Consider the following 72,089-nt stretch of genomic DNA (forward strand, 5'->3'; position numbering starts at 1 on the left):
TTGCAGTTTCAGCTTCGATTCAAATCCGTGATTCGAATCCGTTTTCGTGATTCCTCTATCATAATTTTCTATTCAAGTCGTTTTCGCATTGATTCTTTGTGCCGTATTGAGGACTGTTTTCAAAAACGAGTTGTATTGTAATTACGAGTGAGTTACTATTGTGCTCACTTTGTTATGAAGGTATGAATCCAACACAGTGCGAAGCTTTTGACTTTGGATATTAGTTTTGTGATGGCTCGTTGTACTTTCTTGCAAATGGATCCCGTTGTAATCTTGAGTTTTGAACTTTCAATATGGTTTGAGAATTATTTTGGGAGCAATTTCGGATTTGTGGTGAGCATGCTATTTTTGGGTCCGTGATTGGTGTTGGCCTTGTTATATTGATTTTAAGCAAGTTATTTGGTGAACAATAATAGTGCACATTGCTATCAATTTTGGACTTGTTAATTGGATTTGCCTTGTGTTACTTATTGGCACTTTGGATACTAGGATTAGAAAAAATGAATTCTAGAGAGAGGAGAGAGAAGCTCTACGGAGACCAAATTTTCTTCAACTTTAGACTTTTTCGCCGCCATCACCGTTCTTCTTTTTTTTTTTTTTTTTTTTCTTCATCCAATCCATCATGAAACCATTCAATATCCCTTGGTCCTTCTTAGACTTCACGGATCCAACCATAATCCAACCTAAATCCATTTCCAAAGAAACAAAAACTTTTGCACAAGCCCTTAACAATGTTTGTACCGTTCCGTAATCTCAATTACCCCAACCCCGTGTTAAAGGCGGATATTTAGCCATAGGAATCCCAGATGAGGAATACTTAGCCGGTCTTAATGGCTGCAAACACAATCGCACGGGAGAATCATTTGGCCTAAGGGCTCTACGCCGCTTACAAAGAATGGGTCCGAAGAACAAGCTTGCTCCGATGTGGAAAGATCTTTCAAGATGGGGAGTGACTTCGTTGGCAAAGGTTACTACGAATTCTCTTTTTCATCGGTTGAGGATGTCGGGAGAGTTAGGTCGGTGGCCTCATGGAACCCGAATCCAGGATTCCCGAAGCTTTTTGCTTGGCAAAATGATTTTAGTCCTAATTCTCTAAAAACCACTTCGCACAAGTCTCGGGTCCGTATCTATGGTTTGGCGCGGGAGTATTGGAGACCAAAGATCATTACGGCCTATTGCCGGTGGTATTGGTTCTCCCATCACCATTGATGCTAATGCTTTCAAACCTATGTTTGAAAGAACTTTTGGTCGCATGTTAGGGTCCTTGTTGATCTAGACATCTCACAAACTTTAAATTACCAAGTTCTAGTTGAAAGAAAGGGTTATGCTTTTTTCGTGGAACTAGACTATGAGAATTTACCACAATTTTGCAATCATTGTAATATGGTGGGACATTCTATGAATAACCGCAAGAGGTTAAATGTTGCTGATGAAAGGCTGCCCGAAAAGGAGAAGAGAAGCAAACCTATAACCAGAGGAACCAATGAAAAAATTTATATCCAAAAGAAAAACAACAATTTACAAGCAGGGCGTTGAGAATGTAGGAAATAAAGACAATTTTTCAGATGATCCCGCAATGCCGTGAATGAAAACAATAGTCAAAGGCAGATGGCTAATGCAAGTGATTGAAGTTGAATTGCTACAGTCACAAAACAGAGATAACAATGAAGATTTAGCACATAGAGATGATTTGGAACAACATAACAGCTTTGCGGCTTTAGAGAATGATAGTGAAGAGGAGTGCGTAAAATCATCATGAAGTGGTGACCAATAGAAACAATGAAAACTTCACCGTTGAGATGGATGGTCATGAAGATTACGCTTTTGTGGATGCTACTCAATTTGATGAAGAGGGAAGTTCGAAGGGGAGGTATCTCAACCTAAAGAACGTAGATCACTCCTACTAGAGTTCTAAAAGATATGGAGTTGTTGAAAGCAACCTGGGCCAATTTGGATGAAGATGCAACCGCCGGGCGGGAGGAGGCCGGTGCTTCGAAGGATTCCAAATAGTGCAAAACAAGAAGAAATCTCCTAAAAAGACGAGAGCTTCATCTAAAATTCCTTTAACCGGATCAAAGGTTTGTCAAATCAAACCTTCTAAATGAAGACACTCTTCTCGGAATATTAGGGGTTTGGCTAATACCCCATCTAAATTAGCTCTTATGAGATTAATTAAAGTCAACAAGCCCGAGTTGGTGTTTATTGCTGAACCTTGGATGACTTATGATAAATTCCCAAGCAGATGGCTTAACAGGTTAGGTTTAAAGTTGTTTTCTATGAACCATAGAGATAATTTAAATCCTAACCTTTGGTGTATCTGTTCTACTCATTTAAATCCCACCGTAATTTCCATCTCCGATCAGTATGTTGCTTGTTCAATTACCGAACATAATAAAACTTTTGGTATGGCTGCAATCTATGCTTCTACCGCTATATCAAGAGAAGAACCTTATGGAATGATCTTACAAACCTTTTCAACCATCATAACATTCCCTTTTGTCTTATAGGAGACTTTAATACCATTTTAGAAACCAATGAGCATAGAGGTAGGCTTGCTCCAAAGCAAGATTACCTATGAATGATTTTCAACAAGGGTCCAATCTCAATGATTTATTTCATTTACCCACTAGAGGTGCCAGTTTCACACTGGGAAAATAGAAGAGGTGGTAGATGTTACACCGAAAGAAGACTTGATAGGGCTATTTCCAATCATGCCTCGGTTAGATTTTTGCACCTCAATGTCTTGCTCCACTCTCCTTAGAACCAATTCAGACCATTATCCCTTACTTCTTGATTTTCAATTTTCGATTGCAATTTCAAGTCTCAATTTAGATTTATGAAGATGTGGTCTCTTCATGATAGTTGTAAAGAAGTCATCTCTTCTTGTTGGAACAATAGAGTCATTGGTTGCCCTATGTATGTTCTAAACAACAAACTTAAGTTACCGAAGAACACCTTAAGAAATTGGAACAAAACCACTTTTGGTAATGTCCACTCTCTAGTGGAAGATGCCGAAAGTAAAGTTGCTGCAATCCAAAGCACATTATCCAACAAAATGGCCATACCGATGATTTAATGAACCAAGAAAAAGAGGCCCAAATTAAGTTAGAAATTGAATTGAAAAAGCAGGAATGGTTTTGACAAGAAAAGGCAAAGGTTAACCGGCATGTGGAGGGGGACAAACACCGCATACTTCCATAGACTTACAAAGATCAAGAATGCCAATAAGCTCATCTCTTCTCTCGAATTCGGGATTCTATAGTCACGGATCCAGAACAAATTTCGGACCATGTGGTACAATATTATAAAAATTTGTTTTGTACTAACTCGTTGTTTTGCAGACCAATCAATTGTGCAAGAAGTTATTCCTAAGTTGGTGGATGATAGAGTAAATATGATGTTGACTATGATCCCAACTCAATTAGAAATAAAGAATGCGATCTTTGGTCTTAACACCGATGGGGCACTGTGCCCGTATGGCTTCGGAGCCTATTTCTTTCAAACTTATTGGGACTTAGTCTCAACTCGATGTAATCAATGCAAGATTCTTGAGTTTTTTACCACAAGTTGGCTTCTTCCAAATTTCAATGCCAACACTCGATTCTAATTCCAAAAACAAGCAATGCGTACACGGTAGATCAATACGGACCAATTGCAATGGCCAACTTCAAGTTCAAAATAATTTCTAAAGTTTTAGCCGACGATTAGCAACAATCATGCCGCATATAGTTTCAACCGAGCAGAGAGGCTTCATACAAGGAAGGAACATCAAGGATTGCATCTCGTTTAGCTTCGAAGCTGCAAATCTTCTCCACAAGAAGTCTTTTGGAGGTAATTTAGCCTTAAAAATTGACATCTCTAAGGCTTTTGATACTTTAGATTGGCGGTTTCTTTTAACAAGTTCTCAAATGCTTTGGATTCAATGATAAATTTTGCAAATGGATAGAGGTCATTCTTAATTCAGCAACACTTTCAATTAGCATTAATGGTAGTCGGCATGGCTATTTCCACCGTAATAGAGGAGTGAGACAGGGAGATCCACTATCACCTCTCCTATTTTGTCCGGCGTAAGATGTCTTAAGCGAAGTATATCAAAATTAGTGGATGATGGTAGAGTTCGTCCGATCAAAGCTTCAAGAAACACCGGCATTCCCTCCCACGGCCTATATGCCGATGACATAATGGTTTACTTGTAAGGGTAATCAATCTTGTTTAATGGCCCTTAAGGACATCTTCACAAGGTATGCTCTAGCCTCCGGTCGGATGATAAATGCTAGCAAATCAACCATCTTTTCAGCAGTCTATTTCCAGTACTAGATTAAATCATCTTGCCGAATTGATTGGTTTCAAGACCGGCCATTTACCTTTCACTTATCTCGGGGGTCCCTATTTTCAAAGGGAAGCCTAAATCTATCCACTTCCATCCAATAGCAGACAAAATCAAACCGAAGTTGGGAGCTTGGAAAGCCTCTCTTTTATCAATCTCTCGGTAGGGTTCAACTCGGTGAAGTCGGTGATTCAAGGAATGATCATACATAGCATAACAATATACTCTTGGCCTATTTCTTTGCCGAGAGACATTGAGAGATGCATTAAAAATTTCATTTGGAGTGGGGACATCACTCAAAGGAAACTTGTTACAGTGGCTTGGAAGAAGATTTGTAAACCATATGCTGAAGGAGGTTTAGGGATACGATCTCTAATCAAGATTAATGAGGCTTCAAACCTTAAGCTTTGCCGGAACTTGTTCAATTCGGATGAAATGTGGACCACCATCCTCGGGAGCGTAGTTTTTAGAGACAGGAAGCATATTGCTTATCATATTTCTTCATCCATTTGGAGCAAGTGTTAAGAGTGAATACTCAACAATCATTGACAATTCAAATTTTTTAGTAGGTAATGGTGATGATATCTACTTTTGACCGACAGATGGTGTGGTCCTCCTCTTTGTCAAATTCTTCGTATACCCGATCACATTCACAACTCTCTCACCTCCAGAGTTTCGATTACTTGTTTCGGTTCCAATGGATCATCCCTTGGCAACTTCAGATGCAATACCCCACTCTTAAACAAATTGTTGACAATGTTACTATCCCTTTGGAACCCAAACGGACAAACTCTTGTGGACCGATTCTAAATCCGGAGACATATCTCTCAAAGATGCCTATCAATTCAAAAATACTCAAGCACCAAAGCTTCATTGGGCCACATCTATATGGAGTATTGATATTCCCCCATCCAGATCTCTAGTAGCTTGGAGAATCATGCATGATAAAATGCCTACAGATGATAGGCTCAAGGAAAGAGGTCAGCCTTCTCATCTATTTGTAATCTATGCACGACACATGAAGAATCAACATTTCACTTGTTTTTTGATTGCCCCTATGCAATGAAGTTATGGAATTGGCTTGCTTGCACTCGAATTTCAACTTGCATTTCAACAAGCATTGAAGAAATCTCGGCAGTTTGTGATAGAAGATGGAATCCCCAATGCAAAGTAGTAATCACAAGCACTTTGGTCAATGTTCTTTCAACTATCCGGTTTGTAAGGAATTCGGCCGATTCAAGGATAAGTTCATTCACCGGAAATCTGCAATTTCTCTTATCTCCTCAAATGTGACTTTGTCCGGTAATAACTCTAAAGCTTTTTCTAACTCATCTATGTTCCGATTTTGTTATCATCAAGAAGTTTAGAGTGAATATTCATCCACCTAGAGCCCCTCGGATCAAGGAAGTTTTGTGGCAGCCTCCCATCAGTACCGGATCAAAGGAAACACAGATGGCTCTTCCTCAAATACGGCTTCCGCCAAAGGGCATCATTTTTAGAGACTCTAATGTCGATCGCTTGCTTTGCATATCCGAAAATCTTGGTACGGTTTCGCTTTCCATGCTGAAATGTTGAGTGCAATGAGGGCCATAGAAATAGCCTACCAAAGAAACTGGTTGAATTTTTGGTTAGAATCGATTCCATGTTAGTGGTGAATGCTTTTTCAAATATTAACATTGTGCCTTGGCAATTTAGTAACAGATGGGATAACTGTATGAAGCTTGTAAAGGACATGAATTTTGTAATATCCCACATCTATAGAGAAGGAAACCAATGTGCAGATTCTCTTGCAAACTTTGGCTTGATCATTCAAGGCTTGCTTTCTTGGGAATCGCTCCTTCTTTCATTTCAGCTTTTTGGTTCAAAACAAGTTAGGGATGCCTAATTATAGGTTTGTTTCCTTCGAGGGTTTGGCTATATCCCCCCTCCTTTGTATCTTTTTTTTGGTTAATGTTATGTTTGGTTGCGGTGGTTTACCGTAACCTTTTGCTTAAAAAAAAAAAAAAAAAACTTATTGGCACTTTGGAAGCACCAAGCATATGGCTTTGTTACTACACTTGAGCTGTTCCCAATTTGAAGAAATATGCAAATTCATGTCTTCCTATACTTATACTTCAGTTCAAATGAATTGGAAGTGGTTGTAGTTGTTTGTTCAACATTTTTTTGTTCATTGACAAGTGAATTGTGTTTTACCATATCAGTTCTTGGTTATTTTGAGGTTTGATGATATGATATTATGTGTTATGATGGTTTCTAATCATGCCTCGGTATTAATGGTCATGGATATTGAGATGGTGCATACTCATTAATTTGAAGTCTCCTATTTGGTGATTTGGACCATTATTCTGCCATTGATTCATAGTGGATTCGTTTTCTTCTTTTGAAAGTACAAGGCTTGTTGCCATTCATCGCTTAGTACATGTTGACCGCATAATTGTACCCAGCTTTTGTGTTCTATTTCGCTTTTCAAGCTGGACTTTATTGGAGATCCGATCCATTTTATACCTTTTATATGTTTTGTGTACATGGGCTGAAGACAAATACAAGTTCTTGCTCAAAGGATTGTTTGTTGAATTGGTATTTGATTTCAAACAGTTTGTTGTGGATATGTTTGAGTTTCATTGTTGAAGGTTTGTCTCTTATTGTGACAATTGAAGACTTTTGGATTTCGTTATGCTTCTTTGTTGGAAGCATTGGTTTTGGCCTCTATTTGAGTGCATCCACATGGATTGGTTTTCTATGGTTTGAAGACACATCACATGGCTATGCATCTCTATTGGCTTGCTTTTGGTTTTTCTTGTCTCGGCTCGACTTTGGAGGGCATCACTTTTATCTATGGAACCTTTGTCTTGTTGCTTTATGGTACCTTTGGTGTGAAGTTTGTTCAACATATGAGCTCCTTCCATTGAAGACTATGGCCCTTCCTTGCACTTCTTTTCTTGTCTTGTGCTTCGTTCATGATGGTTAAGACATGTTGATATGCTTCCGTCATGGATGGTCAAGCGTCGTTTTCTTCTTCTTCTTGTGCTTCTATCTTGAGTGATTGAACACTCTTGATGGTTAAGCGTTGTGCCTTAATTGGCTTTGTTGATATTGGCTTCTATCGGATGGTGGTTAAGCGTTGTTTTGATGCTTATTCCTTCAATTGGTTCAACCTTGAGTTGTGGTTGCTTCTTGTTGGATAAGCACTTGTTTGATGACTTTGGTTTTTCGCCGATGTGTTTCCGGCATCTTTCCTTGTATTTTCATTTGCTTGATGTATTTCCTTGTATTTTCTCATTTCAAGTTGGAAGTGTTTTGAACACCTTCCAACTTGAGGGGGACTATTAGAGATATCTAGTTTAGTTACAAGTAGTATTAGCCCTATTAGTATATATAGTTGTAACCTCCCCATAAGTGGGATAACTTTCTCATATTGTAACATTTCATTTCCATCAATAGAAAGAATTTCATAAGCTTTTCTCTCCTTCATCAATGGATGTCATGTTTCCTAACATAATTTGTTCATTTATTTCAATTTTTCTTGGTTTATGATTTTTTCGGGTATTTTTTATAAACATTGATGAAGATTTGTTGAAGACATGAAGGGGAGGAGAGAAGAAGATGGAGAAACAGAAAAAAGAATTAGCTGTAGATAGTATACTATTAGATGCAATAGATCTAAACAAATCAAAAATTAATTATGGGATCAAAGCGATACCAAAAAAATAGTTATGGGACTAAAATAACAATTAACTCTTAATTTAAATACGTCCCAGCAGTTAAAAATCCATAATTTCGAGGTCGTTAAATTACAAACTTAAAAATAAATAAAAGTTATGATTCCTTCAAAAAAAATATATGATTATTGGGTGATTGTACAAAAATTAAAAGGCAACTCAAGAAACATTCTAACATGAGAATAAGGTATTCCTTAAAAAAAAAAAAAAAAAAACATGAGAATAAGGTATATTGTATATGGTTTTTTTTCCAAGTGTAAGAACTCGTTATTCCCTCAAACGGGTTTTTAAACATTCTAGATTCTGATTCTCATACACTAAGTGGCTTCACTCATTTACAAGTCTACATATGTTGTTAATGCACATAAACATTAAAGGATACATAACGAAACGTTGTGGACAATCATCATCAACTTTACATTTAGATTTTGCTAAAATAAGAAAGTGAAAAAAAATATATTACTAAAATGAGATTAGATATTATGTAGGAACTACAATATTAAGAAGAAAAGTTGAAAAGGGTGAAAAATTTGCTCACCATAAACCTCCTTTGTAACCATAAATAAATAAAGACATGAAAACATAGCATAAATAAACTTTAGAGTTTTATCCATACTATTTTTTTCTCTTTTCTTAAACATATAGAACATGAATTTGATCACTTTATAATGAATGAAGCTTATGTAATTATGAAAACAATATAATATTTTTGACACTTAAAAACATGAATGTGATGTGCTTGTCATTTTACCACACTTTGTAAAGGTCTCTTAAATGAATCTTTGGTTTTTTGTTTGTCCCTTTAGCTCACTCGGTAAAGGGGTAAAATAAAAAATTGATAATTCTTGTTATTTTATAATTTACTTTCTAACCTTTCATGATAGAAATGGGAAATGATTTTTTAATTTTGTCGACCATTAAAACATTCGGTTGTAAGAATACTACGTAATCAACATGACAACATAGTTATGCGAATGTTGAACAAATTGCAGGATTTTTGATATACGATATAACACCCTGATTTTTAACAAAGAAAATGCATTTTTTGTTTTTTTTTAGACAACTCCAAATATTGCACTAAAGTATTCAAGATAATTATCAATATAAAATTAGAATAAATGATTTCTAACGAAAGCATTTTCCCAGAACAATGATCTAAATCGATGCCACATTTTATAACTATGTTATAGAAATGGGTTTTCAAAATACTAGTCATACACTTTGCAAAACAAGAAATAGTGTAAGACTCTAGAACCAAATTCTACACAGGTATGGAACCCTAAGCAGACAAGGTGCTAGGACTCACAAATGTCCTCGAACCCAACAAACTCTGTTTAATAATCAGCGTTGTTGTGATCTCCACAACAAATGTTGGATTGTAACATATGGTCGAGAAAGTATAATTTTTCATATTTTAAAATCATGTGCAAATAGGAATCGTGAATACGGTTATTGGACACACTACTATAGAGAATTAACCTTCGAAGCCCGGATACTCGATAGACTTACGTTGGAAATCAAACAGTATTTCAAGTTATGCAAATGAAAAACAAAAGAAAGACAAAAGAAAGATAATAAAGAAACGGCAAATTCATTCATAGTTCTTACAAAGAAGAAAACACCTCCTTATATAGGTAGGTTTAGACGGATAAAGATTTCCCGCTCGTAATATTTACACGCGCTTGCACGCCGTAGCTGTTCTAGACCGTCCGATCCGAAGTGAACGGTTAAGATCCGACATTGTGTGAAATTGTTGAAATCCGTACCGTGAACCGGAACCGTCGGATCATGGATTGATGGCCGAGATTTGCTACCGCAAAGAACCGTGTGAATTTGCTACACAAGAAATCCCGATCCGGTTTAGACACTATGACCTAGTACCTAAATGGGCCATGGGCCTTACAAGAAAACTAGCCACTTATTTGAGAATGTAATCTTTGGTCCATATAGGCTTGATGCCGATTCTTTTGCTCTCTTGCACCCCCAAGTTGCTATCATTGCTATCCGGTTCGAAGAAACCTTGACCTCAAGGTTTGGCGTAAATGATTGTGTGAGGGAGGGTACTCCGGTTTTAGGTAGTCTCGGAATCCGGTGCGTTGAGAAGGTGGGTAGGTGCATCCAACGGCTCGGGAATGGTGTGGGAAAGAGGACCGTTGATATGGCTTCCGCTGTTTCCAAGGGTTTTTCTTTAGAGTTGACAGTGCATCCAACGACAGAGGTTGATCTTGGGAGTTGGGTTCGAAATCCCGTGGCTTAGGATGATCTTGGGAGTTGGGTAAAGTAGAAAAGTTGTCCATTGTTTTGGTAATACCACCGAGGGTTTCATTCAAAGTGGTTTGGTGGGTAGTAAGAGATAGTTTTTCTGTTTCGGGGTTCTCTTCTTCCTTTTCGCCTTTGAGCTCTGTGTGACTCTTGTGATCGGTTTGCTTGTGGGCCTTCATTGTTATCAGTGAAGGGTCTAAAATAGTGCTCGTTCTAACTCTTCGGGTATGGGTGAGAAATGGTTTGCCGGGTATTGGCCATGGTATTTTCGAGTTGTGAGACATCTATAATAGGATGTATTTTTGAGGTTTTTGGAAGGTCCAACTCATAGGCGACCGCACCTATACGGCGGAGAGCCGCAAACGGCCCATAGAAACGTTTTGAGAGCTTTGGAGAAACACGTCCGTTCACCGTTTGCCGGCGGTAAGGTTGAAGTCTTAGCAAAGACGAGATCCCCGTGCTCAAAGGTACGGTTTATGCGCTTCTGTCGGCTTGATGTTTCATCTTTGCTCGGCTTCTTTTTAAGTTATCCTTGAGTGTGTTCAAGAGTTGTTGTCTTTTTTCCAGGGGATGCATCTAAGTCCGGGATGGTGGTGTGACCCTTAACATAGTTGAGGAAGGTTGGAGGGCCGCGTCCATATAATGCTTGGAAGGGCGACATCCGGATTGCCGAATGGAAAGAGGTGTTGTACCGCATTCGGCAAGGTACGTAAACTTAAACCACCGACGAGGATGGTCGCCGGCAAAACATCTCGGGTATGTTTCCGTACTTCGTTAACAACCTCGGTCCCGGCCGTCCGTTTTCGGGTGGTAGGCCGAGCTAAACTTTAGAGTTGTTCCCCGCACTCGAAAAGTTCTTTCCAAAAATTGCCGAGGAAGAGTGGATCTCTCGTCGGATACGATGGATTTGGGGGACACCATGTAGGCGGCATACTTCGAAGAGAAACGTAGAGCGAGATCTCTTCTTGTGAACTTGGTAGGCAAAGCAATGAAGTTGTACGAACTTGGATAAACGGTCACAAATTACCCAAATAGTTGTGTGTCCGAAAGAGTTGGGTAATGTTATACCCTAATTTTGGACCTAAAAATACTAATCAATTCTTCCTTTCTTGCATTTCAAGTCATTTGATATGTCTCCGATCAATTGCATCTTTCTCTCGCATTTTATTTCAATGTTATTTGCAAAATTCACACGAAGGAAGGGTATTTTAGTCATTTCCTATGTCAAATGTCTCTCAGTCTGTCAAAATTTGGTTGAGTCCTTTCAAATAGTTTGAATAAGTCTTCATTTCAATTCTATGTCAAAGTCCATTTTAAAATTGCATTTGAAGTCATTTTGAGTCGGCTTTTGCCCCTAGGGGCATTTTGGTCTTTTCATGTGTCAAAACTCTGTTTAAACTCTTGAAATTGTCTCTGAGTCTTTTAATTTTGTTTGTATAAGTTCTTGCTTTAATTTCCTGTTAAAAATCCATTTTAAAATTTCATCTCGAGTCATTTTAGTCGTTTTAAGCCCCTAGGGGCATTTTGGTCATTTCACATAAAAGTGCTGATTCATTTTAATCTGCTTTGGTGTTTTAATCGTCTCGCTTTGCGTTAATTTTCAATTTACTTTTTCAATTCAATTTTAGTTTAATTTTCATTTTAGTCCTCGTACTTTTGTTATTTACATTTTAATCCCTTTTAAGTTTGTTAGAGTCAAAGTCAAGGTTTGTTACAAGTCAAGTGCCATGTGGCATCACATCATTGGTCCAAGCATTTCCACATCACCTATAAATAGGTCAAGGTTCAACAAGAAATCATTTTCACAAAAAACTCCACAAAAAAGTCATAAACTTCATAATTATTCTCTCAATTTTTTCCCTCTCTTCTAACCAACTTTCCACCACCCTAACAAACTTTCTCCACCACTCTAACCACCATAACCAATTTCCACCACCATCTTCAACAACCCTAACCACCATAACCGCCACAAACCACCACCTCTAACCTCCATAACCACCCAAATTCATCACCATTTCCATCATAACCGACTCATTCTTCCACATTCAAACTCCAATTTCGTCCAAAATCATCACAACGTTACTATTTTCTTCGAAGCCGCTGCACTCGTAAATTCACAAGCTGTTGCAGATCCTCACAACATCTGAATTTGCAAATCACTCTCCGATACATCAATCAAGCTTGAATCCGGGAACGAAGCGGTGACGAATTCGTTATAGATGATTTGAAGCCGCGTTTCCATCTCCACTTTCCGATCGGAACGTGAACTATAACAACCGCATCTTCATCCGCATCTCCATCTCCATTTTTTCGAATGAAGCAGCAAGGAGGTTCAGCAATGGCGTGAAACAAGGGTTGAAAGCGTGAAACAAGACAGAACCAACAACACACACCAAATCCGACGAATTCCACAACAATTCATCACAAACGGGATCGGAATCGCAACAAGAGGAATCCAGAACAAAGCCGAAGCAAGAACGTGAAGAAGAAGGTAGGAAGCGTATTGAACCGACTCAATCTTTCAAGCCAAACCGAATCAGTGGAAAACGCAGCAAAGATGTCGAAGTGTTCCGTCGTAACTTTCGTTCATCTCCAATTTAAACAGAGGTAAATTCTTTTCTTCGTTTTTGTCTAAGTCTTGAAGCTAGATCTATGATTTTGTGTTAGTTTGCCATTTTTTCGAGCTGATATTTGGAATGAGGGAAGAAAAAGAATTTAGAAAATGATGTTTGTTTTTGAAAACGGTGGAGTTTAAGTTCCGACGCGGTGGTGCCACCACCGGCCACCGCGTCGGAAAATGCTTTGTTCATTGAAGAAGAGGACCGTCGGAACTGTTTTAAAAAAGGAGAAGGGGGCGTGTTTTTTGGTCTGAAATGAAAAGGAAGAGAAGAAGAAACTTAGTGAATGGCTTTTGCAACACAACAAGCTTTTATGTGGGACCATGCCATATCCATTTCTATAACCCATGCCACTATCCAAACCCATGGACCTTGCTCCATGACCCTACCCGTTTTTGCACTTTGGATTGGGCTTGGGCCTGTTTGGCTTTGTTCTTCAATTTCCAGTTTATTTTGCCGCTATTCTTACACTCGCTTTATGCCAATTACACCGCCGGCATGTCCTCTTTTATGTAAAAAAATTCCACAATTTTTCTTGTAACTTTCTTGACAATTTTGTGAGGAGTTTCGACGTATCTTGTATGATTTTGATCCAAAGTAGGTGAATAAAATTTTGATTGTGTCGATTTCGTTTTCTTTTAAGTCTTGATGTCAAATTGTGTTAAAAATTTCTAAGACTTGCGTGATTCTTCTTGGCTCATAATTGTTGGTACTCGATGTTTGCTTGTGAAGCGTAAATTCATGCCGAAATTCGCTTCAAAATTATGTGCAACCTTCTTGTGCTTTTGGTTCACCTTCTCTTGTAAAATTTTGTGCAAATTTTGAAGTGATTTTGGCTCTTGAAGTTGACTCATAATAGTAACTTTGGTTATGCATTTTTTTGAGTGAGTTGGCTTCTTGATTTAGTATATACTTCGTCGCTTGATTCGTTTTCTTGTTGTGGATTTTTGTGCCTTATGAATAATGTGCTAAACAAAGTGCAAGTAGGCTTGAAAACACTATGATTATATTGCATGCTAATTTCCCTTAATTCCTCACATCATGATGGATTTAAAACTCTTGGAATATTACCATTGATGTGAGGATTATAGGCCTTAGTTTTGCCTTGGAATTTTAGTAATCTTTCAAGTACTATTTCATCATGTTTTTTGGTTAAGTTCTTGGTCATCTCTTTGTTAATTTTTAGTTACTTTAATTCTCTTTACTTGTTTCTATTTCTTTTCTATATTTTTTGTGCTACTAACCTCTTTCCTTTCATGTTTCATGAGCATATGTCATCCTTCAATTTTAGTTTCATTTCTTACATTTTAATTCTCATACCAAATTTAGAATGTAAACACTTAGGATTTCTTGTACTTTTACTTTTATGCAATTTAAATTTCTTGCAAGACCATAGAATGTATCTAGGCCAATGATGTAATAAGGACAATGGACTCTAATAATGTACACCGACACAAGCACCGACACATGCACACACCTCACTTTAGGTATATAGCTAGAATATGCATGTTTAGATGTATGTTTAGGATTGTATGTTTAGATGAATGTTTAGGCTTTATACTTAGAAAAATCATTTTCCAAAAAATATAAACAATATCACTCAAGCTTTTTCTTAATAAACCTTGGGGTCCAAAACCCCATTGAATTTTCCTTTTATTTTCTTAATCAAAAATCCAATGAAAATAATCATATTTGACTTCTTTTGCAAATGACTAATCCAACCCCACTTTTTACAATCTCATGCCCTTGAGGCCTCTTTCTATTCTTCAAACTCCAATTTTCAAACTTAAAATCAACCAACAAAAACAAAAACATTTTTGGAAGAGAACTACGGTGGATTTGATCCCTTAAACGGGTACGTAGGCAAGGAACAAAATTCCTTCAATTCAACTAAAATAAAAATCCAAAAACATTCCTCTCCCTCCAATTCTTCACTTAGAATACCCTTAGGTTTAATAACATCTTTTCAAATAGCATTTAAAAATAAAGCGCGCGCGTAGAAATTAAAGACGGTTCCTATAGGATACTATAGTCGTTATGGGTGCCTAACACCTTCCCGTAGCGAAAACAACTCCCGGACCTCGATTCTCAAGGGTTTTGCTTACTTTTTCCCTTCCCAAGAAAAAATAAGATATCACCGGTTTAAAAGGTTCGAACGTAATCAATGTTTGACACCCGAAAACCAAGATAAACAGTAAGTGTGTAATGAAATCCATGGAAAGATCTTCCCATACTTGTGCCGGTATATCTAAAGGTTGTAGCATGCCTTGTTTTTTTGTAGGTACATATTTGTTGTGTTGGCGGATGGAGCACCTTTGGACCCATTCCTTGACGGATTTATGCGCGCCAAAGCCGTAGAAAAGAGGCCGCAAGCCGTGAGTAAGTTGGCTTGTGCATCCGAGTGTCTTGCGGGGGAGTGTCATGGAATTCAGCCAGCAATGCTTTCCTCCATTCGGGTAATTCAGGAACATAGATCCTACCTTTAAAAAATAAGAGTCCATCTTTGAAGGTGTAATGAGAAGTGGAATTGTTGTCTTGAAGTAATTTGGTACATAATCGTTTTCCTTCCGGATTGTTTCGATAAAAGGTGCGGAACTCTTGCAAAATGTTGGGAACCGTAGAAGAAACGGCCATGAGGACAGAGCTAGAGTCATCTATGAATTGCCTACTCGGCGCGTCGGCCACAAGGTTAGTTTTGCCTCGGTTTGTAGTGAATGTCAAAACTAAATCCTTGTAGTTTCGCTGCCCATTTTTGTTGCTCGGGTGTTTGAATAGTACGAATTAGCAGTTCTTTGAGGCTTTTCTCGATATGTGGAAATGTCTTCCAATCAGGTATTGGCGCCATTTTTTGATCGCTTCGGTGATGGCGAAGAGCTCGCGAACGTAAACCGAAGCCCGCCGCATACGGTTGCACATTTTTTTGCCGAAAAAAGCTAAGGGGTGCCCTTCTTTAGACAATATCGCTCCTATAGCCACCGCCGATGCATCCGTTTCGAGCATGAACGATTTGGAGAAGTCCGAAAGAACTAATACCGGTGTTGAAGTCATTGCTTTTTTGAGTGCCGTAAATGATTCATTAGCTTGTAAATTCCATGTAAACCTTGTAGCTTTTAATAAATCTGTGAGTGGAGCGGCGATAGTCGCGTAGTTACGCACAAAACGATGATAAAATCCGGTGAGACCGAGAAATCCGCGTAGTGCCGTGAGAGATTTTGGCACCAGCCACTGAGAATGGCATCGATTTTTCTCGGGTCCGGCCGAACACCGTCACTGAGATCACATGACCAAGGTTGTCAACCGTGGGACCGCAAAAGTACATTTAGATAACTTTACAAAAAATTTATTGTCATGTAATAATTGCGAACTAATTTAAGGTGTTGTAGATGCTCGTAGTGGGAATTACTAAAAATAAGAATGTCATCAAAAAATACTAAAACAAATTTACGCAAGTAGGGACGGAATAGATCATTCATAGCCGATTGAAAAGTAGAGGGGGCATTAAATAAACCAAACGGCATAACCAAAAATTCATAATGACCGTCAAAAGTGCGGAAAGCCGTTTTGTGAGTATCATTTGGCATGACCCAAATCCGATGATATCCCGAACGTAAGTCTATTTTAGTGAAAACAATTGCCGATCCCAATTCGTCCAAAAGTTCATCAATTGTTGGTATAGGAAATCGATCGCGAATCGTAATCGCATTTAGCGCCCTATAGTCGACACAAAAGCGCCAAGTGCCATCTTTTTGCGGACTAAGAGAACCGATGATGAATAGGGGCTGTTACTTGGAGTAATTATGCCCTCTTTGAGCATATCATGGATGATTGTGGTCATGGCTTCTTTTTATGAGTGTGGATAGCGGTAGGGCTTGACGTTGATTGGGGTTGTGTTGGGTTGAAGCGGTATGTGATGGTCATGATGGCGTGGTGGGGGAAGGCCATGGGGAGTTTGAAAGACATCTGGATATGTATTGATCGCCTGCCTTATATCCGCCGGGATGGTGTCGGGCGGTTGTGGAGGGGGCGGTTTGGTATCTTGATTTGTTATAGGTGTATAAGTGAGGAGATGCATGGAAGCAATTGATTCGGTTCGGACAAGGTGGCATATGTGGTGGAAAGTAGAAGGCGAGGGATGTGTTGGGAGGTCATTTTGGAGAGTGATGATATTGTTATTGTGGAGGAAGGATATTGAAGGGACGACGAAGTCAGCCGTAATTGGACCAAGTGTTTGTAGCCATTCCATACCCGGCACTACATCTCGCTCCTTCAATTGGTATAAGGTAACCGGGATGTGAAAGAAGTTTTGTTGAAGGTTGATGGGTACTTGAGGGCGAAATCGAGCAATGAATACGGGATCCATTTCCTACCATAACGAGAGAATCTTGGGATAGAGTTGCGCGAAATCCGAAGGTGGTGTGCAATCCGTGGCCGTATGATGGTGTGCATGCTCCCGGTACAATGAGCACGGAGACGGGGAGGCCGTAGATGTATCCTTTGAACTTGAGGGTCCCGGGTGATGGCCGGCCCGTGATCGCCCGCAAGGATAGGTAAAAATAAGACGCAACCGTATCGTCTTCTCGCATCCACGCTATCCGGCAAATCCGTAGGCTCTTCGTCGGGGTCGATGATAAGCAAGAGGTATTTTCCGGTGGCGCAACGGTGGCCCACAATGTACTTCTCGTCACAATTATAGCAAAGGCCTTGAGCTCTCCTTTCTTGCATTTGGCCGTGGACAAACGTCGAATTGGCAATTTGGTGTTTTGTGGTAGGTTGGGAGTTAGTTGTTTGTAGTGGTAAGGCGGTGTCGTGGGGCAAAGTGGGGTTAGTGGTTGGAACACGGTTACCCGAAGCCATCAATTGTGTGTTTGTTGCGGTTTGCAATGTGGTTTGACGATTGGGGTGGTTTTTGGAGTCTTTTATCTTGGCTTCAATGAGTTTGGCTAAGCCAATGGCTTGGGTGATGGTGTAAGGCTTTTGTACGGCTAGTTCGTGGCGAATTTCGGGTATGAGTCCCGATACAAAACAGTTTAGGAGTGCTTCCGGTGGCAGACCAATAACGCGATTCCCCAATTTTTCAAATTGAGTTTGGTAATCGGTGACGGAGCCATATTTTCGTAGCTTGAAGAGTTGGGCTTGGTGGTTTTCATATGTAGATGGGCCAAACCTAAGTTATAGGGCTTTGGAAAAAGAGGTCTAATCAAAAAGTTGGTGGTTTTGGTGCATCCACTTAAACCAGGTGAGGGCATCACCCTTCATGTAAAAAGAAGCCAGAGATAACCGGTTTTCACTTGGGATGTTGTAAAACGAGAAGAATTGTTCCGTTTGGAACAACCACTCAAGCGGTTCGGAGCCATCAAAAACCGAGAGTTCAATCTTTGGTGTTCGAAAGGTGTGGGGAAATAGGGCTTGTGTTGATTGTGTGGCATACGGACTTTGGAGTTTGTGGTTGAACGGTGAAGGTTATGGTTGAAAAGTACCGAAGGGAATGGTGTTGTGGAGTAAGGGTTGTGGTGTGTATAGGGGTGTGGTCGGGAACGGAGATGCGTGGATTGTTGGCCGGGGTAAAGGTGTATGGGGTTGTACCGAAGGTATGGCAACGGAATGGGGGTTGTTGGAGAAGTAAATATAGGGTTTATGGTGGTAGCGGAAAAGGGAAAATTTGTGATAAAGTTGTGGTTTGTTGAGTGGGTGTAACGGTAGTGGAAAAAGGGAAAATTTGCGATAAATTTGTGGTTGGTTGAGTCGGTGTGGGTGAAGGAGAGGGAGTGAAAGTTATGATGGGTTGTGTTTCAGTGTGGAAGAAGAAGAGATTATGGGTGAAATAGGGAGTGTTGTGGTATGATCGAGTGGGAGAGAAGCAGTGTTACACGGAGAACTTAACGGCGGCGGGTCGGATGGGGGAGGCCGGGAGTGTAAGGCGGTGGTAATCAAAGTCATGAGAGCTTCGTGCCTCTCATCAAGCAGCTTACGGAAGTTGAAATCGCGCGAATCCGAAGTTGTTGTTGATTATCTAACTTGGTATTCATGATGCCCAATTGCTTTCCGTGATGTGTGAATTGGTGGCGTTGAGAGATTGCTCCATGAGCCGATGAGTAGCTTGGATGGCATCTTCAAGATCCTTAGAGGTTGGATTGATGGGTTTTGGAGGCATTGAGTGCAGCAATGAAAGCACCAATGATAGACTTACGTTGGAAATCATGTGCAAATAGGAATCGTGAATACGGTTGATTATGCTTATTGGACACGGTACTATAGAGAATTAACCTTCGAAGCCCGGATACTCGATAGACTTACGTTGGAAATCAAACAGTATTTCAAGTTATGCAAATGAAAAACAAAAGAAAGACAAAAGAAAGATAATAAATAAACGGCAAATTCATTCATAGTTCTTACAGCAAAGAAACACCTCCTTATATAGGTAGGTTTAGACATTATGACCTAGTACCTAAATGGGCCATGGGCATTACAAGAAAACTAGCCACTTATTTGAGAATGTAATCTTTGGTCCATATAGGCTTGATGCTGATTCTTTTGCTCTCTTGCACCCCCAAGTTGCTATCATACTCCAAAACGGTGACGTAGCCGTACGGATACGTATCGGATACCGATACTCCATGAATACTCACGGACAAGACACTCGTTCCTCGGATAGGTTGAAACTGCACAAAGTTAAAACAACAAACGAGAAAGGGTTGCATTCTAGTTAATACTAATCACCTAAAGACATTAACAATCTAGAGATTTGATTCCTCAATGTTGGCTGCTGAGCCATTAGATTTAAGAACTCTAAATCCTACGGCTTTGCAGCTTGGTCTACCATATAACTGCTGTAGAGGATCCACTTTGGTGTTTCTTTGGTTTTTTAGAAAGAAGTGCGAGTTCATATGTTTCTTCTTGTGAAAGGCAATCCCTTTCCATGTATTCCAAAAGAGTTTCCACTCATTCTGCGATTCAAACCATCACGCACTGGTGAGAATAGAATTGGTAGAAATTTTGGGGTCTTGCATCGGAATACTTTTTGGGAGAAAATCCTAATCAAAGTTTCTTTGCCCTGCAGATAAAATTGGACACAAATAACCAAAAATGATAGTATTAATGCGAGTAATGTTATGTTATAAGTTGATAGTATATTAAGTATGTGTTTGACACCACTTTTTTAGGCTCAAAATGTGGGTTACTTTATATAAACGCCGTTTTGCTCTTTTCCATAGCGTTTGGCTGAATGAAAAGCAATTTTGTGAAACGCGGTTTCTGTCCCCAAAACTCAGTTTTCCTGAAGCTCAGATTCATAGCTTCTGCGGCAACTCAAACGTGGTTTGAGATTTGTTTTTTGCTGACAAATGTATTTTCCCTATTTACCCATGCTTCTCAAGCTACAATTTTTTTCCCTTCAATTTTCAATTTTTTAATTCTCCGGAACACTCTCTAATTATTTTTCCAGATCTGGTGAAAAACGAAAATGGGTGAGGAAGAATGAGGAAATCATTCAATCTCCATGAAAGCTTCAACCAACACAAGAATGAAAAATTAGAAATTTTGGGGAAGAGACTAGGGAATTAGAGTGGTAAAAGAATATTGAAAGATGAGAGAATGAGAAACCGTTAAAGAAGAATATTGAAAGATTTAGAAGGAGATTAAAATGGAAGTAATGGAATCAACCATAGAAGGCTCTGGAGAAATGGAAGTGAGGCTATGACATATGAGAGCCACCAGTCACGTGATTTTTTTAACAAGAGAGGCACACACTTATTGGATTATTTTAAATTTTTTTTACTATTGGGTTGGGTCAACGTTTTTTATGTTAACTGGAGTATTTCTTTTTTAAAGGATTTGTTAATAGGGGTGTGATTTTTTTACATATACTGCATTTTTGTTTTGTATGAGCATATAATGTATCTCTTTTAGTTGCAATTTTTTTACGCTTATGTTTCTATTAGAAATCACCCGATTGATAAAAAATTATTAAAAATAACTTTTATAAAATAATATTATTTTAAAATGAATTTTTGAAGTAGTAAAATCAATTTATAATAAGCTGAAATAATTATCTAATGAGAATGAGATATTTATTTTTAAATATAATTAAAAGGGTAGTTTGGTCATTACACGCTTAAAATCAATTTTGATTCATACTATCCAAACAACATCAACTCATAAGAATCACTTTTAAAAAGTGTTTCCAAACATAAATCAATTCACATCCAACTCACTTTTAACTAAAATCAATTCTCTCAAACTCAATTCTATCAAAATCAATTCTCACCACCGCTATACCAAACACACACTAAAAGATGTTTCATAACCAATGTTATATTTATCAGTTGTGCTAATATTAGCATCCTTCTTATAAGTCATTTGAGGAAAATAATTTATCCCAAATCATCCTTCACAACCAAACTATTTTTCTATATCATTTATACTATTTTTATTTTATTTTACAATTTTTAATTTATCTTTCTTCATAATATTATTGATAGGTAATCTAGTAAATTTAATTTTTCATTTTAAAATCAACTAACTAATTCTCATCCATCAATTTGATCATGGTCTAGTTAATTTAAAGACTAAATTTGATTGTTTATTTATTTTTTAAATCATATGAAATTTCAAAATGAATTATAATTTGTGAAGTATCATTAACTTGCTATTACAACTACTTTAGAAAGTACAAATAACACTAGACAATTAAATATTTCAAAAAATATTAAATTAATAAAGGAATAAATAAATTCATGAAATGAGACCAAAATTAAATAACAAACTAACTTGATGTTTAGCAGCATTTATTTCACAGATCTTTGGATTCTGTCAGACATTCCATGCAAATCCATGAAACTGTTTATAGAACTTGAAAGCAGCAGCAGGTGTAGTAAAGTTCACAAATGCATACCCTAAATTAGACATTCTTCTTTCAACAGCATGCTTCCTAAAAAAACAACAATAAAAACAATAAATCAACACCAACATTAAGAAAACACACCAAAAAAACTGAATAGGTTCTAGAATGTTCGTTTACATGTAATCCATCGGCAGGGGCGTAGCCCTTCATTGGCAAGTGGTAGCCTTGGCTACCCCAAAAAATATATTAATCTTTAATTGATTGGTATAAATTTATATTCGGCTATCCCAAATAATAAACATTGAGCTACCCCAAGCAAATTCGGTTGTCGACAACTAGCATAAACAAATTATATGGACATTGAGTTTCTTGCAAATAACCTATTTGTTTACATTGGAAAACACATTATTAATCAATTTAGTAAACGGTCAATTATGGATAAAATTGGCTTCTTGAAATGCATTTTACCCAACTTTTTTAAATAGCTATTGTCATTTTTTTCATCTATTGATTAATTTTTGGATTAATTTTTTTTAGTCTTTACAACACTTGCGATTTTTGAGTTATGTTTCTAAGATTTTGTTTGATTTTAGTCCTTAATTTTTCGTTAGAGATTAAATACAAGACTAAAAACACTTTTTTTTTGTAAAATTTTAAAAAATTGAGACAAAAATTGAATAAATTATTTTGTAAGGACTAAACCTAAATAATTATAATCTATTGGACTAAAAACATTTTTATCCTTAAATTTAATATATTCTTTTTAAAAACATTTTATTGTTCCTTTATATTTGGCCCCTGCATAAATTTTTTGCTAGCTTCGCCGTTGTCCATCGGCAAGTAAACGATATTGTACTTGGACCAATCTGCGGGATCAACGTTCTTGTTGATTTCAAAGCAATGATCATCAAGTATCTTCAACAAGTTGTCGAACCTGAAATTTTTCAAAACAAAATTGAGATCAAAATCACACTAGTTGTTTAGGGATAAAATCAGTGTTTAAAAAATGAATAGTAATTAAAGTACTTACCTAAACTGATTAGGGATGTTTCGAATCATTACAGTGGTAACGTGTAATGCTTCAGTTTCTTCAATAGTTTTTTAAAATGGTATAGAAGTTCCAACACGATGATAAGTACTTTTACTAGTTTTCTGCTGAATCTGAGTTCGTTTTGGTATATAAACCATTCTTTGATTGAGTTTTAGGGTTTTGTGGAACTATTAGGTTTTGTGGAAAAAACGGTTCAGCATTTGGATTAAGGTTAGAAACGCGTTGTTGCATTGTGATGGGATTGGGAATGGAAAGGTTTTTGGTGAAATAGTTGTTTTGATGGAAATGGCGAAAGATGATGAAAGAAGGTGGAGTCTTTGTGATGATGAAAGATGCAAAAGGTGATTATAGAATGAAGTGGTTAGAAGTTCATATAGTGAACTGAAGTTTTGGGATTTGGATTTGGAGATATCACTCACTTCTGATGAATAAACACTTGCACGATATACAAGAAGGTTGCTATAGTCTTGTTTTGATGCCAAAGTTTATAGAGTACACCGTGCATCAATTTTCTAGGGTAGCGTGCATATCTTCTGATTTGGAGTAAGGTTTTAGGGCACCGTGCATCAATTCTGTGGCGACGTCTCCGTCCAGTTTATAAAGCAACATTTCAGTAAGTCAAAATACCTTTATATCACAGCCATTCACAACTTCCAATGCACATCCAATGGCTCAAATCAAATTTTGCAAACAAAAAATAAATAAATAAGGGGTCTCGCATGGTACATGACCCATTGCGGTCTCGTACAGGAGGGAAAATTCTTGGGTGGTACTGGTCCATGAAAATGAATTTGGTCACATCCAACCAATGAATGACACATCACAATATTGAGAGAGAGAAAAAAAACTAAAAAAAGAAGAAGAAAGAAATTGATAATGCTTTGTGTCTTGTGACCAAATCAAATTTTTTGGTCATGTGATCACCAAAGACTATCTCTTATAAACTTTAATACTTTAATATTAATTTAAAATAATGCAATGGAACTTGGAATTAAATAAATACTAGTAAAGGATGTTTTGGGAAATTGCCTTGAAAATTTTGATGTGTTCCCCAGAATGTTTGAGAGACATTGCAATTTATTTTTGGGTTACAAATTTTACAGCATTAAACATCTGTAAAATTTAATTTTCTTTTAATTATATTCATTCCATTAAACCTTTGTAAAATTTAATTTTCTTTTAATTATATTCATTTGTACTCCCCTTTGACTCATATTAACTCACATTAACCTTTGTAAATAACATTACTATATTGTTGGAAAAAAAAATTATAACGAAATGTTAGTTTTTTTTTTAAGGATTTTTAAAAGAAGGAAATACTAGGTTATATGATGTTGTTAATTTGACATTTTTTTAAAAAAAAAGATGTTAATTTGACATTAATAAAAAATTGTATTGTATTCCCTAAAAAATAAATTTGTCTTGTATTATATTTTTTTTGGTTACGTATTGTATTATATTAAATTGATGGAATTGGGACTAAAAGGTTTTTTTTGCGTTTGATTCAACAAAATAAAAAAATTACATGGATAAGTCAGTTTTTGCTTGAGACAGATGTATGATCTCAGTATGATACTCATTTGTTATATCAATCATTTTATAGTAAAAATAAATTACAAGATTCATCAACATATAAAAGATTAAATTACCCTATTATGTTGGAGATGACATAAGCTTCCAATCCAATTCACTTGTGTTCAATTAACTAGTCTTAAGAAGGTTCTCTTCGAACGAAAGATAGCATTATGAAGATTCTTTTGGAACTCAAGTTAATATTTGGATGATTCTCATAAAACGGAAGTCGCATTTAAAAAATTCTCGTAAAACAATAGTTAGTATTTAGAAGATTCTCGTAGAACGGAAGTTAGTCTTAGGAAGATTATCAAAGAATGGAAGTTAGTCTTAGGAAGATTCTAAATAGAATGATAATTAATATTTGAAAGATTTTCATAGAACGGAAGTCGGTCTTTGAAAGATTCTCATAAAACAATAGTTAGTATTTATAAGATTCTCACGAACGAAGCTAGTTATAGGAAGATTCTCAAAGAATGAAAGTCGGTATTAGGAAGACCAAAGATTCTGCCGACTAGGTTTCGAATGGATAGTCCGTCGAATTGACTTATGTTGAAGATTCCGATCGTCGAAATTTCGAGTTCACACTTCGTTCTTAATCGAATTAGGTCATTTTTAATGGTCGGATTGATTATATTTGATGTTGTTCCACAGTTGGGTCTCTTTTGGTCGCAAAGAGGAATGTCCTTTCCTGTGCTTACTAGGATTACGAAGGGATAGTTTGTCGAATTGACTTATGCCGAAGATTCGATCGTCAAAATTTCAGTCCTTACTTCTTTCTTTGTCTAATTAGGTCATTTTCAACAATCGGATTGATTGGGTCCATTTTGGTCGTCGGAGAAATGTCCTTTTGTGTTGACTAGGTTTCTTAAGGGATAATTTATCGAATCGACTTATGTTGAAGAATTTTTTATGAACCCAACTAATAATATTATATATGTAACTTAAGCAACACGGAGAAAATACGCCGGTGGATATATAGAGTGAGAAGAGATGTTCGGTCTTTAGTATCTTGTTCCTCCAACAATAAATAAAATTTAAATTGGACTTTTACAAAATAAACATTTAAATGTAAACATTAATTAGATTGAAATCTAACATATTTTGGTTAAAACACACAGTAAATCTAACATATTTTTTTAATTTTAAATTTGAAGCGGGGAATTATTTGCATTGTAAATTTGAGATGTTTATATATATGGACGAAAACTAATGTAAACCTTTTCATTTCTAAAATTTATATGTATCTCGATTATATTAAGTCAATCTTACAAAGATTCTCAAGTCATTAAATAATCGGTCTTTGTAAGATCCTCATATTTAGTAAGTCGGTCTTTGTAAGATTCACATCTTTAGTAAGTCAATCTTACGAAGATTCTCAAGTCATTGAATAGTCGGTCTTTATAAGATTCTAATCTTTGGTAAGTCGGTCTTACATAGATTATCATACTTAGTAAGTGAATCTTTGTAAGATTCTCTTCTTTAGTAAGTTAGTCTTACAAATATTCTCAAAGTCATTAAATAGTCAACCTTTGCAAGATTTTCATATTTAGTATATTTAGTATGTCAATCTTTGTAAGATTCTCAAGTCATTGAATAGTTAGTCTTTGTAAGATTCTCATTTCTAGTAATTCAGTCTTAAAAAGATTCTCAAGTCATTGAATAGTCGGTCTTACAAGACTCTCATATTTAGTAAGTTAGTATTTGTAAGATTCTCAAGTCATTGAACTGTCAGTCTTTGTAAGATTCTCGTATTTAGTAACTTAGGGTGTGTTTGTTTCAAGTTATATTTGTTGATTCCTTGGAATAAAATGATAGAAATATATATGCATATGTTTGTTACAAGTTTACTAAATTTTATTCCCGGGTATAAAATGTTACCGAGAATAGAAAATTTTTCCCAAGGAAAAGGGTGGGAATAAAGTTCCCATGGAGATGAGAATAAATTCATAAATAGTTACCTATTATAATCTCTATTTTTATGGTTCCTAGGAATATTATAAAGTTAACCAAACATATTTTTCCTAAATACCTTGGAATAAAATTTCCATCTTTAAATTCCAAAAAATATTATTCCTATGAATAAATTTGGTAAACTTGAAACAAAAACACCCTTAGTCTTACAAATGTTCTCATGCAATGGATGGATACCATTTTGTTTTTTGAATCGAATTTTTTGTGTTTTTTATAATAATAACTGAACTTTTAATATTCTTTCAATTTTATTGCATTTCAATACTTTAACTACCATAGTAAATATATTTCATCCGGTCATTTTGATAAAAAATAATAATTAATTGTTTAATAGTTTGGACAAATAATTTAACTTTTGTTGACCCATTGTTTATTGCAAAAAGGATAGGAGGAAGTAATTTATAAGGATATTTAAGTAAATGAAACATATTTTACCATTAAAATCAACATTTTCAATCATTTCTGTAGTGCGCATGTAATATTTTAATAAGACATTTTAATTTGAGATGATTAAATATGTTTTTATTCCCTACAAAATCATGAGTTTTTAGGTTTAGTCTCTAAAATTTTAATAGTAATTTCAGTCATCCAAAATATTATAGTTTCTAAAAATAGTCGCTATTTTAATTTTTTTTTTACAAAAAAATGGATACTTTTAGTCCTCTAAAATAGCTCCTATAAAATGCAAACATCATAAATTCATGTATTATTTAAATATTCTTAGTTTAATTCAGGGATAGATTCTAAATAAGCAAAAAAACATAAATCTGATTCAAGAAAAATATTTAGTCTTCTATGTGTATGTTAGTGGGATTTTCATTAAAAGAGAATACATGGAACATATTAAGTTGCTGGGAAATTTTTTCAATTTTTCAACAATGACAAAAACACCCTTTTTAAAAATTGAATCCAAAATCAATTACATTTATTAAATCAATATATATTTTAAAAAGAATACAATCATAGTGGGTCACTTAAGCTACTAATCTCAGCCATTGAAAATATTCAACTTAGATCCAATGGATCACATCCCTTTTGAAACAAAAATAAAAATAAAAATCAAGTCATGCACCGGTAGGAGACCCATGAAAGTCATGCACCGTAGCCTGTGCCCAATTTTCTCGTAGGGTACTTTGCATCACTTCTGATTTGGAGTGTGTTTTTACGGTACCGTGCATCAATTTTCTAAATCAACAATAAATACGTGGCGTTCATGTGTGCATTGACTTGGTCAAAATTGGTCTGGGGCCAAAACTGCAAAAAAGTCAATACTTAGGGGTAGTTTGTAGTTTATTTAGTTAGGGAGCCAAAATTGCAACTTCTTGAAATATAGGGGACCAAAACTCGCAATTAAGCCAAAAACAAATATTATCAAGGATCATGTGTCTTACGGGTACTTCCTCCGGTCACTATTATAAGTAAAAAAATATTTTTTAAATTCATTGAATAAATGATGTATGTAGTCTATATTAATGGTCATATACATCACTCGGTCAATGATCTAAAAAATAATTTTTTTATAATAGTGATCGGAGGGAGTATATGTTAAGGTTTTTTTTTGTAGTGGTCGGGGTTTGAACACTGCGCCTTGCATATATTACGCATTGTCCTTATCAATTGAGCTAAGCTCACGAGGACATATGTTAAGGTTTTTATTAATAGCAAATATTTATTGTAAAAAATTAATTTTCAACCTTTTGAGCATAAATTAATATAATTTTTAAGAAGAAATTTCTACATTATGTACCTTAAGGGTACATGTTAGCATTTTCCTATTTTTAATTATTAAAAATAAAAAATAGTATAAATTTAATATTTTGAATATATTTATTGAGATAAATCGGAAACATTTTACATGATTATATTTATATATTAGTTAAAAAATATGTCAAAGTAAGTCTAAAAAATAATGCACATTCTTAAAAAAAAAAACATGTATTTTGAAATGGATGAAGTATTTAATAAAAAAATATTTGTTGGTTTATGTGAGTTTAACTCATTTGGTATTGATATTACATAATATATGCAAAAGGGTCGAGGTTTGAACTCCGGTCATCTCACTTAATCACTTTAAAAGAAGGTGAATTTCTAACCACTAGACTACTTAACCGAAAGAAGAAGAAAAACTATTTTACAACTTTTATAATATTGAAAATATAATTTTAATAGGAAAATATCATTTCATTGTTTGTAAGAATCATACTAAATTTTTATTTATTGTAAAAAAACAGTCAATATTCACGATACGAGTGTTAGCCTATATTTTTGAAGGCTATCATTAAATGCAGTCAAAGAGAGTTGACCTTGTCATCGAAGAAATAAAGATTGTTCTCAGGTCTTTATCGAAGTTGGACTTGCCGGGAGCACGTGCTTCGATTCGACGGTCGAAACCTATCGAGGAACGGTTATCGCTTCGGATAAGGACATGCAACGGTCATTTTTAAAGGCGCGTTCGAAATTCAAACTCGGATGGATAAGGCTTGTTAGTTTTTCTATAGTTATAGGTTTGAATTTGAATTTAGGTAGTTATTTCTATTTGTATAAATAATAGTTTTTCCTAAGGAAGAGTGGTCACAATTCAATCATACAAAACTTACACTCAAATTATCCGTATGGAAGCGAGAAACGAGTCACAAGTTGCAATGTATGAACCTCGTGTACCAATTTATATTTAATCAATGCAATTTAAGTTCTTTTTCTTAAATGTCTTTACACTTTACTTGTTCTTTTTTGAACAATTTACTTGTTTTTACTTAACAAAATTCGATTGGATTCAACTGGGTTGAGTTCGATTGCTTTTATCTTTCTTGTTTACTTAATCTTTTAAGAACATTATAATTTCCTGGAAATAACAAAGCACAAATATGCTCCTAAGATTTACTTGGTTGATCTTGCAAGTAACTATTTTTTAAACCAGCGATTGTTTACCAAAAATCGAGTGTAAACAAATTGGCACGCCCAATGGGACCTTTTTGTCCCTTTGTAGTAAATTTCCCAGTGAAATTTGTTCGGTTAACATAATTGGTTTGCGTTGTGCATGCTCTTAAGGAGGAAAAAACAACTTCCCGAAATGGTACGTCCCCCTCCCATTCCGAATACAATGGCATCGAACACCGCTAGTTCATCGGGAACGCAACCAACCCTCCCACATCATCTAGTAGTACACAAGCAATTCCAAGTAGTGCCACGGCGGCAGTATTAGAAATCGTCAAATCGATGATGGCCATGCCAACATCTCGTATATAATAAAAACAGGATAACGAGACAAGAAAGAAAAGAGGCACAGAGAAATTGTTAACCCGGTTTGGTGCAACGTCACCTACTGCGGGGGCTACCAAGCCAGAAGGAAATCCACTAGTGCAGTCCGTATCAAAGCTCTCGGCAAACCACGTTTGCACTTAAGACCTAGGACCTACCCCAACTAGACTTCAACCTAGGAACTCCTAGGTCCGAGATCCCATCTCACTCCTTTACAACAGCATCACAATCCCCCGTGATTCCCAAATTACGTACTCAATTCAAATGAGGTTACCCTCAAAAATAACAACTTATAACCTTACTTAAAAGCTTAGATGCAGTTCACAATCTACCTACCTCCTTGCTTAAAAGCTTCGGAGTAGTGCACGGTATTACAACTCAAAGTACGGTCCTAAACATGCATCAAGATGATACACGAAAGTGCTCACAAGATATAAGACTCAAAACCTAAACAAAAACTCTATTTTGTAAACCAATGTCTTGAATGAAATTCAGGTCTTGCAGCCTCCTTTATATACCGAAGCAAGGCGTTTCATTCCTTCAATCATGCTTCGTATCGATTAGTGACTTCTTCATTAAGCAATATGGACGGATAGTGAAACTCCTATAAAGTAGGCTTATTAAAAGTCACATTAAAAATACTTTCCTAAGTCATTTCAACAATTCCTTAAGAAATCACATATGTTCGATCTCTTCATAATTGCACACAAGTTCATACCAACACACGTTGGTGTGGATTCCTTCAATCAAGCAAGCGCGTGCATAAACATAGGTCAAGCCCGAACGTACAGAACAACTCTTGATGTTGGAACATTGTGTTCCACATCTGAATTGAATATTTGTTTTAGGCAAAAGTGAAGCCAACATACAAATATCCAACAATCTCCCCCTTTGGCAAATTTTTGGCTAAAACAAATTCAGCCCACACTCGTTAAAACAGAGATAACACACGCAACCTTTCCTTCAATCTTCACAATTAAAATCTTCCTTGAAGAAAGGTTCACATTCTCGTACTTCCAAGAGATACCAAAATACAATTCTTCAGTCATAACACAAATCTTCAGGACATGGAAGAATTATATTACAAGTCTCGCATTCTCGCTTCCATTATTTTCACACAACAATTAACATATGGAATTATACGGACAAGAGAAACTAAAAGGTATCGCAGCGAAAATCGTAGTTTTGCAGCAGAGGACGTATAAGGAAAAATAAATTCATGTACATCCTAAACAGACAAATAACCTGTCACAACACGCTACTTAGAGAAATATAAGAAACAACATTTAGTAGCTCAAACCATCGTGATGTTCCAACATCCACAAGAACATTCAGGGACACGAAGTTTCCTCTCCCTCAAGGAGCACAAATAGATATCTTTTACTCCCCGAATACATGCACTAAATTTTTTTTTTTTTTTACAAACTAACCGTAAAGTCTCAACATCCGCAAGCACATAGTCAAGAACCAAATAAAGAACCATAATACATCATGTGTATATTCACTCCCCCTTTTTAGCCATAAAATATGCCAAAATTTGAATAGATAAAAGCATAAATTATAGCTAAAGATACCCGACACGCCGAGCAATGGTTGCTATTCCTCATGGATGCAAACACCCGGCTTGCTCCTTAGTTTCTCAAATTGCTTGACATCTAAGGCTTTTGTGAAAATGTCACCAGCTTGTTCTTCGGTTGTTAAATGCTCCAGAGTGACTACCTTATCTTCGCAGGATCCCCGATGAAGTGATGTCGTATGTCAATGTGCTTTGTTCGCTATGTTGTATAGGATTCTTGGAGATGTTGATAGCACTTAAATTGTCACAAGACAATGTTAGAACATTTTGTTGAACATCATACTCATCCAAAGCATTTGTTTCATCCGGACTAACTGAGAGCGGCTACTTCTGCGGCAATATATTCTCGCTTCGCTGTTGACAGAGGCACATAATTTTGCTTCTTGATGAACCATGACACCAAATTGTTCCCAAGAAAGAAACAACCTCCCGAAGTACTCTTTCTCGTCATCCGCACTACCACCAATCTGCATCACAATAGCCAATCAACCCGCAATTACCACCGTGAGAATAGACAATTCCATAGTCTGTGGTGCCATTTACGTACTTCGTAATCCTCTTGACATGAACAAGATGACTCATTTTGGGCTCGCTTGATATCTAGGACAAACCCCTACAAGAAAAGTTATGTCGTCCGCTTGCCGTAAGATATAGGAGACTTCCAATCATGCTTCGTACGACTTTGATCAACAGCCTATACCATTTTCATCTTTGGATAACTTATGTGAGTGGCCGCCGGTGTCCTTTTATGACCGGAATTGTCTAGCCCAAACTTCTTCACAATATTCTTGGCATACTTGCTTCCGGGAGATAAATATTGTATCTTCCATCCGCCCGACTTGTAGACCAAGAAAGTAAGTCGGTTCTCCCACAAGACTCATCTCAAATTCGTACCGCATCCGATGGACAAAATGTTGAACCATCCGATTCGACATTCCTCCAAACACAATGTCATCAACATAAATCTGTGCTATCATGAGTCTTCCTTTGTCCTTCTTAACAAATAAGGTCTTGTCCGTTCCTCCCTTCTTGTACCCTTGATGGGTCGAAATTCGTGAGTCTTTCATACCAAGCCCTAGGTACCAAGCCCTAGGTGCTTGCTTCAACCCATACACTGCCTTCTTCAGCTTGTACACATGATCGGGAAAATTTGGATCAACAAATCCCTTTGGTTGCTCAACATAGACTTCTTCATGGAGATATCCATTTAAAAAGGCACTCTTTACATCCATACGAAACAGTTTGAACTTTAGAATACAAGCAACTCCCAAAAGTAACCTTATAGATTGCGGTACGGCTACAGGTGCAAATGTTTCATCAAAGTCTAATCCCTCTACTTGTGTATAACCTTGAGCTACCAAGCCTTGCCTTGTTTCGGTAACAATACCATTTTCATCCGACTTATTTTTGTAGATCCATTTTGTCCCAATGACATTTATGTCATTTGGTCTTGGCACCAGATCCCATACTTCACTTCTTTTGAACCGTTGAGTTCTTCTTGCATGGCTTCAATCCGTAAATCATCGGTGAGAGCTTCCTTCACATTTTTAGGTTCAATCTTGGACACAAAACAAGAGTTGGAGACAACATCATTAGATCTCCCGGTTCTCGATTCCTTGATCTAGATCTCCAATAATGAGCTCTTGAGGATGATTCTTCCGAATTCGATAGAAGGTCATTTGCTTGATTCTGCATTCTCTAGTTCGGTATCTTCGGTGTTAGTCTCGCATTCTTCATCGGTTTCGGATCTTGCCTTCGTTGAGCAGTATGTTTCGGGATATGTTTCAACACCAGTACAACTCGAAGCATTGGTTCTTTAACCAAATCATCTACCATTACATTGATGGATTCCATAACAACTTGAGTCTTGTTGTTGAACACTCTATAGGCTCCGCCGTTAGTAGAGTAACCCGTAAAAATTCCTTCATCACTCTTTGGGTCCATTTTTCTTCGTAGTCTCGTCCGCTAGAATGTAACACTTGCTTCCAAAGACATGGAAATATTTCTCGGTAGGCTTTCTTTCCTTCCATAGCTCATACAAGGTAGTTGTAGTACCTGTTCTCGCAGTGACTCGTTATGAACATGACAAGCCGTATTCATAGCTTCAACCCAGAAATAAAGTGGCAGGTGTTTAGCATGTAACATGACTCGGCTGATTCTTGTAGAGTCCTATTCTTCCTTTCCACCACTCCATTCTGTTGAGGTGTTATGGGAGATGAGAACTCATGCCTGATTCCTTCATCTCGCACAAAATTCATGAAATCTGAGTTTTTAAATTATGTTCCATGATCACTTCTTATCCGGATAATACCTCTATTTTTCTCTCTTTGTAGTTGGATGCATAGTTCTTTGAGTGATTCAAAGGTGTCGATTTCTCTCCGATAAAGCTCACCTGGAGTAAATCTTGAAAAGTCATCAACAACCACCAGGACATACTTCTTTCCACCAATGCTAGCTACGTGCATGGGACCCATTAAATCAATATGAAGAAGTTCAAGTGTTTTTGTGGTTCCTTGATGTTCCAACCTAGGATGGGACATCCGAGTCTCGTTTCCCAATTTGACATTCACCACAAATATTTCTATCAGTGATTTCTAGTTTAGGTATACCTCTGATTGCTTCTAGAGAGATGGCTTTCTTGATTCCTTGCATGTTCAGGTGACCTAGTTTTTGATGCCATAGTTTTACCTCTTCGCCTTTGCTCGGCAAGCATGAGGATATGAGAGCTTGTTCTTGAGAGATCCACAAGTAGCAGTTGTCCTTAGACCTGGTACCCTTCATACTCACCTTACCCTTCTCATCTATGATGTGGCACTCAGCTTTACTAAAGTTTACACTTAGCCCCCGATCACAAAGTTGACTAATACTTATCGATTTGCTGCCAGTCCTTTGACCAACAAAACATTGTTGTCTTGGTGAGCCTTCACTAACTAAATCTTCAATCCCTACAATCTTACCTTTACCACCATCCCCAAATGTGACATAGCTTTTGGCATAGGGTCCGACATTCCCTAGAAAATTGTTCATCCCCGTCATGTGACGAGAACACCCACTATCAAAGCACCAATCTTCACCGGAAGATGCTCTTAAGGTGGTATGGGCTATTAGACCTAAGCATTTAGGCTTCCACTCCTTCTTGACCCCTCTCAAGGTTGACCTAGGTTAATGTTGTCTAGATACACCATACAAATCAAAACAAAAAGATGTTTTATGAACTTGTCCGTGGCAAAAATGACACTTCCAAGTGAGATTCTCTTTCACAGAGTCATTTTTAGGATGTTGTAAGGGGTGTTCCAACATTGGGCTTCTATCGGTGACATTATCTGTTCTAATTGAAGCTACAAATTTAATTTTCTTTACAGTGTTTTCCTTTTTGGCCTTATGATAGTGTTCTAAAGCCCGAGTATAGTTTCTGTTTTGTTGTTCCCTGTTTCAGGTGTTCATGTGTAAATCCTATGCCATTTGGTTTTCCTATCACTTCGACCTTCTAACATCCTATCTAGAACATCAGTTCCAATGGTCATCATTCTAACTTGTTTAAGGACATTATCAAGTTGAGAATTGAGTAACATTACCTCTTTGTTTAGATCAGAGATTTTAGCCAGATGACCAATCCTTTCCTCCCGAAGATAATTAATGATTTCTTCCTCGCTCCATCACATGCCCGGAAGTGCTTTCATCATGAGTGTCTTGATAACCATCGACACATTTACTTTCTCATAGTCGGGAATCTTCATCTTCGTACCCGGATTCCACTCTCCTACCATAGCACCGACACGTTTTGCAGCATCACTTTCAACATCTCCATATGTCCCTTCATCATCAGACCAGGACACAATCATCCCTTTCTTTTGCTTTTTGAGAAAAGTTGCACATTCAGTTACGATGTGACCATAAACTTCACACTCATGACATTGTACTCCTTTGTAACGGCCGTTTTTCTCTTCATTTCGTCATACCTTTGATTACCTTGTTGTCCGTCGGTGTTCCATCCGATGTTTCGCCCATTACCTCCGGATCTGCCGCTTACTTGTTTCGAGAATCTTATTAAACTCGTCTCCCAAGCATTACAAAGTCTTCTCGACAGATTCTCATCCTCTATACTCTCCTCCAGTCCTTCATCATCATTGTGTTTTCTATAAAGGCAATGCCTTTTCCCTTTTTCTTAGTTCTCGTTATCAATCACAAGCTCAAAGTTTTGAAGAGAACCTATGAGCTCTTCCACCTGCATGTTGGATACGTCTTGGGCTTCCTCAATGGCCGTGACCTTCATGTCAAATTGCTTTGGCAGAGAACCGAGAATTTTTCTTACCAATTTTTCATCCGACAGCTTTTCTCCAAGAGAATCAAATGAATTAGCAATGTCAAGGACATTCATGTAGTAATCCCGTATAGTCTCATCCTCCTGCATTCTCGGACTTTCAAACTTAGTCGTCAGGAGTTGAATCCTTGAGCTTTTCACCTTGGAGGTACCTTCATGGGCTGTCTTCAGGATGTCCCAAGCATCTTTGGCAACATCACATTTTTTGATGAGTCCGAACATATTGTTGTCCACTCCATTGAAAAGGGCATTTAAAGCTTTGGAGTTTGCAAGAGACCGTTCATCTTCGGGCAAAGGTCCACTCATCTTCCGGCTTCAAAACCGTGGTTTTGTTGCCATCTTTGTCAAGAACAACCGGATGTTCCCAACCTTTCATCACAAAACCTTCCAAGTCTTGCGTCAATAGACTTGAGATAGGCACTCATACGTGACTTCCAAGAATCATAATTTGGTCCATCTAGTAACGGTGGTCCGTTAACAAAACCTCTTTTTTCTCCATATTGCCGTAATAGATCTCCTCCGGATCTCACCCAATAACAGCAGTGTGGTGCCTCGCTCTGATACCAATTGAAATTCGGCACGTTAGACTTACGATGTTCCAAACGATGTTCCAACACAGGACACGGTAAATAGATGTTGTATAAGATGTTTAGAACATTAAGCTAACAATCACAAATATAATAAAAACAGAATAACGTACAAGAAAGAAAAGAGGCACAGAGAAATTGTTAACCGGTTCGGTGCAACGTCACCTACTCGGGGGCTACCAGAAGGAAATCCACTAGTGCAGTCCGTATCGTAAGCTCTCGGCAAACCACGTTTGCACTTAAGACCTAGGACCTACCCCAACTAGACTTCAACCTAGGAACTCCTAGATCCGAGATCCTATCTCACTCCCTTACATTAGATCACAATCCCCCGTGATTCCCAAATTACGTACTCAATTCAAATGAGGTTACCCTCAAAAATAACAACTTACAACCTTACTTAAAAGCTTGGATGCAGCTTCACAATCTACCTACCTCCTTGCTTAAAAGCTTCGGAGTAGTGCACGGTATTACAACTCAAAGTACGGTCCTAAACATGCATCAAGATGATACACGAAAGGCTCACAAGATATAAGACTCAAAACCTAAACAAAAACTCTATTTTGTAAACCAATGTCTTGAATGAAATTCGGGTCTTGCAGCCTCCTTTATATACCGAAGCAAGGCGTGTCATTCCTTCAATCATGCTTCGGATCGGATCGGTGACTTCTTCATTAAGCAATATGGACGGTGTTATACCCTAATTTTGGACCTAAAAATACTTGCTCAAAATGTTTTTCCATCTCTCGATATGTGTCTATTACTATTAAGTAATTGCCAATTTGATAATGTCTACCCCGATATTTTACTATGTTTCACCGCATGTCTTACCGTCTTTGTTTTGAAATTTTTTTCAATTGTGACTTTGTCTATGTTTTCTTGCATTTCAAGCCATCCAAAATGTTTTCTTGAATATCAAGTCATTTGAAATTGTCTACGATCAATTGCATATCTCTCTCGCATCTTATTTCAATGGTATTTGCAAAAATCCATGAAAAAGGGTATTTTAGTCATTTTCCCGCATTCAAACTCATTCTAGTCCTTGAAAATTGTCTCTGAATTTTTTTCAATTTGTTAGTATAAATCCTTGTTCCAATTCCATTTCAAAGATTGCATTTGAGTCATTTTGAGTCATTTTAGTCCCTAGGGGTATTTTGGTCATTTCACACAAAATTTTGACAGAGAGGTTACTTTGAAGTACCTCATTTATGTAGTTGGTTCATTTTAGTCCTTTTTGTGTTTTTTATTGGTTTCCCTTTACGTTGTTTTCAATTTACATTTTTTACCCAATTTTATTTTTAATTGCATTTTAGTCCTCAAAGTCTTATTATTTGCATTTTAGTCCTCAAAGTCTTATTATTTGCATTTTAGTCCCATTTTTCATTTCAGTCCTCTGAGTTGTTCAAGTTGTATTTTTTAGTCCTTTGACAAGCTTTACATTTCAATCCTCAAATGTTTTAATTTCGTTTTTAAGTCCTTTTTCCATTATTGCATTTTGGTCCTTGTATTTTCAATAATTGCGTAAAGGTCCTTAGGACCCAAACTCGCAAGGCCGAGTTAGTTACAAGTCCAGACAGGTGTCAACAATTCATTGGGTCTCAAGCACACATGTCGGCCTATAAATACAGCCAACTCGGAATGCACAGAACGGATTCCATTCACAACATGCCACATCACACAAACACAATTTCCAATTCTCTCTCTTCTCCTCGAATCAAAATCATAATCGTTTTTCCCGATTCATCAAGAACACCAAGAACATTCATCAAATCCTAAATTTCCAGAACCAAAAATTGAATCGAATTGAAGTAAATTCATCGCGGTTCTCGAGAGATTCACGTTTGAATCTTCATCATCGAACCGGAAAATCTGCAATTCAAGTACAAATTCAACGAATTTGTACGATCACAATGAGAGAAGTGAGAAGAAGAAAGAATCGAAGCAAGTTTTGAACCAGTGAAGAAGAAGAAGAGAAGAACACCGATTTATTTTCGGTTCAAACTTACCAGAAGAATCGAAGCGATTTACGACGTTCTCTAGCGAAATCTTTGTTCGAATCTCCGCTTAACTCAGGTAACTTCAAAAAAAACTTCTTCATTTTCATTGCAAAAGCTCAACGAAGGTCTATTAACACAAATAAACGGTGAATCGAAGCGCATTAACAAGTTCTAAGACTTGTTCTTTCGAAGAACTCTAAAAAGATTGAAAAGATTTGAAAACCGATCCCTAAAATGTAGATCTACGAAGATTCACCGTTTATTTTGTAAAACTAAGTTCATATTCGTAATCGGCATGAAAAATAGAGCAAGTTAGGGTTTAGATCCATGTAGATCGAAGTTGTTTAGGTCTCGCCGAATCCGGAATTCACGGCGGTGACGATGAAGATTCCGATGAATCTTTATCTTCTTCGGCCGTTTCATTCCGTAAACCGGCGGTGGAAGATGGTCGGAGAAGAAGAGAAGTTGCAGAGCTTCTCTCACTAGGAGAGAAGTTAGAGAGAGAAAGAAGAGGGGAAAATGAAGAAAACGTTGGAGTAAGGCTTATATAAGCCTCTAGGTTGCGTTTCCACCGTTAGATCTAGGGTTAGGAGGAATCGGATCAATCCAACGCCCCCGATGCGTTTGGATAGTCCAGATCCATACAAGATCTTGGGCCTGGGCTTCGGTTGACCGGATTTCGTTTTCTTGCTATGTTGTGCTATTCTCACACTCGCTTTTTGATATTTGCACCTCTCGTTTCACCAAAAAACCTTTAAAAACTTCCTAAAAAATGTTCAATCATTTTTTTGATATTTTTTGATGAATCTTGATGTGTTTACATGTTAATCTTGATATAAATACATGAAAATAATTTGTCCTTTGGTAATTCAATTTCTTTTTCATTTTCTTGTTAAAAATCTTATTAAAAATTTCTAAAGGACCTTGTGAACTCTTTTGCAACTTTTTTGACACTTGAAACTTGTTTCTAGGATATTTTGACATGTTAAAAAATGGATAAAAAAATAATGTGTTGTGTTTTGCTTTATTTCTTGAATTTTATGTTAAAAACTTGTGAAAATGTGCATAATTTTGATTCCAATTTTTGGTGTCTGTTTGTGATTTGTGATGTGTGAATTGATGATGGATTTGTCACTGTTTGGATGTGTTTCTTGCTGTATGTGAATATGTGTGATTAGTTACTTGTTTTACAAGGCAAATTAATAATTGTTTGAGAAAATAAAATGTTAAATATATCTAGAGATGAATCACAATTTGGTAACTTGAGCATGAACCTCTAATTCTCACAATTTGGCTGCATTGAAACTCACTTTAAAATCGTCATAATGGGGAAATTGTGAGTCATGTGCATTTTGAAGTATTGTGATTAATTTCTAGTATGTTTTAACACTTTATCTTTGTGTTTTTGCCTTTGTTTAGTATTTTCTTGCCTTATTTGTTTATCCTATTATATCTTGTGCTACTAATCCTTTCATTTCATGTTTCATACATTCCATAAGCATAGTTCATTCTTTAGTTTTAGTTTTACTTCTTGCACTTTAAATTTTACCAAGAATTAGCTTGTAAAAACTTAGGATTTTTTTGTAATTTTCTTTATGCTTTTAAATTCTTGCAAGACCATAGCATGTAAACTAGGGCATATGTAAAGGACAATGGACTCTAATGATGTACACCGACACAAGCACCGACACATGCACACACATCACATGGATACTTTAGATGTATGTTTAGGGAATGTATACTTTAGATGTATGCTTAGGAATCACGATACCTAGGAAAATTCTCTTTTCCAAAAAAACATGAACAACTTCACTCAAATAATTTTCTAAAGAAACCTTGGGATCAAAATCCCATTGAATTTTCCCTTTATTTTCTTAAACAAAAACTTTAATGAATTTTAATCATACTTAGACTCTTTTTTTTGCAAAATGACTAATTCCACCTCACATTTTCCAAATCTTATGCCCTTGAGGCCTCTCTCTCTTATTCTTCAAAATTCCATTTTTAAAATTAAAATCAACCAACAAAAACAAAAGCATTTTTTGGAAGAGAACTACATGGAGTTTGATCCCTTAAAAGGGTATGTAGGCAAGAAGTCAAAACTTCTCCAAGTCCAATAAAACAAAAATTCAAACACCTTCTTCTCCCTCCAATTATTAACCTAGCAAACCCTTAGGTGTAAATAACATTTTCAAATAGCATTTAAAAATAAAGCGCGTGCGTAGAAAGTAAAGACGGTTCCTATAGAATACTATAGTTGCTATAGGTGCCTAACACCTTCCTATAACAAAACCAACTCACGGACCTCGATTCTCAAGGATTTTTCTTATTTTTCCCTTCCCAAGAAAAATGAGATATCAAAGGTTAAAAAGGCTCAAACTTAATCAACGTTTGACACCCGAAAAACCAAGATAAAACAGACAGATAGAGAAACTCCTATAAAGTAGGCTTATTAAAAGTCACATTAAAAATACTTTCCTAAGTCCTTTCAACAATTCCTTAAGAAATCACATATGTACTGATCTCTTTATAATTGCACACGGTTCATACCAACACATGCCGGTGTGGATTCCTTCAATCAAGCAAGCGCGTGCGTAAACATAGGTCAAGCCCGAACGTACCGTAACAACTCTTGATGTTGGAACATTGTGTTCCACATCTGAAGTGAATATTTGTTTTAGGCAAAAGTGAAGCCAACATACAAATATCCAACAATCTTGGCACAAGCCGTCGAAATATGCCATACGGCATGCCAACTTCCTTAATGCAAGTCCTCCACACGAACCAGCCTTCATTCTCGTAAAGTTTAAACGTGCCAATGCCCCAATTGTTTACTCCGGGGTAAGCGTTCCTTTTGCAACGCCCCAGCAAACTAACCAATGGATCCATGATGGCCTTAAGGCAACAGATGGACGAGGCCAATCACGAAATGGCCAATTTAGTAACACAACAAATGGGTGCAGTAATTAATCCTCTAATTTGAGATACTAACAATAGTTACCAAGCGTTGTCCGCTCAAATGGAGCGAATCGCTGATTTCTTCGGTGCCCTTGCGGCACGAAACACACGGGTGACTCGAAATCTAAATGGTCGGTCAATAGAACCCCTTGTCGTTAGTCAAAATGCCCAAGTGCCCGAAAATCAAACGCAACCGCCAAGGGCACAGCCCCAGTGCTCCGTAAGTGCTAGAAAGGGCACCGATATTGGTAAATAGGCACAAGGATGCGGACCAAGTGGTCATGCAAGCCCGTCGAAACAATTATGAGGGCCATAATAACATAGCGAATATCGTCGAGGCTTTGTTAGCCCAAAATGGTTTTAATATGGGTTTACATAGGCCCAATTTTGTGTCGGCTTTGTCTCGAATATGTTTTAGAAACCGAATTACCAAGGAATTGGAAAGTCCCCAAATTTACTAAATTTGCCGGGGAGACCAATGAATCGACAAGCCGAACACATTGCTCGATACCTCATGGAGGCGGGTGAAATGGCGAACAATGAGAACTTGAAATTGAAATATTCTCCAAGTTCTCTCGACGAAAAATGCTTTCACTTGGTTCACTACGTTGCCTCCACATTCCATTTTTAGTTGGAATCAATTAGAAAAGATTTTCATGAACAATTTTACATGGGTGATAGGCCAAACCGCAAGTGCACGGTCTATCGAAGTAATAGTAGTAAAAGAGAGTATCGTTCCGCTAGAGAGTTATGAATTTAATTAACTTTTAATAATGATTAGATGAAGGTTTCAAAGGTTAAAAAGTTTGGATTTTTAATTAAAAGAAACAACAATAATAAAATAAAAGAGTCTTGGAATTATTGGTTTATCCTAATGACAAGTCCTTCACTAGCCAATACTTTAACTTCTAATTTCATGTTTTACACCTAATTTCTAAAGACCGGTTTCCCTTTAGCCCCCGACCTTTCCGATAAAAGTCCGGTGAGAGTTTACCCCTAGTAACCAAGCCTATTTCGCTGACTTGATTACTAGAAGAAGCTTATAAGGATTGAAACTGCACATGTCTCAATAATTGCAAAGACTATTTCGCTGCCTTTGCAATTATTGTCTAGATTCACTTGTTCCAATATCAAAGCTCCAATTTCGCTTTATGAATTGATATTTGGGATGATGGATTAACAATTATCAAACCCTCCACTTTCGCTTCTACAGTTTGATAATGGTTAATTCATGTTAAAGTGGTGAATTTAGATTAGAAATTAAAGTTACATGAAATTAGGGTTAAAGCATTGGTTCGATTAGGATTATGTCATTAGACTTATCCAATAATCCCAAGAAGAGTCTACTCACTAACGTTCATTGTAGACATAGAGAAGAAGGAGAAGAAGAAGAATATAAAGTAAAGTAAAAGTGAACTTTTATTCCAAGAACAAAAGATGATGTTTATGATGGAGAGCTACTCTATTTATAGCTTTACACTTGACTTAAAATCTAAGCAACTATAAGGGCTAATCGGTAGAAACTACAACAGAGTAACTTGGGCCCAAAGAAAAAGCAGCAAAAGAGTCTTCGGGGGGTGGCACGACCGTGCCACATGTTGGCACGGGCCGTGCCAAGGTTCTGACTTGTGGGAGACATATTTTTGTCTCCGTATCTTTGTATTTTTTCACCGTATTTGCTCCAGACCTCTTTCTTTTGCTCCAAGACACCTTCCATCATATATTTGTTCCCGAAATAAAATAAAATGCAATTTAAAGTAAAAAATTCAAAAAGGAAATAAATTTGCAATAAAATAAAATCAAATCTAAATAAAACTAAACTAAATAATGCATTAAAATAGACTAAATTATGACTCATCAATGGGTGTCGGCTTTGTTTCAAGTACACTAATCACGACCTCAAGAATTCCAACAACAAGACTTAAGTGAGTGTGTGTGTGTGCAGTCCAACCCTTTTCTTGCTCCCGTATAAGACAGATATTATAAGGAACAAGTTATATCCCTAATGCTAAAGTAACCGAGAAAAGTCCTTTCTTCATTTCATATAAGAGTGATGGGAATTTAGTTAAAATTAAATTAGATTAACAATTTAAGCACAAAGGGGCTGCAGATGCTGAGGGGCTATCTATCCTCGTAGGAAGTCTTTATGGATGAGTTGTCCTTTCCCCCTAGATTCAAAATCACCCTAAGCAGTGCCGCAAAATTTTATCATCTCCGCGTAGGAAGTCTTTTTGGAGAGGGTGTCCTTTCCCCCTAGCATTGATGAATTTATTTCCTCATTTGAGGGATTTGGAACTTAAGTTCAATTAGGGAGTCACCACCACAATTAGGAAGTTAAGGATTGTCATTTCCCCCACATGTTGGTGCCATTCTCCAGCCCCATTTAACTTTAACAATTTATAAAAGAGTATAACAATAAAGCACATTAATTATTTTCCACACAAACTTATATTACTTTTACTCTAAATACTTTTAAGGGTCTAAGTTAACACTAAAGATAGAACGTGCTCCTTAAAATACCTACTCATACACTTACTCAAAGATTGCAACTGGGTGCTTTTCTCATTGGAGAATTTTTTCACAATAAAACGTTATGTGGGTATAGCAAGAACACTAAAAACACAAGAAATTACTTTCATGTACAAGAAACAACCTTTTATAGACAAAAAAACAAAAAATTTTATGCCATGATTTCCATTAAAAACAAGCTACTTAATCATGCTTTCCGCTATAAAAACAAAACAAAAGAATAAAGTTCAAGGGAGTTTGGAACACTACGACTCAAGACACTTTATTAGCCCCCCCCCCCCCCCCCCCCCCCCCACCCCCCACACACACACACACACACACACTTAGGGGAAGCATTGTCCTCAATGATTCAAAAGAAAAGCAAAATTAAAAAGAAAAGAAGAAGTAGAAGAAGAAGGAGTAGAGGAGAGATAGAGAGTGTAACACCCTACTTCTATTAAGCGGTAAAACACGCGAATATACAAATATATTCTAGAAATAGATGCTACGTCTTCCAAATTAAAACATACATGCATAAAGATCATGTTATATCACATAGCAGCGGAACACATATATAATCCATAACAACAACAAATCTCGGAATAAAGATACAAAAATAACATCCTCCAATCTCGTATACAATAATATCTCAAATCTCAACATAATAATGTCTCAACACCAAAACTACACAATCAAATAGAAATCCAACGTGCAAGAACTACCCTAGATCATAGCCCTAATCTAGACACCGCACTTAAAAAGAGGAACTCCGCTCCTCGGCAACATCAACACAAGTCTAAACATTCTCGCACTCCATCTACCCGTCCATACGGAAAGGTAGGTGGTAAACCACCGAGGGTTAGAATTACATCATCATAATCCATATAAGATTAAACAAGAACATTGGAAATGAAAGATATATTCAAGAACGAAGGACAACAAATCATACATGTATTCACAAGTATTAACACTTATATCATTAAATATCATCATTCCAAGTTCGTATCAACAAGTGTATCATTCACGTATCACATATATATAACCACCCCTCCTAGAACACTAGCATCACATGATTATTATCCCACATCACTTACATTTCAAGCTATCACATTATTAACATGGCATAGCAAGTATATCCAATCTCTAAACAAATCATCGACATAAGTTCATCAATTATCAATTAATGGAAGGATTACTCACCTTATTCTCCACTTAGCATACTTAATTCAAAAGTACAATTCATCGTTTCAAAGTCATAAGCAAGTAATCATCATCATGAAGGAAATCACCACATCATATGCATATACATATACAACTCTCACTTCATCATTATTATCAAATTAATTATCATCAAATAGATTCACCAAGTGTATAAGCAAAAACAAATAAGACATGCAATTAGAGCATAATTCAATTATTCACAACCATCAACAAAATCCACCAATGTACATATACACCAATCCACATAATCACAACATTCACCAAATTTCACCAATCCACAAATTCACCAAGTCATATATTCAATTATAACACAACTCATCAATTATTCAAATGCATATAATGCTCTAGACTCTTCTAGATGCATGTGGTACCAAATCACCTCAAGGCCGTCACCTTCGATGCAACAAAAACATCATAATCACCTCAATTGGATATAAAATCCACCACCATCAGCTCATGAATGCATGAACATATGACTCGACTCAATGCATATGTTCACACAAACAATAATCACCTCAACGTCACTAATACTTGTACACATGCAATCAACAATAATTCACCCCACTTAACATATGTACAATCACCAACAACATCCATAATTCAAGCAACATATAGTTGTCACATATATACACCACCAACAATCAACATTTAACATGTTCAACAAATATCATAACATAAACATGTTCATCACCATTCAATTAGTATATATGCATCGACAACAATTCACCATCACTTGACATATACATACATCATTAATCATCTCCACATAAATCAACATATAGTTGCCACATTTCCACATAATTTCTTACAATCCAAATAGAGGAACAAATACAACATATGATCACAAACATCATATTCATCACTCAACAACCATTCATACATCATCTCATAATCATATTAATCTATTCATAAAGGGTTCATAAGCAATTGGCTCTCAAAAATCTTTTTCTACCAAGTTCGTCTCCAAAAATCACAACATTGAAAATAATTGAGCACCTAAGCCAAAACCAAGTAAACGAGCTCAATTGCCTATGCCATGTATCCTCACAAGTCACACATATGTGCAGTAGAGGTTACATAAGCATTTCATCGGCCAAATACGATGAATTCATAAAAATCACAAAGTTCGTCTCGCGAAACACTTTTCAAGAAATTTACGATTTTCTAAGCAAAACAAGTTAAATCCCTCACCTCATAGTTTAAATACTACTAAACACCTTAATTGAACTCATAAAAAATAAGTTTGAAGTTTGGAACCAATCCATAAGGTTTGGGTCGACTTAAGAGTAGTTATGCGGAATTTTTGTAAAATTTCACCAAGACCACCTTGGAGTATTTTCATCATAACTCAAAAACCAAAAATCATTTTCAAGTCAAACCAAGGCCTCTGGAAAGCTAACAAAATTATCTACAACTTTCATGTTTACACCGAAAACCAAATCAAAACAGAAACGAGGGAAAAAGACGCAAGAATTCGTAACAGGGGGTACTGTCCCGTGCAACTTGCAATCGCGAGTAACTTTACTTGCAATCGCGAGTAGCTTCCAGAAGCCCCTTCGATCGCATCCAACTTGCAGTTGCGAGTACGTTTGCAAGTTGTGACAGTAGTTTCGGGAAAAAGAGCCATTTTCACCCCAAAACCCCAATTTTGACTCCCCAATGCCCAAATTTGATTCCAAGGTCTATCCAAACATTTCTAAACATGGAAAGACACACAAATCCATATAAAATTTGCCCCAAAACATTCTCTTAACAAAAATCATCATTTGACCCATTTTCATCAAAACTTCAAAAACCACACAAAGTCATAGCAAACTCCACAATTATGATTACCCAAGGTTTTAATCATCAACAACAACATCTCTCAACAACAACAACAACTAACCATCATGAATTCATCAATAATTCATCACAACAACACCTCATATCATCATTTTTGGACAAAAATGCAAAGCATACATATAACCACAATTTAAGCATGTAATTTCATCATCAACAACTCAATTAACATTCAAGTTACATACCCAAACATTTCATCAAAACATGAACACGAATTTACAATTAATTAGGTTCAATTCATCAATTTCACAAAATGGGTAGAAATGAAAAGTTAGGAATTATGGTTGGAACCTAACCCTCTTACCTCTAGCACCAAGAATATCTAACCCAAACTTCAATTTAGCTCCTAGATGATGAATCCCCTCTTGCCTCTAACCCTTGTTCTTGTTCTTCCCTCTAGCCTCTATCTCTTCTCTTCTCAAATGAAAAATGTTGGTGAAAGAACCCTATTTCTCTACTAACATTAGTTTATATATAGGCTCACTTAATTGGGCTTATCTCACAAACCTTAATGGGCCTAACCCATTTCTATTTTAACCTCAAAAATGTTACTACTCACTTAACGGTAAAACACAACACTAACGGTCACTTACCTAATAAAACGATTACTACACCCTCTAGCAACTTGGTAAAATAACAACTATCACTAAGCACTAAAAATAACCTTCGGCAAATACAAAATTACCCCTACTCTTAAAATGACCAAAATGCCCCTAAGTCCAAAATGACTAAAATACCCCTCTAATACCGAATTCTACGATTCCCAACCAAAAAATACGCACATAGGCAATAATCACATAAGAGCACATATAACACACATAAATAAATAAATAAAATAAAATACGCACATAGGCAATAATCACATAAGAGCACATATAACACACATAAATAAATAAATAAAATAAATCTAGCGAAAAATCGAGCTGTTACAACTCTCCCCCACTAAAAAGAATTTTCGCCCTTGAAAATTACCCGAAGGAAACAACTCCGGGTACGCAACCCTCATCCTACTCTCCGATTCCCAAGTGGCACTCTCACCCGGTCGGTCCAACCCAAATCACTTTAACCAAAACGATCTCCTTGCCACGCAAACGCTTCACTTCACGATCCTCAATCCTAAGCGGCCAAGTTTCAACGGTCAAATTATCCCTTACTTCCAAATCATCCACTTGGATCACATGAGACGCATCATACACATACTTCCGCAATCGAGAAACATGAAACACGTTCGACAAAGATGGCGGTAACGCAATCCGATACGCTACAACCCCAACCTTCTCAACGGTATCAAACGGTCCAACAAAACGAGAAGTCAACTTCCGACACTTCAAAGCACGACCAACACCACACAGGATTCACTCTTTAAAACACATGATCACCAAACCCGAAACTCAATGTCCTTCCTCCTCTTATCATGATAACTCTTCTCGCCTACTCGAGACACCCTCATCTTCTCTTGAATCATCTTAACCTTTTCCGTAGTCTCTTGCACAACTTTCGGTCCTAACAAAGCACTTTCACCGACTCATACCAACACGGCGGCGCCCTACACCTCCGACCATACAAAGCCTCAAACGGTGTCATTCCGATACTAGAATGAAAACTCGTTGTTGTAAGTAAACTCAATCAACGGTAAACATTCGACCCAACCGACACCTTGCTCCAAAACACAAGCCCTTAACAAATCTTCCAAACTCGAATAGTCCTCTCCGTCCGACCATCGATGCAACGAATGATAAGCGAACTCAACCTCAACTTAGTTCCCAAAGCATCTTGCAAACTCTCCCAAAACTTAGAAGTAAACCTCGGATCCCGATCCGACACAATACTAGAAGGAACACCATGCAATCTAACAATCCGCTCAATGTAGATCCCGGCCAACTTCGCCACGTACATACCGGTCATAATTGGAACAAAATGTGCCGACTTCGTCAACCGATCAACAACCACCCAAATCGAATCAAAACCCTTAACGAGTCTTCGGCATCGCTCCAACAAAATCCATAGAGATACTATCCCACTTCCACTCGGCACAAACAACGGTTGCATCAAACCCGACGGTCTCGATGTTCAATCTTAGACTTTTGACAAACCAAACAAGCATACACAAACTCTGCGATCTCTTTCTTCATTCCGAGGCCACCGTAACAACCTCTTCAAATCCCGATACATCTTAGTTGCTCCTAGATGAATACTCAAACTCTCCTATGAACTTCATTCAAAATCCGTCTCTTAAGCTCCAAAACACTTGGTACACAAACACGATCGCAAAACATCAAAACACCGTTCTCACCCAACCCGAAGTCTCCACCCTTACCTTGATTAACCAACACCACACGATCTACAAGTTCCAAATCTTCCTTCCGACCATTCTTGATCTCTTCCAAAATATTACTCGTCGGCTTCGGCATTCCTAACCTCACACCATCCGGCGTCAACTCACTAACCAAACTTAAATCTCGTAATCGCTCAATCAACTCTAACTCTTTAACCATCAAAGCGGACATATGCAACGACTTCCTACTCAAAGGATCAGCAACAACATTCGCCTACCCGGGGTGATAACTTAAATGAAAATCAAAATCTTTAAGATACTCCAACCATTTTCTTTGCCTCATATTCAACTCCTTCGGTCAAAGAAGTACTTCAAACTCTTGTGATCACCGAACACTTCAAACTTAGAACCATACAGATAATGCCTCCAAATCTTCAACACATACACAACGGCCGCTAATTCCAAGTCGTGAGTCGGATAATTCTTTTCATGCACTTTCAATCGCCTCGAAGCATAAGCCACCACCTAACGATTACCGCATAAGCACACCACCAAGACCCATCTTAGAAGCATCACAATACACAACAAACGATTCCTTCGGATTCGGCAAAATCAACACTGGGGCTGAAGTCAACCTCTTCTTCAACTCTTGGAAACTCTTCTCACACTTAGCATCCCAAACATAAGCTTGCCCTTTCCGAGTCAAGCTGTGTCAATGGCAACACCAACTTAGAGAGTCCTTCAATGAACCTCCGATAATAACTCGCCAACCGAATAAAGCTTCTAACTTCAAAAACGTACATAGGTGATTCCCACCGCAACACTTTGCATCAACCTTAGACGAATCCACGACAATACCACCTTTAGAAATCACATGACCAAGGAAACTCACTACCCGCAACCAAAACTCACACTTCGACAACTTAGCAAACAACTTCTTCTCCTTCAAAACTCCTAACACAATCCTCAAATGCTCGGTATGCTCTACTTCGACTTCGAATACACCAAAATATCATCTATAAACACCACCACAAAACGGTCCAAAAAAGGATGAAATATTCTATTCATATACTCCATGAAGACACCTGGCGCATTAGATACTCCAAATGGCATCACAAAATACTCATAGTGTCCATACCTCGTTACGAACGCAAGTTTTGGATATATCTTCCGCCTTGACTCTAATCCGATGATATCCCGACCTCAAATCAATCTTACCGAACACCTCCGCACCAACTAACCGATCCATCAAATCATCAATCCTCGGAAGCGGATACCGATTCTTGATTGTCACCTTATTCAACTCGCCGATAATCCACACACAACCTCATGCTTCCATCCTTCTTCTTAACCAACAACACGGGAGCACCCCACGGAGAAACACTCGGCCCGATAAACCGCTTCTCGAGCAACTCTTCCAACTCGCTCCTTCAATTCACACAACTCGATGCGAGACATCCGATACGGCGCAATCCAAATAGGACTCGTTCCGGTACCAAATCAATTGCAAACTCAACTTCCCTCTCCGGCGGTAACTCGGTAATGTCGTCCGGAAAAACTTCGGAAACTCTTGCACTACCGGCAAATCACCAACTCCTTTCTCACTACTTTCCTTCAAGGAAGCAAACATCATGAACAAAGCTAGCTTCTCCATCCAAACACTTCTTCACTTGCTCCGCGATCAAGAACTTCCCACCTTCCTCGGCTACCGGCTTAGAAAACGTTACACTCTTGGTCAAACAATTAATGTTAACACCTAAAGTCAACATCCAATCCATACCAAAAATCACATCCATATGCTTCAACGGAAGACACACAAGATCCAACTCAAAATCAACAGGAACCTTAACACAAACCACAAATAATCGAGCCTTTGCGGCCAAAGATACCTTCCCTTGCCGGACCCAACAAACCCGAAACAACCCGCTACTCCCCCACTACGCTCAAACCCATCAAAAAGAACAGAACAACACAAACAAGTACCGACGGTACTCCCGTACATCTAGAAATATATGCTACGTCTTCCAAATTAAAACATACATGCATAAAGATCATATTACATCACATAGCAACGGAACACATATATAATCCATAATAACAACAAATCTCGTAATAAAGATACAAAAATAACATCCTCCAATCTCGGATACAATAATATCTCAAATCTCAACATAATAATGTCTCAACACCAAAACTACACAATCAAATAGAAATCCAACGTGCAAGAACTACCCTAGATCAGAGCCCTAATCTAAACACTACACATAAAAAGAGGAACTCCGCTCCTCGGCAACATCAACACAAGTCTAAGCATCCCCGCACTCCATCTACCCGTCCATACGGAAAGGTAGGTGGTAAACCACCGAGGGTTAGCATTACATCATCATAATCCATATAAGATTAAACAAGAACATTGGAAATGAAAGATATATTCAAGAACAAAGGACAACAAATCATACATGTATTCACAAGTATTCACAACACTTATATCATTCAATATCATCATTCCAAGTTCGTATCAACAAGTGTATCATACACGTATCACACATATATATATATATATATATATATATATATATATATATATAACCACCCCTCCTAGAACACTAACATCACATGATTATTATCCCACATCACTTACATTTCAAGCTATCACATTATTAACATGGCATAGCAAGTATATCCAATCTCTAAACAAATCATCGACATAAGTTCATCAATTATCAATTAATGGAAGGATTACTCACCTTATTCTCCACTTAGCATACTTAATTCAAAAGTACAATTCATCGTTTCAAAGTCATAAGCAAGTAATCATCATCATGAAGGAAATCACCACATCATATGCATATACATATACAACTCTCACTTCATCATTATTATCAAATTAATTATCATCAAATAGATTCACCAAGTGTATAAGCACAAACAAATAAGACATGCAATTAGAGCATAATTCAATTATTCACAACCATCAACAAAATCCACCAATGTACATATACACCAATCCACACAATCACAACATTCACCAAATTTCACCAATCCACAAATTCACCAAGTCATATATTCAATTATGACACAACTCATCAATTATTCAAATGCATATAATGCTCTAGACTCTTCTAGATGCATGTGGTACCAAATCACCTTAAGGGCGTCACCTTCGATGCAACAAAAACATCGTAATCACCTCAATTGGATATAAAATCCACCACCATCAGTCATGAGTGCATGAACATATGACTCGACTCAATGCATATGTTCACACAAACAATAATCACCTCAACGTCACTAATACTTGTACACATGCAATCAACAATAATTCACCCCACTTAACATATGTACAATCACCAACAACATCCATAATTCAAGCAACATATAGTTGTCACATATATACACCACCAACAATCAACATTTAACATGTTCAACAAATATCATAACATAAACATGTTCATCACCATTCAATTAGTATATATGCATCGACAACAATTCACCACCACTTGACATACACATACATCATTAATCATCTCCACATAAATCAACATATAGTTGCCACATTTCCACATAATTCCTTACAATCCAAATAGAGGAACAAATACAACATATGATCACAAACATCATATTCATCACTCAACAACCATTCATACATCATCTCATAATCATATTAATCTATTCATAAAGGGTTCATAAGCAATTGGCTCTCAAAAATCATTTTCTACCAAGTTCGTCTCCAAAAATCACAACATTGAAAATAATTGAGCACCTAAGCCAAAACCAAGTAAACGAGCTCAATTGCCTATGCCATGTATCCTCACAAGTCACACATATGTGCAGTAGAGGTTACATAAGCATTTCATCGGCCAAATACGATGAATTCATAAAAATCACAAAGTTCGTCTCGCGAAACACTTTTCAAGAAATTTTCGATTTTCTAAGCAAAACAAGTTAAATCCCTCACCTCATAGTTTAAATACTACTAAACACCTTAATTGAACTCATAAAAAATAAGTTTGAAGTTTGGAACCAATCCATAAGGTTTGGGTCGACTTAAGAGCAAAGCTTATGCGGAATTTTTGTAAAATTTCACCAAGACCACCTTGGAGTATTTTCATCATAACTCAAAAATCAAAAATCATTTTCAAGTCAAACCAAAGCCTCTGGAAAGCTAACAAAATTATCTACAACTTTCATGTTTACACCGAAAACCAAATCAAAACAGAAACGAGGGAAAAAGACGCAAAAATGCAAAACAGGGGGTACTGTCCTGTGCAACTTGCAATCGCGAGTAGCTTCCAGGAAGCCCCTTACTCGCTCGCATCCAACTTGCAGCTGCGAGTACGGTTGCAAGTTGTGACAGTAGTTTCAGGAAAAAGAGCCATTTTCACCCCAAAACCCCAATTTTGACTCCCCAATGCCCAAATTTGATTCCAAGGTCTATCCAAACATTTCTAAACATGGAAAGACACACAAATCCATATAAAATTTTCCCCAAAATATTCTCTTAACAAAAATCATCATTTGACCCATTTTCATCAAAACTTCAAAAACCACACAAAGTCATAGCAAACTCCACAGTTATGATTACCCAAGGTTTTAATCATCAACAACAACATCTCTCAACAACAACAGCAACTAACCATCATGAATTCATCAATAATTCATCACAACAACACCTCATATCATCATTTTTGGACAAAAATGCAAAGCATACATATAACCACAATTTAAGCATGTAATTTCATCATCAACAACTCAATTAACATTCAATTTACATACCCAAACATTACATCAAAACATGAACACGAATTTACAATTAATTAGGTTCAATTCATCAATTTCACAAAATGGGTAGAAATGAAAAGTTAGGAATTATGGTTGAAACCTAACCCTCTTACCTCTAGCACCAAGAATCTCTAACCCAAACTTCAATTTAGCTCCTAGATGATGAATCCCCTCTTGCCTCTAACCCTTGTTCTTGTTCTTCCCTCTAGCCTCTATCTCTTCTCTTCTCAAATGAAAAATGTTGGTGAAAGAACCCTATTTCTCTACTAACATTAGTTTATATATAGGCTCACTTAATTGGGCTTATCTCACAAACCTTAATGGGCCTAACCCATTTCTATTTTAACCTCAAAAATGTTACTACTCACTTAACGGTAAAACACAACACTAACGGTCACTTACCGGTAATAAAACAATTACTACACCCTCTAGCAACTTGGTAAAATAACAACTATCACTAAGCACTAAAAATAACCTTTAGCAAATACAAAATTACCCATACTCTCAAAATGACCAAAATGCCCCTAAGTCCAAAATGACTAAAATACCCCTCTAATACCGAATTCTACGATTCCCAACCAAAAAATACACACAGAGGCAATAATCACATAAGAGCACATATAACACACATAAATAAATAAATAAATGAAATAAATCTAGCGAAAAATCGGTACATTACGGAGAGAGTAGGAGAAAAAGAGAAGAGAGAAGGGAAGAGAGGAAGAGGAAAGCTCGCAATTGTTCATTGAGGTCCATAAGGAGGACCTTGGAGATGAAGGTGTTGTATCATTCTCCGGAGCATTACACTGTTTTCTTCATTTATGCGGTTGCCCTTTTTGGACATCATTTACGAGCTCGATAATTCAACACCTTGCCTTTGTTGCTTGGTGCTTATCCTCTCAATTTCAGTTTGCATCCATGGCCATCTTTCATTGTCATTTAGCTCACCGGTTTCTTGGTCATGGTGCTCTCCCTCATGGTGCAAGTTAGCACTTTCTCCCACATCATGGTGCAAGTTAGCACTGTCTCCCTCATCTAGATTTTGCTCCTCATGTACCTGGACATCATCAACATACAATAAATTTTCTTCCACCACGGTGTTAGTCCGAGATGGGTTAGGAAGTAGTATCAAAATAGGCACATTGAGCTTGAGTGAATATTGAATGGGCGGTTGATGTTTTATGAAGTTCATAGCAATGAGGGTGTCTATGTTAAGCCTATTGTTTCCCTCAATTGGTTTTATCCCCTCATATTCTCCCACTCCAAATTGCCTAGATATGTATGTGATGATTCCTCCCACCACTATCTCTCCCTTACCGGCAGGCCTATTACCTACATCGGCAAGATAATCAAGCAAATATAAACAAGTGTTTACGGGGTGGTTATAGAGCATAGTCCAAAGCATGAAAAGTTCATCGGTTCTAGTGTTCCCTAACTCGGTTCAACCCCAAATGGAAAATTTCCCACTTCTTCTTGAAGTCATTGTCCTTGACCTTGGTTGGACTTTATGTTTTGATGAAGGTTAGGGTCTAGAAAGATTTTTGGTGGAAAAGGTTGGTTTAAGTTTGGGGTTTATGTTCGAGTAAGGTTTATGAGTTTAGGTGTGGAGATTGGCTAAGAATTTGTGGTTTTTAGGGTTAGGTTTAGGTCCACTTCTTCTTGAAGTCATTGTCCTTGACCTTGGTTGGACTTTATGTTTTGATGAAGGTTAGGGTCTAGAAAGATTTTTGGTGGAAAAGGTTGGTTTAAGTTTGGGGTTTATGTTCGAGTAAGGTTTATGAGTTTAGGTGTGGAGATTGGTTAAGAATTTGTGGTTTTTAGGGTTAGGTTTAGGGAGGTAAGGGTTTGGTGAATTATGGGTTGGGGTGGATGAAAGTTGTTTTTGATGGAAGGGGTTTGTGTAGAATGAAGTTTAGGATTGATTTGGTGAAAGAATTGGTTGATTTGGTGAAGAATTGATGGAGATGCGAAGGTGTGAAGGTTGTTGGTTATGGAGGTTTTAGAGAGAAGTTTGAAGGTAGAGAGATGTTTGTGTGTGAGAATGAGGGAAGACGAAGAAAAATTTTGAGGTTATACTTACCTAGAGATGTGGCACGGCCGTGCCATATATTGGCACGGGCCGTGCCAAGCTACTTGGAATTTTGGCTTGTGTTTGACTTCAAAATGGCACGGCCGTGCCAAACTTAGCACGGGCCGTGCCAACCTTCTAGTCGGGGGCCTCAATTTTTTTTTTCACTTTTCTTGAATCTACTCGGACAATTACCTACAAAACAACTTAAAACAACGGAAAACAAACAAAACTAAAACAAATAAATGCGTGGGTTGCCTCCCACGAAGCGCTCGTTTAGAGTCATTAGCTTCGACGGTTGGGAAGTGGTTTAACTATCCTATACCCAATCTTTCGAAAGGGACAATGGCATCAAACCGACATTCTCTCCCAAATCACACATGGCTTTTGCTATAGTTTTAGATCCTATGACACAAGGTATGGAAAAGCTCTGGATCCTTAAGTTTAGGTGGCAATTTGTTTGGAAGTATTTCAATAAAATTTCTAAATTGCTCATCTAACTTGGATTTCGCAGACTCTTGTGTTAAAGGAATTTTAGGCTCACGAGATGGTGAAACAAATGACTTATCATTCTCTCCTACGGCTTTCTCACCTTGAGGCTCATCACTCCCTATCTCTCCTTCATTGTTCTTAACTTTCACAACGGGGTCCTCTAATTGTTTACCATCCCCAAGAGTAATATCATTTAGCTGGTCTTTGGGGTTGGTTTTGGTTTGGCCTAGAAGGACTTCGGAGGTTTGAGATGAAGTAGCCGCTTGTTGGGCTACTTGAGAGATTTGAGTCTCTAGAAAATTTTGGTGAGTAGAAATGGAGTCCACTTTAGATGTAAGCTTGACAACAGAGTCGTTCAAAAATCCAATTTGATTTTTAAGTTCTCGAAGTTGTTTATTTTGGTTGGCAATAGAATTTTCCAACAAAATTTCCAAATTAGATTTACGAGCGACTCTCTGGTTGATTGCATAGTCAGGTGGTGCTACTTGTCCATAGGGATTTTGATTTTTTTTTAAAAATTTTGGTTTTGCCTCATCCCTTGGTTGTATTGAGCATAGTTCATTTGCTCAACACCATTAATAGCACTACCTAGTTGGCAATCAACACCAACATGACCAGATATACCAAAGATTTCACAAGAAGGAGATGCGAAGTAGAATTGATGGCACTAACATTTAGTTTTTCAAATTTTTGGGTTAGTGCATCAAGCTTAGCAACAAGGTGATCATCGTTAGAGACTTCGTACATACCGCCTCCTTTTTGGAGGATGAAGAACTAGTGATGGCTCTCTCGTCGGTCCACTTGTAATGATTTTGAGCCATGTCTTCAATCAAGGCGTATGCCTCCGTATATTTCTTATTCATTAGAGCTCCACCTGCAGCTGCATCAACATAAATTTTTGTGGAACACAAAAGGCCATTATAAAAAATGTGGATAATAAGCCAATTCTCTAAACCATGATGGGGACAAAGTCTAAGCATTTCTTTGAAACACTCCCACGCATTGTAAAGAGATTCTCCATCTTTTGAGTGAATTGTATGATTTGTTTCCTTAAGTGAACAGTTTTAGAATGAGGAAAGAATCGGGCAAGAAAAACTTGCTTCATTTGATGCCATGAAGTGATAGAACCAAATTCCAATGAATGAAACCAAGAACTAGCTCTACCCCCTAAGGAAAAAGGAAAGTAGTGCAGCCTTACGACCTCTTGGTTTGCATTCACGGTTCCACCGAGTCTTAAAAAGGTTGAAATATGAAAATTCGGATCCTCGCTGGGTGATCCGAAAAATTGATTTTGCTGCACTAAGTGAACAAGTGCAGGTTCTATTTCGAAATTGTCCTCAACCGTTGGGTACACAATAGCATCATATGACTCATTTGAAGATGGGATTGCGTACTCTTTGAGATAGCGTTCCTTAGCCATATCGTTATTATCTTCCCAAGAAGTTAAAGGCAAAAGAAGAAATAGAAAAAGAAAGAAATAAAGAGATAAAAAATAAAATAAAATAAAGGAAAAGTTTTTTTTTTCAAGTCGATCCTTAAAAAAAATTAATCAAATTGCAATAACTCCCCGGCAACGGCGCCAAAAACTTGATAGGCCAAACCGCAAGTGCACGGTCTATCGAAGTAATAGTAGTAAAAGAGAGTATCGTTCCGCTAGGGAGTTATGAATTTAATTAACTTTTAATAATGATTAGATGAAGGTTTCAAAGGTTAAAAAGTTTGGATTTTTAATTAAAAGAAACAACAATAATAAAATAAAAGAGTCTTGGAATTATTGGTTTATCCTAATGACAAGTCATTCACTAGCCAAGACTTTAACTTCTAATTTCATGTTTTACACCTAATTTCTAAAGACCGGTTTCCCTTTAGCCCCTCACCTTTCCGATAAAAGTCCGGTGAGAGTTTACCCCTAGTAACCAAGGCTATTTCGCTGACTTGATTACTAGAAGAAGCTTAAAGACTATTTCGCTGCCTTTGCAATTATTGTCTAGATTCACTTGTTCCAATATCGAAGCTCTTGCTTTCGCTTTATGAATTGATATTTGGGATGATGGATTAACAATTATCAAACCCTCCACTTTCGCTTCTACAGTTTGATAATGGTTAATTCATGTTAAAGTGGTGAATTTAGATTAGAAATTAAAGTTACATGAAATTAGGGTTAAGGCATTGGTTCGATTAGGATTACGTCATTAGACTTATCCAATAATCCCAAGAAGAGTCTACTCACTAACGTTCATTGTAGACATAGAGAAGAAGGAGAAGAAGAAGAATATAAATTAAAGTTAAAGTGAACTTTTATTCCAAGAACAAAAGATGATGTTTATGATGGAGAGCTACTCTATTTATAGCTTTACAATTGACTTAAAATCTAAGCAACCATAAGGGCTAATCAAGTAAAACTACAACAGAGTAACTTGGGCCCGAAGAAAAAGCAGCAAAAGAGTCTTCGGGGGGTGGCACGGACGTGCCACATGTTGGCACGGGCCGTGCCAAGGTTGACTTGTGGGAGACATATTTTTGTCTCCGTATCTTCGTATTTTTGCACCGTATTTGCTCCAGACCTCTTTCTTTTGCTCCAAGACACCTTCCATCATATATTTGTTCTGAAATAAAATAAAATGCAATTTAAAGTAAAAGATTCAAAAAGGAAATAAATTTGCAATAAAATAATATCAAATCTAAATAAAACTAAACTAAATAATGCATTAAAATAGACTAAATTATGACTCATCAATGGGTCAATCTAAAATTAGTTTGAAGGAATCGGCCAGCGTTCGACGAAAGACACATAAATCAATCGATGATTATCCGAACAGGTTTCGTCTTCTCAAGGCCGGATGTTTTACTTCGGTGCCGTAACATGAATTGGTCGAAATGGCCGCCGGTGACCTTGACTATTCCGTTCGAAAGCAATTGGACACTCAATATCTTAGGGATATGGACCAATCACAGACAGAGTCCGACAAAGTTGAAAGACTTAAGGCCGAGAAAGCTCGGACGAACAAATTCCCTAAAAGGGAAAAAGTCGCCTATGTAGATGCAGGAGACAAGTGACCCCGAGTTCGATTGGGGGTCGAGATACTCGTCGAAGAGAATGAGATTAATTTGGCATAATTAAAAGATGGGCCACCTTACACATGCAAATTGTTAAGGCCATCGAACGGGAAAAATCCCGAAGAACCTAAAAATGACAAATACCCTCCTAAAACATATACTTTCGATGTTTCTAAATGTGAGGAGATTTTTGATCTTTTAGTTGTAGATGGCATAATTTTAGTGCCAAAAAACATGAAACTGCCTCCTTTAGAACATAGGAAGAAACGAGGATTTTGTAAATTCCATGGGTTCTTCGGCCATAACTTATCTCGTTGTACTCGTTTCGGGGACTCTGTGCAAAATGCTCTCGATGAGGGAAGGCTGAAATTTGGAGACAAAGCCAAACAGCCAACGCAAGTAGATGCGGAGACCCTTTGAAGAAAACTAACTCAATGTACGCCGAAGTGGTTGCCACAAACATGGTAGATATCTCGCAGAAATGTGGCACTTTGAATCCCTTCCCCCGGCGCCCGAATCGAAAGAAAATCTACAACCGGCAAGAAGATGGTTACCGAAGACCACCAATGCGAAAACGCAATGGTTGCGAAGACCAATTTGATGATATAATGAAGGTGGCATATCCTAAGGCTGAAGAAGATTTAATTGATTTTCTCAACAGATGCAAAATTTCCAATGCACATGCCATGCTTTGCCCAAGGTGCATCCCGGTTTTTGATAAAGAAGCCGCGAAATCCGTCGAGGGATTGCGACCCCAAGCCAAGCGTAAAGGAGGATGGGTTGATAACCGACCAAAATCTCGGTTTTAACAAACTAGGCGTTCCTTATAAGATGAAAACCTCGCAGAAAAATCCAGGCAAGAATCATAGGAGGACTTTCAATCCTTCTTCGAAGGCTCCTACAGATACTTGGGTCTTTTACGGGGGCAAGAAATCTGGTTACTTTGCCCCACCAACGAAATGGGTGAAGACAAGGCCACAACGTCGCATCGAAGGAGGCATCGAATTCCAACAAATATGCCTACGGCAACAATTACAAGGGTAAGAACCTCATGACAAAAACGCAATGGCGAATGTATCCATGCCGTAAAAAGGCAAGTGTTTTGAAAGACGTCACTAATGATGAGAAAAGGGAAGAGAAACAGAAACCGTTTTCGAAATGGTCAAAAGACCAGCCACATATTTTCCCCTTTGCCAACTTTGAAGAAATATCTTCCGAAGGAGGATGAGGAAATGACTTCAAATTTCTCCGAATCCGACCCAAGTCTCGACATAGTATGCAACGTTGTGCTCGGTGCCGCCGATTGAATATGACGTACCCTCTCGAGGTAAATGAAGTGGAAAGCGATTTCATCGAAGAAATGGCCATTCACAAACCATTCGAAAGGCCTGATATCTCGATGATGCATCACCTTAAACCTTTATTTATCCAAGCCAAGATAAATGGCGTGGGAGTGAATAAAGTGTTGGTGGATGGTGGTGCCACCGTTAATTTGATACCCCAATCCTTCTTAGGGAAAATCGGACTTGTTGATTCTGGTTTAAAACCACAAAACATAGTCCTCACTAATTATGAAGGGACAACCGGCAATTCCCTTGGGGCCGTCGAAGTCGATTTGATAGTTGGAAGTGTGAAAAGAACAACTACGTTCATGGTAGTCCCATCTAAGGCTAACTTCAATGTGTTGTTAGGCAGGGAATAAATTCATGGTGTGGGGGTAGTGCCTTCTACTATGCATCAAAGGATTGCTATTTGGAGAGAAGATGGTCCAGGTAGAGAACATCGAGGTCGATCAAAGTTATTTCTGGCTGAAGTGAACACCATCACCAAGAAGAACTTCGATAAACAACTTGCAAACATTTCTCCAAATCCTTTCTTTGGGTCCCGGATATGTAGTTTCAAAAGATGAAATGTGTACCATGAAACCGCATCCAGATGGTTTTGTGTGGGAAAGAGAACTTGTTGATCACGAACGTAATGGTGAATCATAAAGAAACTCCCCTAGGAGAGGAAAACATGCGCGAGAGCAAGAGCCGGGTGTCCGGCATACGGGAAGGTTACCGACGACCTCACTCCAGGGATCGACGAAGTATGCGGCCTCACCAACCGGGTGGGATATCGAAAAGTGATCCATGATTAAGCCCAGCTTTTAGGATAAAATTGAAGGGATTTTAAGAGGGGTTTTTCAAAATTTAATCCTCTTTGCGGAAGAAATCCCATTGAAACGGATCTTGATTAAATCATTAATCACAAATCAAACAGAACACATGCTTAAACACTTTAGGATTCATGTGTTTACCTCTTAAAGCGCGGAGAACCTTTGTAGCGAGAATAGTTTCGATCACGAGCAAAGCAATGTAGCCATGCCTCTACTCAGTCCACACGAACAGAACTCCTCCGATGACCGGTGCTAGCCAATTCCAACGGAGATTCAAAGAGAGTAGGGTTTAGAGAGTGGCTAGGTTTCTAACTTTTAGAATTAGGTTAAGTGTTTCAACAAAAAGTTAGTAATGCTTCAAAGCACAAGGGTTCTATTTATAGAATCACTTGTGTGGTCGGCAAGACAACACTTAAGTACACCGTACATTACGGTGCACCATATTTCATTTAAACACACCGGACCTTACGGTGGACTTTGTTTCTTTATTTTTCGTAAAGTAAATAATAAAATCATATTTAATTATTTAATTACTAATAAGTCTTACTTATTATTTTATAAATAAGTCTCGCTTATTATTTTATAAATAAGTCTTACTTATTTATTTCTCTCATCTATCCGTCCTTTGTGTGTGACCCTATAGGTTCTCATAACGTTGACAATAATATTAAATCACATATTTAATATTATAAACGATGTGAGCGGTATCTAGCAACACATCACTGCTACCCAAGTGACGAGAATGTCATGTGATACTGACGAAACCTTTATGTGATAATGATCATGTGTATAATTACCCTTTTGTCCTCATGTCTATATTGAACACAAGGCATAGACCGTGTCATCCTTGTCTAGTTCAATATTGGGCCCGTAGACATTTCTCCTGTTATGTAGGAGGGGAAAATTCCATCTAGGTCACTCATGTCCCTCGGCATGATTCATGGAGTACCCATCAACCAACTTTATAGTTATCCCGTTACGGACAACGTTTGAATGGTGACAAAGCACTCGACTTCAACATCTAGGGTACATAGTGGTTTCAGGTCGAAGGGTGGAATACACCATTATCACTATGAGAATATCTTATGACACTTTTCATAACTTTTACTATGTAGTATTCTCATGGCGGGTCAATCCAATATAAATATTACTCCTAATATTTATATCTATGTGAAGACTCGATAACTCTTTATCCATGATCCTTGTGAGATGTGATCATCAAGGCCTACCCACATAATAGTCTCTATGCTTTAATGATATCTCACTTCTCAATAAAGCTTGACTACGGATAATTTAAGAATAGTTTCCTTATGTTTAACGGGGTCTCACAATTAAGTTATACTTAATGTTCCATTAAACAGGACTAACTATTCTAGGGACTTTATTACTTTTGAAACAAAACAAAATCAATAAAGAACTGCCTTATTTTATATATTCACAATATATATTTATATCAATATCATGATACAAAGCCAAACCCAATCAATATAGATTGGCTATTAGGGCTTACTCCAACAAAAATCATGGCCTACGTGGCCGAAACCCAATTAAATACGGCCAAAGAGGCCGAAATCTTGCGTAAAGAGGTGATCGAAACTTTGGTAGAAGAAACTACCGATGACCTCATTGATGATCGTAAATTAGATTGTATATATGATAACGAACCTTTGGGTTTTGAAGAAGATCCTATGGGCTCTACTATTAAAATGAAGGCGCAAGATCCTCTCGAAGAAGTGGATTTGGGAGATAGCTCCGTCAAAAGACCAACCTATGTTAGCGCCAAAATTCCCAAAGAGTTCAAAGATCGAATTGTGGAGCTCCTAAAGGAATACAAAGATTGTTTTGCTTGGGATTAAAATGAAATGCCCGGTTTAAATCGGAAAGTGGTGGAGTTGAAGCTGCCAATTCCACCATATAAAAAGCCAAAGATGAAGCTGCATTCCTAGAAGGTTCGCGCCTACAGATTTTGCCAAAATTAAAGAAGAGATCGAAAGACTCTTGAAATGCGGTTTTATTAGACAGGCCAAGTATGTAGATTGGCTAGCAAATGTAGTGCCTGTTAAAATGAAAAATGGAACTATAAGAGTCCGTATTGACTTTAGAGATTTAAATCTCGCTACTCCCAAATATGAGTATCCCATGCCCGTGGCGTAAATGCTAGTAGACTCAAGCAGCGGGCTTTGAGTATCTAAGTATGCTTGATGGTTATTCAGGCTATAATCAAATTTTTATTGCTGAAGAGGATATCTCTAAAACGGCGTTTCGATGCCCGGGGGCATTGGGTTGTTACGGATGGCTAGTTGTAACACCCCAAAATTGCTATTAATATTTATAAGTATGAGTATATATGAATAACATAATATTTGTGTGATTAACTTTCTTTCTATGTGTGTATGTTTGGTGTGAACATTTTATATGCGTTTCCTTACTAATTAATTAGATTATGATACAAAACTAATTTTCTATAAATAAATTTCTTTAGAATATAAGTTTTTGAACCAATATAATCATTAGTATAATAATACGATGGTTATCAATGGTTTTATTATATATAAATATTGATGATTTATGCTGCCAATAAAAAATAGAAAAAAATAAAATAAAACGTGAGCCAAAGGAGTGAAGTGGTTGTCACGCTTCACCCAAATTCTATATTCCTTCGTGTATATATATACATATATGGATCCCTAGCATATGAAAACCTAATTCCTTTTCTTCTTGTACCGTCGCTTCTTTTCACTCAATTATCAACATAGTCAATACCCAAATTCCAGTACAATTGCCTACCTATTGTCCTTAAATTACGAGAGACAATTTGCAAGTCGACATATATTTTCTCCCTAGTTCAGATTTCCCCACGACGCCGTATTTCGTTGACTATATGATCCTGTCCGCAAGCTATTTAAATTATTGGTTGTGCACTGCTACTTTCGGTGGTTGCTGAGTTCTTTCGCGGTTGCTGAGTTCTAATTATTTTCCTTGTGACACAAGGGATCGTCAAACCAGGTATGGGGTGAGAGAGAAGAGTTCGAGATCATGAGTGTAAATTAATTGGGATGAACGGGAAAGCCGTATTTCCCAAAGTTCATTCGGGGCTCACCGCGACGGTTGTAGCCCTTTGAGAGAATAATTAATTAATGTGCAAATTTAGATGTGGGAGGTTAAAAGAAGAATTAGAAACATTATTAAGGTGTTGCTTGATTTAAATTATGTGAATATGTGGTATTTGAAGCCATTGATAAATTTGTGAGTGTTTATGCTTGATTTGCTGCAACTATTTAGATTGATGACTTATTTAATGATTGATATAGATGTGATGTTATGTATTAGAAGTTGGAATTGTAGTGGTGCCGTATGCCTAGTATAAATAATAGTTTATTTTTTTTAAGTGATTTTATAGAGATAATAATTGAAATTATTCTTACTATCTCTGAATGTGTTTGAAATAAGATTTATTCTCCTTATAGATTTGTCTTGGATACCATAGTGCTAAATGTATTATTTTAAGATGTGTAAATGAAATATATTATTTGACTATGTGATATTTGAAGATGTATATGATTTAAAGATGTGATATTTAAGAAGTATAGTTGATGTATTATTTGACTAAGTGTAATTTGTGAATTATTTGATGATGTGAAAATGATGTGTTAATTGATGATGTATAACTGAAGTGCTATTTAATGATGTGTATTTGATAATGATGCTATTTAAAGATGTGTTATATAATGAAGTGCTATTTGGAAGATGTGTGATTTAAATATGTGTTATTTATGATGCTTATATTGACGCGATGTTTAAGATGTTGATGTTTGTCGTTTGATGCTGTTGACCATTAATGTCATAAAGTTGTAAGTGTCGGTCTAAGTTGTGAAGTCGTAAGAAGTCGTCCAATTTATTGGAATCATATAAGTTGTTTAAGAAGTTCAAGATGTCTAAGTTGTAGGAGTTGAGTCCCTTGCATACTCATTAAAGTTGGGGGCTTTAGGCCCGGCAGCCTTTGTGCTCATTAAAGTTGGGGGCTTTATGCCCGGCAGCCTTTGTGCTCATTAAAGTTGGGGGCTTTAGGCCCGGCAGCCTTTGTGCTCATTAAAGTTGGGGGCTTTAGGCCCGGCAGCCTTTGTGCTCATTAAAGTTGGGGGCTTTAGGCCCGGCAGCCTTTGTGCTCACACGTTGAAGAGTCTATTATGCTCATTTTTGTAGTTGATTGGTACCACATGCATTTGCATATCAAGAAGTTTCACGATGATTTAAGTTGTTAAGTTGTTAAGAGTGCATTGTCAAGTTGAGTCGTGTTGTCGAGTCAAGTTGTTAAGTTGTGATGTTTTAACGAATTACTTTGTGATGTCTATTAATGTAATTGTGTGAGACGATGAAGGTGATTATTTGTTGATGTTCTTATGAAGATGGTTATTGGTGACTACATGTGTTGTGACTAGTTGGAATTGAATTGTGACATTGTGTTTGTGAAGTTTTTTTTTGGTTCTTAAGTTGTAATGATATTTTCTACTAATATAGATTGAGATGATATAGTATATTCTTCAAGGTTATGAATATTATGTTGTGATGTGAAACGACTTTGACTTAATTGCTTACGTGTTCTTCTCATTTTTTTATACTATTACATGTTCTCGAAACTCACCCCTTCGCTGTTTGTGTTTGCCGGCTTGGCCTGCGGTTGCGAAACCGTAGTTATATAGGTTATGAGTCTTGGAGTCAAGTGCATGCCTTTCGTGAGGACTTGTCTTGTGTCGTCGGTTATCTTGGGGAAAAGCACCGCTCCGATAGTGACACGGGAAAAGGGATATGCTTACTTATTTAATTTTGTGCAAGAAAACCATTGTCTATGATGTAAAATGAAATATTTTCAAAAGAAAAAGATTCGATGTTATTATTACTATAATTTTTAATGAAGTGAAATATGAATTATGTTTGTTATGAGTCAATGTGATATCCTAAATTTTGTGGAAGAATTCCTATATCATTAGAGAAGTTTTTATTTGACACTTTCCGCTGCGAATCAAACTCTATTTTTAATTAAATAATAGCAATAATTATTAATTGGGATTTAGGGTGTCACACTAGTGATGCCATTTGGTTTAAAAAATGCTGGTGCTACATACCAAAGAGCAATGAATTCGATGTTTCATGACTTCATCAAAGATTTCATGCAGATCTACATCGATGATATTGTAGTAAAGTCATCATCCGAGGATGGGCACTTAGATCACTTACGCCGGTCATTCGAAATAATGAGGCAATATGGATTAAAAATGAATCCATTAAAATGTGCATTTGGTGTTTGTGCAGGTGATTTTCTAGGTTTTGTTGTCCATAAAAAGGGAATCGAGATTAATCAAAACAAAACCAAGGCAATAATGGAGACTAAAGCCCCTTCAACCAAGAAAAAGTTGCAGTCTTTGTTAGGAAAAATTAACTTTCTCAGAAGGTTCATATCAAACCTAAGTGGCAAAACACAAGCATTTGCACCATTGCTTCGTACCGAAGAAAGAAGATGCATTCAAATGGGAACCAGAGCACCGTAAGGCTTTCGACGAGATCAAGTCTTACTTGATGAACCCTCCTATTTTGTCACCTCTTTTAAAAGATAGGAAAATTAAATTGTATATAGCAACATCTGAAAGTACTATGGGAAGTATGCTATCACAAGAGAATGAAAATGGCGTAGAAAGAGCCATTTATTATCTTAGTAGGGTATTAAATGATCTTTGAAACAAGATATCACCCCAGTGAAAAATTATGTCTTTGTTTGTATTTTTCATGTACAAAACTTAAGCATTATATAAAGCCTTTTGATGTTTGTGTTTACTCTCATTTTGATATAATTAAACATATGTTGTCAAAACCTATTTTGCATAGCAGAGTGGGGAAATGGGCCTTAGCACTTACGGAATATTCATTGACGTATCAATCTTTGAAATCCGTTAAAGGCCAAATTGTGGCTGATTTTATTGCTGATCATTCGGTGGAAGAACCGTTGCCCGGGGGAATCGAAAATCGTTGTTGGAGCTTATATTTCGATGGGTCCAGTCATAAAAATGGCATCGGGATCGGGATTGTAATTATTTCACCGTACAACACTATAACTAAGTATAAATTTTGAATTAACCAATTTTGTTCGAATAATGAGGATAAATATGAAGCCTTAATTACCAGGTTTGGAGATCTTACTCGAACTCGGGGGCAAAGAATATCGAAATAAAAGGAGACTCGGAATTAGTGTTGAGACAATTGACCAATGAATACAAATGTGTCAAGGAAAGTCTAATTTTGTACCTCACCACAAAGCAAAACTCAAATGCTTTGTTCATGTTGAAATAAAACACATTCCCCGAATGGAGAACCAAGAAGCAAATGATCTTGCTCAAGCGGCTTATGGGTACAAAGTTTCGAAAGATCAAGAGTAGGAGCCAATCGAGATCAGGAATAAGCGCGGTTCGAAAGAGTCTCTCCCTAAGAAATTGTCAACACCAAAATTTGGGGGCATGGAGGCATCTCACGGACATACACAAGGTACAAACTTAGTCGAAATTTTGGTTGTTAACAATTCAACCGATAATGATTGGCGAAAGCCCATTGTTAATTATCTGGAAAATCCCGATGGTACAACTTGTCGAAAAATAAAATATAAGGCCTTGAGCTACGTAATTGTGGGGAACGAATTGTTCAAAAAGACTCCGAAGGAGTTTTACTTAAATGTCTCTGAGAAATCGAGGCATATTTGGATGTTTACAATACTCATAGCGGAGCATGTGGCACACACCAAGCAGTGCCATAAGATGAAATGGTTATTGTTTCGACGAGGGAGTTATATTGGCCAACCATGCTAAAAGATTGCATAGAATTTGCCAAAGGTTGCCAAGGATGCCAAGAGCACGCCGGGATTCAACGTGTGCCGGCGAGTGAACTACATTCGATAGTCAAACCTTGGCCATTTAGAGGCTGGGCCTTAGATGTGATTGGGGAAATAAAACCTAAATCATCGAAAGGCCACAAATATATTTTAGTTGGGGTATATTACTTTACCAAATGGATAGAGGCAATTCCACCAAAAGAAGTTACACGGGATGAAGTTATAAGTTTCGTCCGTAAATATATTATTTACAGATTTGGTATTCCGGAGACTATCACCACGGATCAAGGATCCGTGTTTACTAGTCGAAAGATGGTAAAATTTGCTGAAAATACAGGTTTTAAGTTGTTAACTTCGACACCGTATTATGCCCAAGCAAATGGTCGAGTCGAGGCGGCAAATAAAAATATTATTTCCATAGTTAAAAGGAAAGCCAAGGGCAAACCCCGAATTGGCATGAATTCCTTGGTGAAGCTTTGTGGGCTTGTCGAACTTCTTCCAAGGAATCGACAAACACTACACCCTATAGGCTCACATTTGGCCATGATGTTGTGTTGCCGAGTTGAAATCTTGCTTCAATCGACTAGAGTCCAAAGACAATTCGAAATTCCAACGAATCCTTATTGGGATATGATTTTGGATGAGTTAGTGGATCTAGATGAAGAAAGATTGATGGCATTGGAAGTTCTCACGAAGCGTAAAGAAAGAATAGCAAAGGCTTATAATAAAAAAGTTAAGCCGAAGCTTTTTACTCAAGGAGACTTAGTATGGAAGGTAATTTTGCCAATGGACAAGAAGAGTCGAGTGTTGGGGAAGTGGTCTCCTAGTTGGGAAGGACCATGGGAAATTCGAAAAGTTTTTTCGAATAATGTGTATGAAATTAAAGAATTAAATGACGATCAAAGAGTTATGCGCATAAACGGAGAGTATTTGAAAAAATATAAGCCGATGCTACAAGAAATTAAAATTGCACAAGAGTAGTTCGAAATAAAAAACGAAACATGGCATTAAAGATTTAGTGCCAACTAACGGGCAATTTACATCATAAGTCCCAAAATGGATAAACCAACCATTACAAAAGAGTGCAAACAAAGCAAACTAGATAGATTAAAAAGCTTAAAACGATGCTAATCCGAAAATTGAAATGCGAAAACAACTAAAGAATCTACCACCGATGATTCATGCAAAAACCTCGATGAACCATTGAACCTCTCCATCAAGACGACAAGTCGATGAAGAAGTTGTGAAGAATGTAATCTTCATCGCCAGCGGGCAGAAGCCGCGATAATTCCCCGCTCTCCCATCTCCCAGGCGGTTAAGCCGGTTGTTGCAAACAAGGCTACGTATCGAGCCCGCAGAGGGCTCTCCCGTACCATGTACAACGAAATCCGAAAGGAGTAGCGCCTCCCGGAATATCCAAGCCGATAACGCTCCATCCTTCGGTCATCAAAAGTTCCTTGAAATCCTCAATGAGTCCCTCATAATCTAGAGGAGGTGGGCCAAGAGCCCTCATGAGGAGTTGGAAATATTCAGCGCTTTTAAAAGGAGTGACGTTCTTTATTAAACGATCTTTGGTACCAAGATTGGGTGTAGCATGCAACATTTGTTGAGAGCACCGGAGGAGGCAGAACATAGGATTGCCATGAACCCAAAGACGCTCCATGAAATCGAGTTTTTCATGGGTTGGATCCAAGTCGGTAAGAAGAGGAATGCGGTCATTACCAAAAGATTTGGAGACAATGGAATCCCTACAAAGTGTTGCATGCCTCTTGTTGGTCCTTTGAAAGTAGAAAAGGTCGTACATGATGTGCTTAGCAACCCTCTTAGCAATGTTGATGAGGAGATCATCACCCGTAAAATCCATTTTGGAGAAGAAAACTTAGAGAAAAGTTTGATAATTTTGTAAAAGAAATGGAAATGGGAAGAAGATGATAGAACTTTCAAGAGAAGTTTTGATATTTATAATGGAGGTAGAAGTTGAGAGGGGTTACATTTTTACGGTTTCCTAACATATACGTATACACACATGTGGCGGTTTGGGGGCTGCAGATTTGCCTTGGAAAAAGAGGGAAGTAGTAAAGTTTATTTATTTATTTTTATTTATTTTCCTCTAATGTCATCATTGACAAGAAGTTTTACGGTTTCCTAGGCAAGTTTAACATGTTTGGTTAAACAAAATAAACTTTTCGAGTTTCTCATCATTACTTTTTCTTGAAACTTGTTCCAAATAGTATTTTGTGGTATTTTAAATAAAATAAATTGGAAAATGAAATTTTTTTAAGAAATAAAAAGTGTTAATGCCATTAAATTGGTAGAGTTGCCGTCATGGAATACAAAATTAAAAAGGGAACAAAGTATTTCAAAGGAGAATTACAAAGGGATTTGCGCTAAATAACAAATTCGGACAAGAGCTTGTCAAGTTGGTTCTTAAATTCGGAAAGTCTTTCATCGAGAGCCTTGCCATTGTCGATAAACTTGTATTTGCCGCCGGGATCGTTTCGAGTCCTTGGCCTTTTGTAGGACAGCAAGAGCCTCTTGTTTTATGAGCGCCTCTTTGTTTAAGAGATTGGCTTTACGGGTCTCCAATTCTGGATTTCTGCTTTGTGCTTCGCAATAGCGGCATCAATCTCTTCAACCTTCTCGCCGAGTGGCTGGAGTTTTCGTTGAAAGGCTTCGAATTTTACTTGGAAAGCGAAACGTCGGCCAAAACTTGGTTGTAGTGTTGCGTTTGCTCTTCAAGTTGGGCCTCGATCGGTTTTCTTTACGAAAGCTTTGATTTATGTTATCGAAAAGAGGCTCCAACACATGAGAAATGTCTTGAAATTTCGAGCCGAAGGAAGTTCACTCGCCTTTGTGAAGCAACCCTTTCACTTCATTGATGACGCTCTCATCTTGCTCAATGGCCTCCAAACAGGTTAATTTTCAAGACTTTATCTCGAAATTCCGCTAATAGGTTTTCTTTCGAAGTCTCGACGGAGCATCAACGAAGACGTTTGAGGATTTCCCACTACTCTTCGAGAAAAGTGAGTCATTTTTTATCGGGAAAGCAAAGGCGTCTAGAGGGCTCACCTTTTCAAGACGATCGAGTTCTTCTTGACTAAGGATGTCATCTCGTCAAGTCAAAGTTTGTCATTGGTGTAACCTTTTTCGATGAATAGTCTCCTTGGTCGAGGCATTCTTCTCAAGAACTGGCCCTTCCCCCTCGATCAACCTATCCGGGTCTAAACCTTCATCATGTGTTTTTGGAGGTTGGTTAGGAGAAGTAACCACAACGTCGGGAGAACCGGTCTCGACGCCCTCTTCTTCCTCAACAATAGGAGTTGGAGTCACCTTATCAGTAGATAGGAGCTGACCTTGTTGAGATGTATCAACTTCGATGGTTTCGGGACATCCTCATCATCACCTTGGTCTCCATCTCTCGAATCCGGGAAATAGCCGCAAGCAAATAGATAGAAAGATAAGTGGAAATTGTTTTTCTCTCTAAATTGTTTCATTTATTCAAAAAATTGACAATTTCATACCTACTCCTATTGGAGAAGTGATTCGAATATGAGGTAGGTCTAAGCCAAGATGACCTCTAAAAGTGTATAGATCGCATTTCGATGCGGTCACTTTATCCTCATCTTTCCTTATTCATTTTTGTTTCATTCCCGGTGAAGAAACACAAGGTAGCCATTTTGGATATGGTGGCCTAAAAGCTAATACCAATTTACTGGTTGGCAATGGCGGGAATTTCATTTTAAAATGTAATGCAAA

At 37.3% G+C, this 72,089-nt stretch overlaps 3 protein-coding genes, 1 long non-coding RNA gene and 1 other non-coding gene across 5 annotated transcripts; 4 read left to right on the top strand and 1 right to left on the bottom strand.

Moving 5' to 3' along the window:
- Nucleotides 1–35,361: 35,361 nt before the first annotated feature.
- LOC146922488 (uncharacterized) lies at nucleotides 35,362–35,823 on the bottom strand. The gene has a single exon (XM_085711540.1). The coding sequence runs from the start codon at nucleotides 35,821–35,823 to the stop codon at nucleotides 35,362–35,364; it is 462 nt and encodes a 153-aa protein (XP_085567666.1).
- A 21,372-nt stretch (nucleotides 35,824–57,195) lies between these two features.
- Nucleotides 57,196–57,302, top strand: LOC146922489 (small nucleolar RNA R71). The gene has a single exon (XR_015013015.1). It is a non-coding gene; the product is annotated as a small nucleolar RNA R71 (small nucleolar RNA).
- A 3,308-nt stretch (nucleotides 57,303–60,610) lies between these two features.
- LOC146922490 (uncharacterized) lies at nucleotides 60,611–61,003 on the top strand. The gene has a single exon (XM_085711541.1). The coding sequence runs from the start codon at nucleotides 60,611–60,613 to the stop codon at nucleotides 61,001–61,003; it is 393 nt and encodes a 130-aa protein (XP_085567667.1).
- Nucleotides 61,004–64,111: 3,108 nt separating this feature from the next.
- On the top strand, nucleotides 64,112–66,405 carry LOC146922491 (uncharacterized). The gene is made up of 2 exons (XR_015012483.1): nucleotides 64,112–64,465; nucleotides 66,152–66,405. It is a non-coding gene; the product is annotated as an uncharacterized LOC146922491 (long non-coding RNA).
- A 1,859-nt stretch (nucleotides 66,406–68,264) lies between these two features.
- On the top strand, nucleotides 68,265–69,314 carry LOC146922492 (uncharacterized). Its single transcript, XM_085711542.1, has one exon. The coding sequence runs from the start codon at nucleotides 68,265–68,267 to the stop codon at nucleotides 69,312–69,314; it is 1,050 nt and encodes a 349-aa protein (XP_085567668.1).
- The last annotated feature ends 2,775 nt before the right edge of the window (nucleotides 69,315–72,089 follow it).

The sequence above is a fragment of the Medicago sativa genome, chromosome 5, assembly GCF_051527215.1.
Source record: "Medicago sativa cultivar Bolivia chromosome 5, Bolivia_mono, whole genome shotgun sequence".
Classification (NCBI taxonomy): Eukaryota; Viridiplantae; Streptophyta; class Magnoliopsida; order Fabales; family Fabaceae; genus Medicago; species Medicago sativa.

What these genes read in the sequence shown, in the direction of transcription:
- LOC146922490 (XM_085711541.1), top strand. Translation starts at nt 60,611, where the DNA reads ATGACGTACCCTCTCGAGGTAAATGAAGTGGAAAGCGATTTCATCGAA.
- LOC146922492 (XM_085711542.1), top strand. Translation starts at nt 68,265, where the DNA reads ATGGTTATTGTTTCGACGAGGGAGTTATATTGGCCAACCATGCTAAAA.
- LOC146922488 (XM_085711540.1), bottom strand. Translation starts at nt 35,823, where the DNA reads ATGAGTGGACCTTTGCCCGAAGATGAACGGTCTCTTGCAAACTCCAAA.